Source organism: Delphinapterus leucas, chromosome X (genome assembly GCF_059928025.1).
Source record: "Delphinapterus leucas isolate spDelLeu-1000000601 "Yukka" chromosome X, BTC_Dleu_Yukka2, whole genome shotgun sequence".
Taxonomy (NCBI): Eukaryota; Metazoa; Chordata; class Mammalia; order Artiodactyla; family Monodontidae; genus Delphinapterus; species Delphinapterus leucas.
This window is the reverse complement of record NC_143150.1, coordinates 25,206,618-25,278,706: the sequence shown is the minus strand read 5'-3', so window position 1 is coordinate 25,278,706 and position 72,089 is coordinate 25,206,618.

Sequence of the window (72,089 nt, the reverse complement as noted above, 5' to 3'; positions counted from 1 at the left end):
CTACCAGTTCCTGGCACCTAGTATACACCCAATAAGTAGTCCAAGTGGTATTGATTACTATTGTGTATGGAGCCATAGTGGCCTGCAAAGACCTCTCAAGTGGGTGTCTGGCCTGGTTCAATATGCAGGTCACACAAAATTGTGGGCTTTAAAAGTGTCATTTTGACCATTTTAAAAGGCAATAAAAACATTTTAAAATGAGGCCCAGTAAATAATAGCTCTTTATTCAAGCAACAGCACAACACCTTTTTTTTTTTTTTTTTTTAATGTGCGGTACTAAGAGTGGAAGGAGGAAAATAAATGGTGTCTTTTGCCTCCAAGTGGTCTCTGGCATAAAGTCGGAAAATGCTTGAGAGGGAGACAGACACACTGCATGAGCCAAAGGCACATCTTATTTCATTCCTTAAGTTTTAAAGCATTTTTAAGGCTTGAAGAACCCTGATCACGATCAAATGTAAAGCGAAAGGCCTTTTCCTTCTAAGATCATGTCAACCAGCCCCCTGGCTCCAGGCACACTTGCCTGAGACTCATGCTGAACACATGGCCACCGATTCCCCAGCTGTCTTCAGTAATTTGTGCAAGTGTTTGGCAACCTTGTCTGTCAGGGAGTGCTTCCTCATTATATTGGACTCTTGAAGAGTTACTCCTCACCTTCCATAGATTATTTGCTGCCACATGTATTTTTAAAAAGAGATTTTCTAAGGGAAGGTTATTAAGGTGTATTTAATTAAAGCTTCTACCTTTCACTGTCACAAAAACATATAACTCATGATTAATAACTCGAAGAGATGTCTTCATCCCGAAGGCCTGTCCTTGCCAATTTTAAATCACACATAGTATCCTATTTTTATCTGTCTCTGTGTTAAAGTCCAGAAACTTAATCAGTTTTTTCATCGCCCCTCCCCCCCCGTAGGTCTTCTCATAACCTCATGCATTGAGAAGGAAAGAACAATGTTCCAAAACTCAGTTTAATAAACACCTTCAGGGCATATGCATTAAGAATCAATAATTAAATGCTGTCCCTGGTATAAAGAAGTGATACTACTGACACACCTCAGGGAGAGAGCATGGGCTCAAAAGACTTTTTATATTTTTGCAGTAGCAGAGATGGACTTCAGTGGATCAGTAAATATTTTTCCCAAGGGAAAATATTTGTAAGCTACATGTCTAAGATTTGGGAAGCAGGGTTTCCCTGGTGGCGCAGTGGTTGAGAGTCCGCCTGTCGATGCAGGGGACACGGTTTTGTGCCCCGGTCCGGGAAGATCCCACATGCCGCGGAGCGGCTAGGCCCGTGAGCCATGGCCATTGAGCCTGCACGTCCGGAGCCTGTGCTCCGCAATGGGAGAGGCCACAACAGTGAGAGGCCCACATACCGCAAAAAAAAAAAAAAAAGATTTGGGAAGCAAGGGTAGAGGAAGCAAAGAAGGCCAAATGAATTTAATAGAACATGGCTCACCTCAGCACATAAATCTCCAGTCTTCACTCTGTATGACTAACCTCCTTCTCCCATTACCTTGGCCTCTCACTATGTCTTGGGATTCACTTCCACTATTTAAAAAGATTAAGTGTGGACATGCAACAATATGGCTGATGGATGAATCTCACAAACACGATATTGAAAGGGTACAGACTATGATTCCATTTATATAAAGTTAAAATGGACAACTAATGTATGCTGTTAGAAGACAAGATGGTGGTTAACCCTGAAGGGATAATAACTGGAAGAAGGCATGAGGAGAGCTTCCAGGGTATTGGGGATATTCAGTTTCTTGATCTGTGTGTTGGTTACATGTTCAATGTATGAAGAACATTGGCCTGCACATTTATAATAAGGGAGCCTTCCTATATTTATATTAAACTTTGATAAATATTTTTATTTTATTTTTTGCGGTATGCGGGCCTCTCACTGTTGTGGCCTCTCCCGTTGCGGAGCATGGGCTCTAGAGCGCAGGCTCAGTAGTTGTGGCGCACGGGCCCAGCCGCTCCACAGCATGTGGGATCTTCCCAGACCGGGGCACAAACCCGTGTCCCCTGCATCGGCAGGCGGTTTTCATGTAGTAAGATTTGCTCAAACTCCTCATCCCTTTCTGCATGGATGCCACTAATACTAACCAAGTGAATAAGAGAGACACAGCCAGTGTGGCAATAGATTTCTTATATGTTTTCTAGAGTGAAACAATGGCTTATGCGTCTCCTTTGTAATCATAGGTGATAGTGTTCCATTGCTTTCTTCATTCATCCATCCATCAAATACTTACTGAGCACCTTTTATGTGCGAGGCACCGTGTAAAGCACTGGGGATGCCAATGGCGACTGACATAGATATGGTCCTTGCCCTCTCAGAGGTTACAGTCTGATGGGAAAACATTCAATAAAGCATAAAATGATTAAATAACTATAGATTGTGATAAAGAAAATGTAGAAAATTAAACAGAGTGTAAAGTGAGATAATAGGAGGGATGAGGAGGTCTGTTGTAGACAGGGTAGTTGGGGAGGGCCTCCCTGAAGTGACAAGTCATCATCCATGAAGTCTAGGGGACTCATCACATATGAAGGCCCTGAGGTAGAAAAGCTTGAGCAACCACAGAGTGGCTAGCTCTCTCTAAGCTAGCACTAAACCTGCTGACACTGTGGGGAAGGCAAGAGGTAGTATCTAGAAGCAAAGCATCTCCAGGAAAAACTCTCAAACCTGAAAGTGATATGCTGCCAAGTTTGAGGAGTTGTTGATTATGACCATCTTCTTTACTTCCTCAGTTAAACGTTCATAGTGAAAGATGCCCGAGGAGTACCAAGGAAGCCTTTTTAGGCTTTTTAGAAAGTTAAAGAGTTGCAAACTCACAACATGATACATCAAGACTAGACTCATGTACCCTAGAATTATCTTAACCACTTCCTTATATATCACAAATCTTATCATCTAGTTAAATCATAAGGGCCAAAGTTTGATATAACCTTATTAGCCTATAATGAAAGCATTACTCCAGCCTCACACTGCAATTCTCCATTCTCATCATAGACACACACACACACACACACACACACACACACACACACACGAGTATAAAAGGGCTGCACTGTGGTTTGAGGATGTTCTTTGAAGTCCTGGGCCTTAAACGGCAGTAGCATTATAGATACTTCTCTTTCATGTATGCATGAACCTACGAGAAACAAAGCATCCAGTACATCTTATTCATAGAAATACGTTTCCTACTATTTGCACAAGTAAGACAACCCCAGGCAAGGTGGACTACATTCATGTTTCTTACCCATGTCTAAAGCAACTGTTCAACATGGTAAAGGCTTTTTATGTTGTTCATTCTAATTCAAAAAGTAGTTTTATAAGGATTGACTCCATACAAAAACAAATACCCAAGAACATTGTTTTCCATTTATTTTCCTACAAAGGTTTCTGAGCCCTCTGCCACTCTCTGGGATGCCCAGATCTAACTGAACTAAACATGTCTCCTACTACGAGTCCTGCATGGAACAATGTGACCTCCTTTGTAGGAGGAAGTCCTGCTAGCTACCACAGTCCCTCCTTCCCTCCTATCCTAGAGTAATTCGGGTACAGGGGAGAAGAGTACATGTGGAAGCAAAGTCCAATATAAAGGAAAGTATACATGACATGTCTTGGGGTTTAGGCTCTACCTAGAGCCTCTACTGAAAGGACTATATCTGAACCTGTGAGCCACACCAATATAGCTGACTGGACCAGGGATGAATACCTAATGCAAGAAGGAGGGACTCTTCCGGAGCTGGGCCGAGCCAATCATAAGCCCTCAGGAATTTAAACCTAGAGATGTGGAGGAAAAGTCCAGGTACTGGATCTGAAAGCTCATGCCAAGTTAGGGCTTGGACATCCATAGTGACCAATGCTTCAGAGGACTAAGAAGAGGAATCCAATTAAGGGGAGTAGAGGTGTGAGGGGAGAAAGAGCAGATGTTCCATGAGAATCCGGGAGAAAGTAGTGGGCATAAGAAAAACCATGCACTTGCAGAGAGGTGGAAAGAGATGCCTAAGTTTCTAATATAGTATTCGTGGGTTTTTTGTTTGTTTGTTTTTTGGTCATGCCACGCGGCATGTGGTATCTTAGTTCCCCAGCCAGAGAGCGAACCCATGTCCCCTGCAGTGGAAGCGGGAAGTCCTAACCACTGGACTGCCAGGGAAGTCCCTAGTATTCGTGTCTTGCCTTTGCATTCTGTGAGCTAGCTCTATGTTTGTTTCAATAACCTCCCCACTTTACTATCTTAAGTGAATTTCCATTTTTTGTAATCAGAAAGAACCTTGACTAGAGGAGAGGAGGACCTAGCCCCCTTAAGACTGTGCAACTCTCTCCCTACTGAGAGAGAAGGGAAAGGAGTAAGGAGAAAGAATATACTAAGTATATTGCAAATGAAAGGAAGAGGTACTAGTATAGTAGTACACAGGCAGTAAATGAAAAAGACTGCATTTGTGGTCAAAGGCATCCCTATGCAGATTTTCCAGAACTCTCTTGTATTTCCCTTTCATGATATCCTTGCCTCCCCTCATTATATTATTGGGAAGGTAGCATAACACTGGGGAAAGGGTATGGGCATCAGCCAGCCAGTTTAGGGTTCAGAATCCAGATTCTTCACTTCCTAGCTGTGCAACCTTAGATAAGTTTCTTTATCCCTACAAGCCAAATTTTCATTACTTGTTAAATAAGAATAATGGCTATCTCCCAGGGTTGTTGTGAGAATTAAATTAGAGAATATAATACACACGGCAGGGCACCTCGCAGGCCGTAGATGCTCAACAAAAATTAGTTCCCCTCCTGCCAGCGGGGTGGATATGGGGGTAGGTGTGGAATCCAGTTTTCAAACTACATGAAACTTCATCACGTTTCATATATTTACTTAATCTTTTGTTAAGATGGTAAAGATGGACAGGTTTTTAATGCTTCCTGCATCCAGTTTGCATAGCAGGACTATTATTTTTACGTGAACTGATATGACTTTCCTAAACAGCTGACACTCCAACTTTAAAATGTAAAAAAAACCTTTTAAATATTCCAAAGTCAATGATCAATGATTTTCCAAAAAATTTTATTATTACCCCAGTGGTTTTCAATCTCATTTTTCAGAGCACTCAGGACTCCAAAGAGGTATGGGATAACGAGGAGGTCACGCAGGAGGCAGAGCAGATGAGAGACTGCTCTAATCCAGGCAAGTTCATTTTCTTAATTATTTTAGATATTGGAGTTCCACATAGGATTTTACTTAAAAAGATGGTTGTATTTCTTTAAGGAAAAAAGCTGTAAAACCCCACTGCTATACAACATGGCCTCTTTCCCTTGGCATGGACAGTCAAGCCTGGTCTGCAATTCCACTTGAGTCTAACTCTTCCACATTTCTAGCCATCTCATTCTAGTACAGCTATAACCATAAGGCTTCAGGTCATTCTAACATGGATCAGAATCGCTATCTGAAGATATAACCTATCTTAAGTATACTTGTATAAGTGTACGCTGCCCAAACACAGTCATGAACAAACTTATACAAAGGAAATAGCAGTAGGGGTTTGGATTCACCAGACCAGTGGTATGCAAGAACCCTTTGGAAATAATATGTAGGCCCCTGAACTGACTCTCCAAGAAAATGTCTGTTAATGATCAGTAATACTTGACAGGGTCTACCAAAGGAGAAAAAAGAAGGAGATAAAAGAATATGAACACTGAAGACAGTTCAAGTATGAAGCATCATCATGGGATACATACACATGCACAAGCAAAAAATGTAAAAAATAATAATCTCAGAAAGAGAGTCAAACAGGGTTTTTCAGGCAAGAGATGCTATCTCAGAGGGTCCTTCTGGAACTGAACAAACTGATTTTTTTTAAGTTGCCCAGAGTGTGTATGACTATTAATAACATGATTAGTCTCAGAGTCACAGATAAATGGGCTCCCAACAGAGCAAGGGTATGTATCTCCACTGTACACAGCATTCCAATATATTTTTTACTCAGTCTCAAACCAACTCCCTCTAATTTTATTTAAAGGAAAGGTTGTTATTCCTGAATGTGTAATGATACCAGAGCTAAAAGATTTCCCGATATAGACTCAGCTGGGATGTTACTCTAATATTATTAACCTAAACGAAAACTTTCTTGAGCAAAGCTGATCTTATTTCTATATTGTCAAGACTGACAATAGCTTATGTATCTTCTGCCATGGAAACTAATGTTAGCTACTAGGTAAAAGTAGTGCAACCATTTGTAACTTTCTTTAAAGTACCTATCACCAAAATACCTACATGCTAACGTAGTGGTATTAGAAATCTGAGATTCTGTCAAAGAGAAATTAACTATCCTCTACACAAAGCAAAGGCACATAACAGTCTAGATAGTGAAACAAGAATTTTTCTAATACTGTAATGATTAATCCCATGAAGAAAAAAATCAGAAAAAAAGCCATAAGTCTTCTTGGAAAAGAGACTAATATAGCATTTACTTTTTCTCCCTTTACATTATCTAAAGTATCAATAGCAGATTTGGGAAAAATAGTCAATGTAGAGGTTAATTTTCCTAGACCATGAAATTAAACACCTGGATGTCTCAAAAAACATATGGATAACTTATACACTTTTATTTTTCAGAGTTTTAAAAAAATTTTTATTTTATGCTGGAGTACAGTTGATTAACAATGTTGTGTTAGTTTCAGTGTACAGCAAAGTGATTCAGTTATACGTATACATGTATCTATTCTTTTTCAAATTCTTTTCCCATTTAGGTCATTATAGAATATTGAGCAGAGTTCCCTGTGCTAGACAGTAGGTCCTTGTTGGTTATCTATTTTAAATACAGTAGTGTCGTGTACATGTCAATCCCAAACTCCCAGTCTATCCCTTCCTCCAACCCTTCCCCCCCTGGTAACCATAAGTTTGTCAGAGATATTTCTGATGTCTTATTGACACTGAGGAATTCTGAGTCATAATGCAAATCCTTTTATTTAAGAGAGCAAGAAGTAACTAAATTCCTCAAAACAGAATGATTTTGAAATGTTTTTGTTCCCTAGTAAAGTACAGAATGGTATGTTACTACATCCAAATGTACACGATGTCTGAGGATCATTCTGATGATAACTTTTGGTCAAATTCATTAGCATTGTTAGCGATCCTGAGTCATTTATAAGTTAGGAAAACTAACCTTCCAATAAATCCAAAGATGTAGCTCACTTTTTACATTGTTCCTCTCTTATACATTAATACTTGTTCTGATAATATATAAAAATGTAAACACTGAATAAAACAGTTACATTCATAATCACAGCTTACATCATAAAACTAAAATAAGAAAAAAAATGGTCTGGAATAAATGTCACTTCTACCTCCTGTGTAGCCAAACTGGGCTTCTAATTCCTGTCACTTTCCAAAACAATCATGAAAAACTTGAAATGGAGTCCTGTGCTGCCTATAGAACACATCCTATTTGCTAATCCATTGTGAAAGTTTAGGCAGGCAGTCAAAAAGGGAAAGAGGTAAGGAGAGAACAGCTAAGTTCTTCACATCAGTTTTGTTCAGCAATAACTCTCCTCCCTTCTCTCCACCTCTAAATCTTAATCATCTTTATTAAGTTAGGACTTTGACCAGCAAGATCCAGCCAAATTCCCCAAACAACTAACAATACCATAGAAGCACATGAGCGCCACATTTGAGAAGTAAAGGGATGAATATCCATGAGGGCAAGAACTGTCTTATTCACAGGACCCATCATAGACCTGACTCATAATAAAAGTACTCACAAATATTTAATGAATGAATGAGTGAAATGAAGATATATCCAAGGCTTTCTCCTTTCCCATTTTCCATTTCCCCCCTAACTATTATTTTAACTCCCATCTCCCACAGAAAATCTGGGCCTGACTTTTTCTTTGAGGCTGTAAGCATTTCACTGCAGCCAGAACATGTGACTCCCTTATGGGGTTCATAGTGGTGGGACTGACTTGTATTAGAGCATGGAGGTTTCTGCTTTTCAATTACCAGATACCTATATGTTTTGCATTAGTCCTCATTTGTTTTTGTTTTTGTTTTTTTGCGGTACGCGGGCCTCTCACTGTTGTGACCTCTCCCGTTGCGGAGCACAGGCTCCGGACGCGCAGGCTCAGCGGCCATGGCTCACGGGCCCAGCCGCTCCGGCGGCACGTGGGATCTTCCCGGACCGGGGCACGAACCCGCCTCCCCTGCGTCGGCAGGCGGACTCTCAACCACTGCGCCACCAGGGAAGTATGATGATTGATACATCACTACAAATACTGGAAATCATTAAAGCTATAACCAGATTTTCTCATGAATCTTTCAAATAAATCCAAGTGATTCTCCAATTTTTAAAAATTTACCAACAAATAAAATGCACCCGAAAATTACAACTTAGCCTTAAGCTCTATAATTGCTATAGATTCTTAGTTTGCAAAATTTGCAAAATGTAACCTTGTATTTATTTAGCAAAGCTACATTATGTGCAACTTTAACATTAATAAAACAAGCCATCTCATTTATCTTTATTAACAAGACTGTCACTTCATAAATTTTCAACTAACACTCAATGACTTTTTATATTTGAATGCAAAAAAGACAAATTAAAATTCCTCATCCATTTCACTTCCACTGAGGGAAATCAAGCAGAAAACACTGAGAACAAATGCTCTCTTAGATCTGAGAACTCGAGTTTGGTTTGATCAAGGTTGGGTTCACTGGCATAGGACAAAGTTAAATTTTTACAACTTGCTTTCTAACTTTCTTAATCACGGAAACCATATTGATACAGGACACTATGATAGCAAAACTAACTAGAATGCTGCCCCTTTTCAGAGAGAGCCTTTATACCTTTTAATCAGCACAAATGATCAGCAAAATTTACTAGGCAACATATGTGAATTTTACACAAACACAAAGTCAATACATCAACATAGAGGTATAAAGATCAATTCAAGAAGACATTTCTGAGGTAGAACCAACCATAATTAGGGACCAACTGGATAGGGGATGAGAGAGAGTTAATGGTAAATAGAGTGAAGGGTAGAGTTAATTGGCAGTTTTTTCATATTAATAAGGAAAATTTATTCACATTTTAGTGAGATGTAAAAAAACTTAAAAATTTATTCACATATTTAGTGAGGTGTAAAAAAACTTAAAAGGTTCATGATTAGCAAGCCAGACCTTTCTCATCCATGGTTCATTTTTGCCTCCCAGTTAACCCAAAATATGCCATAATTGAATTTGGTTGATTTCTAACCATTTCTTCAATATATAAAAGTCATTTTTGAATTCTAAGCCCACCTACCAAGAATCTAAGCATAGCCCCTAATAGTTTCTGTTAGCTTCTCTCAGGTCCAATCTTTCCCTTTTCAGTTAAACACAGATTCATCTATTTTTTCAAGCTTTTCTTGTTTCAAATAGGCTGAAATAAAAATATATAATATATATCATATATAATAAATATTAATATATATAACAATGTATATATGTTTGTATATATAAACACACACAATATATATACAGAGAGAGAAAGAGTATTCCATTTCCAGCTTCAGTTTTTCTGATTTTACTCCTATAAACTTGTGCAACTCAAATCACAGGCACACACACTTCATGGGAGTCTAAAGATTCTTTTCATGTTTTACTCAACATTACTTTTTAGTTATAAAAATTAGTTAAGCCATAATAGACTCTCTGTTTACATCTGCAAGACTCTAACATTATAATTAGATGTTAAAATATACTTTTTTACTCCCGCTAAATCTGTTTTTCAACCTCAATGAAACCTCCAATTACATCCTAGTCTATCAGCCTCTTCCTGACTACCCTTACATGCCCACCTGACCCTCATCAGTAATCACAGTTCCCTTATGCCCCTGACCTGCCAACACAACGGACCTGCCAATTCACAACCCTGTACCCATCCCTCCTTCGTTTTTTGTTTTCTTCTTTTTTTAAACTCTTCAAGCTCACAGGCAGCTGAAAGCAAGAGAAAACCCACATGTCCTTGCTGACTGGTTCCACTGTAGAGCTGGAATTTTTTTTTTAACAACCGCTGGTCCTTAAAAATCTAACATTGATGCTTTTACTCAGCCCTACTTCATTCAGGCCAACTCACTCTCTTGGTCATGGATGACTTTTTCCCTTATTCTTACAGAAATCAAGGGTCATCAGGTCTGAACTCTCAAATTCCCTTACCTATACCTTCAAAATGTATTTTCATCTATTCTTACTCTTTTCTGTATCAGAGGAAGAAATATCCTCCTTATTTTCCAAGAATCTTCCCACATCTGTGCTTTTAATTCCATCTCACCTGTATGGTCTTTTCTGAAAATTTGCTCTGTCAGTTATATTTCCTTTCAAAATTCTGTCTCTAACTCTGTGTGTGTATATCTATCTATCTATCTATCTATCTTTCTCTCTCTTGCTCATTCTCTTGCTCTCTCTCTCTCCCTCCAGCATTCAATATCTTTCTCAATCACTCTGTCTCAATTTCTCTCTCAATCTTTCTCCCTTTCTTAATTTCTCTCTTCTCATTCCTTCTGTTTCTTCTCATTCTCTTCTTTCAAGTTTCTCAGCAGCACTCTATCCTAGATCTCCTCTAGTCTGATCACGACACCTCTAGCTTTACCTGCTTCTTTTTCTCTACCAGCTTCTTAAAACCTGTCTTTCCCCTGAGTTTTGTCCTCTTCCCTGTACTCTTCACAATTCTATATGCTCTCACTGAGCAATTTCACTCAGGTCATGGTTTTAACTACCCCGTATATGCTGATGACTCTCAAATCTGTGTCTGGCTCTAAATTCTCGAACTCCAGTTCCATTGTTCTGAATGTTCTGCATGCCTAGCGTTCTACAGTAATCTTATAACAAACACATCCAGCTTCCCCTTCCCCAATCAAACCTCCTCATCCCCCTTCCCCTCCTCCCCCTCCTCCCCTCCTCCCCTCCTCCCCCTCCTCCCCTCCTCCCCTCCTCCCCCTCCTCCCCTCCCCCTCCTCCCCCTCCTCCTCCTCCTCCTCCTCCCCCCTCCTTCCCCCTCCTCCCCCTCCTGTATTCCCCTAGCTGGTAGCTGAAGCCTTTGGGTCATGCTTCTCTATTGTTCCTTATGCCCCAAATGTAATTAGTTACTAAGTTCTGTCTATCATATTTACAAAATATTTCTTCCTTTCCATTTACATTGCCCATGAACTAATTCAGACACTCATTATCTATCACCTGTATAATTGCAGTAAACTCCTAACTGATTCCATTACATCCCATATCCTTTCCCTCTAATGCATCTTCAATACTGCTACCAAAATTCTCTCTATAAAATGGAGATCATGCCAGAATCCTGCTTAAATCACTTCCAATGGCTCTCTATGCCTACAAAATAAAGTCCAAATTCATTAATTGGCATTTGAGGCTCTATCTTTCTAGTATTATATACATTAAATTGTCCCAATGCAACACTGGAACATATGACACAGATGTCAAACAAGTCATGTACTTCCATGCAACAAAGGATAAATTCTATTATACTTCGAGTGCTATGGAATCGAGTATATCTAAGCAATTGTACTGTAATGCTATATAAAACATTTTTCTGTCCCCATCTGGGAAGAGGAGTTAACTGTGATCATTGAGGGAAGTAAATGGAGAAGAAAACAGAATCATTTTTCACTTCTAATGTAAGAATACCCTAATCAAAGGAAATAAAAGTACCTTTCATATGTGAGGCACTGAACTAGGATGGAAGTGTACAATGAGGGAATATAACATACAATCTAACCACAACTTACATATTTTAGGTATCTGAGGACCCACTTCCTCTAGGGTCCAACACAGGCAACATCCTTATTTTTTAGCCTAATTATACCATTATTTCAGCAATGAACACATGTTTGTAAAATGTGTAATGAGGATCATCACTAGCTAAATATTTCTATAAGAAATGGAAGGAAGGAAGAGAGGGAGGGAGATAAGGAAAAGTCCAAAATGGTGGTTAGCTGTGAAAAGGGACTTTGCACATGGCAAACACAGACTCTGTTTACGTAAAGCCGGAATGAATAATCTGAGTTATTTGGTTTTCACTTCTATTTCCTCCTCTCAACTGTTCTAAATAGATCTACATGAGCTGTAAAAATTAAGGCCTAGTTAAAACTCACAGAAAGCATATTGTAGTTGAAAAATACTAAAGTAAATAAACCTAGTACTTTATATGATTCTAGCAAATTTTCTCTATGGTGACTGAACTCTGCCGAGTCTACATTCCTTTCACATGGTCTCTGTTGTGACAGCTGGCCTGGGTAAGAGGGCACAGACTGGCAAGAAGACAGAGTGAAAATAGATGGCTCATTTGGGGGAATTCTAGCTTATTTGCTTCAAAGCAACCAGTCATATACTATTAAACATACATGTGGCTATTCTACCACATCTCCTAGTGAATATTTAACCTAAAATAAAGTTGTAATCTTTTTTGTCTCTAAATATATCTACAGATAAAGATTTAATAAATTAAAAGCTATCAACATATTAAAAGTATGCTTTTTATTCATAAAAATATGGGTAAACAAGCAGGACAAAGCATCACAATAGATTTTAACCAGACATAATTTCTAGCAAAATTTGAGCACGGAGAAAACTTCTGTGTGATGAAAGTCTTTCTAAGAAAAATTGTTTCAGTGAGATCGTGATTCAATGTTTGACATTCCCTATTGTTTTCTATTAAAAGGCTTTTAGCAGTTCTCAGCAGAAAGTCAAACCAGTTCATGCACCAATATTTATTACTTAAATAGCACAGTGAGGTTTATACAAAATCAAAGTTATCTTTAAATAGGAAATCTGTCTGTATAAAATTCCTGCAAATGTGACAGGAAAAAAATCGAAATTCCAGTGGGCTGACTGGTCTTGAAAATGTATGATGCATCTCAAGCTTATAGCAGCAGTTATGTTGAAAGGGTACACTTAACAAATAAATCATCAGAACATGATATCTTAAAAAGCAATGCTGGCTAAAAATCCTTAGTAGAAAAGAAATCCCCTAAAATATTAAAATAAAGTGTCTTTAATCTTTCCAGCAAAGTTACAAAGCAATGAAAGTATTTATCCAAAATAGTTTAGCATCACTGCTTTAAAAATAATGGCAAGTCAGCATAACACACGGATCAGAGACCAATGCAGAAAACGACACAGATGAACTGTTTGTGGTATATTATAGATTATTGCTTTGTAAGAGAAAATGCTTGACAATGGGGCTTGGGTAAGGATATTATAAATTACTTTGATAATCATGTCACAGTCATAGAAAAGCGATGAGGCTATTTTTAACTCTTCAAATATAGGAAGTATATTCAGAATCATGAGGGTATTGTATATATAGTTTATATTGGAAAGTGATTGTATCTTTTTAATGAAAGGCCAGGCCCAAGATACTCAAACCCAGTAGGTATCAACTGGAGGAAATTTTGTCCCCATCACCCCCCACCCCCCGCACGGGGACATTTGACAATGTCTGGAGAAATTTCTGATTGTCACAGTTAGTGGGGGATATGCTACTGGCATGTAGCAAGTAGAGACCAGGGATATTGCTAAACATCCTACAACACAGAGGACAACTTCCTCACAACAAAGGACTGCCAACCCCAAATATCAATAGTGCCTCTGCAGAGAAACCCTCTCCTAAGTGACTATACCGAGACCTCACAAACCTTAGATAACATCAACTGAAATTTGTCACAAAGAATACCATCTTAGATCTCATGTCCAAGCACTGTACAAAACATATTAAAAGATATTTTTACCTAGGAGTTGATTTTACTTTTAATATGTGTGTCTTCCTAGAAAGCATTATAATAAATCTACTCTGTGTTTTCATCTAGTAGGGCTGTATACTCCATGGAAGGCAGTGAAGAGTCAGAAGTACTGTGAATGTGCAGAGGAATATGTGTGTGAATGTGAGTGGCTTTAAGAAGATAAAAGATGACTTGATCAATTGAAGGGGAGCAGAATATACCATCCCAAAATGTGCCTCTTTGGCGTAAGAATTATTCTAGGCTGATTATTTTTAAGAAACAGCAGATATAGGCTCTTCAGGCAAGGGAAACAAAATAAAGAATAAACCAATGGGACTACATCAAACTAAAAAGCTTTTGCACAGTAAAGGAAACTATCAACAGAACTACAGCGCAGCCGACTAAATGTGAGAAAATATTTGCAAGTGGTACATCTGATAAGGGGTTGATACCTAAAATATACAAAGAACGCATACAAATTAACATCAGAAAAACAGACAACCCAGTTAAAAAGTGAGCAGAGGACCTGAATAGACATTTTCCAAATAAGATATACAGATGGCCAACAGACACATGAAAAGGTGTTCAACATCACTCATTATCAGGGAAATGCAAATCAAAAGCACCATGAGATATCACCTCACACCTGTCAGAAAGGCTATCATTGAAAAGACCACAAATAACAAAGTGTTGGTGAGGATGTGGAGAAAAGGGAACACTTGTGCACTGTTAGTGGGATTGAAATTGGTGCAGCCACAATGGAGAACAGTATGGAGTTTCTTCAAAAAATTAAAAATAGAACTACCATACGATCCAGGAATTCCACTTCTGGGTATTTCCACAAAGGAAACAAAAACACCAATTTGAAAAGATATATGCACCCCTATGTTCATTGCAGCATTATGTACAATAGCCAAGATATGGAAGAAATCCGTGTGCATCGATAGATGTATGAAGATGTGCTATATACATTACACACACACACACACACACACACACACACACACACAGTGGAATATTACTCAGCCATAAAAAAGAATGAAATCTTCCCATTTGTGATAACACGGATGGACCTAGAGGGTACTGTGCTAAGTGAAATAAGTCAGCCAGAGAAAGACAAATAGAGTATGATTTCACTTATATGTGAAATTTAAAAAAAAAAGAAACATAACAAAACAGACTCACAGAGAACAAACAGGTGGTTGCCAGAGAGGAGGGAAGTGGGGGGATAAGTGAAATAGGTGAGGGAAATTAAGAGGTACAAACTTCCAGATACAGAATAAATAAGTCAAGGGGATGTGATGTACAGCACAGTGAATATACTCAATACTATTGTAATAATTTTGTATGATGACAGATGGTAACTAGACTTATTGTGGTGATCATTTTGTAATGTATAAAAATATCAAATCACTATGTTGTACATCTGAAACTAAAATAATATTGTAAGTCAATTATACTTCAATAAAAAATTTTAATAAATAAATAAATGAAATAGACAAAGGGAAAGCTTGAAAACCCCTTTTGTAAGAGATATTTACAAGGGAAATCTCCATTTGTAAGGGTGTCTCTGTCTCTGTATAAGGAAGAGAAACATGACTCTAAATCTCTAGAAACTCTTATCAATGGAGAAGGCAAGGACTTAAATCTGCATAACAACCATACCCTTGTTTACTGTGCTTTTCCTGGTAACCTCCCATAACTGCCCCCCACCCAAATCTTCTTTTGTCTTTAGCTGGAGAAGGATTTAAGATGCTGGCTTGGGCCTGGAGTTATTCAGTTTTCCTGGGTATCCCCCATGTATACAGGAGGTATACATGGTATTCCACTTCTGTTTGTTCTTCTCCTGTTAATGTGTCTTTTATTAAGGGAGGTCTCAGCCAAGAACCCAGAAAGGTACAGGGGAAATTATTTTTCCTCTCCCACACAATGCAGATATGGTTGAGGAAGAAAAAATAGTCACAAGTATGGAATACTACTTAGTTGTAATTAAAGGAGAGGACATGAATTATACAACAGAAAAATGATTATTTTTGTTCATTTGGTCAAAAACAACACATGCACTTTGAATCTCTGTTCACAATATTCAAAGGAAGCTTTCCATATGACTTAGGAGCCATCATTACATAAAAAAATTTCGAAGAAGAGAGCTACAGCCATATCGTTCTAGGAATACACAGAAGCAGATTTGCCTGACCAGTTTGTGCAAACTATGATATTGTGAAGAAGGAAGCTTGTGAAGACCAAGATTACTGCCACCCAAAAATACCTTCTGGATTCAAGATGTGTTATATGGTCAAGAAGCTGGTAGATGTTATTAAAAAGGACAGTATGACAAGGCTAATCCAAAGTATACACACTGGAAATGTTGCTTCAGAAAAGGGAAAAGAGGGAAGGAATAGAGAACCATTAAGTCAGTGATAATGCAAAAAATGGAGGTGTGTCTTAAAATCCCAAAGAAACAATTCCTTCCTGAGCAAGCTGAGTCTCAAATGAAAAAGCAAATCATAAGGCTAGAGTCCCCCAGCTGCTGTTTCTTCACTGGAAGAAATGTCTTAGTAATTCAGTTACCGCTTAAAGGAGAAAGGAATCTGTCAGGAGCCCAGGAAAAGCTTGAGGGAGACTCTTGTTTCCCCAAGAAGGAGCTAAATCAAGGAAATTTGGTGCTTAAGAAGGACTGCCACCAAGTGTTCTTTTTTAACACTGGAAAGGTAAAACAAGCTGAGTTCTCCGAGTTTCAACTGTTAGAATGCCCTTGGGCGGGGGTGGGGGGTGGGGGGAGGACGGAGGACGGGGGACAGGGATTCTATTCAAACGCAGTTTCCAGAATCACTTACTGCATTAATTATAGGCCTTTCTACGCTAGTTCAATCCTTTGGAGAAAAAGGTCTTTTCCGCTTTTAGATGTAAACTGAATTAATCTCCTGAGTGAAAAATAATAATAAAAAAAGCCTAACTGGTTTAAATTCCTCAGGTGAGTCTACTAAAACAGAAGTGAAAGTTACTTCTTTTTTTCCCCCTGTTTCTTGATGGGTAATCAGAGAAAGTTTACTAATCAGCAAAAAAGAGGGTGTTTAATGCCAAGCATACTTGAGTACAGTAACCCCATCTAACATTCTGAAGCTTTCATTTTCACAAAGCGCTTCCTCACTGGAGTCCTCTTATACCAACTGTATCTACATAAAGCTGGGATTTTCAGATTAAGCTATTCTTTGACCCTCAGTTTCTCCCTACTCTGGTACTGTGATTCTGCTAAAAGTCAAATTGGGTGTTAAATGTAAGGCACAAATTCACAGACAGCAATTCAGCATGAAAGTGCTTCAAAAGGGAACACCTAGAAAGGATTTGAATGTAGTGTCTGAGCAGAGATGAATAATGCACACTCACGTCATCCAGCAATGACACAGAAATCTTTTACACAAGACATCTGTCTCCACACTTAATAGATTGGTTGATTGTCATTTTCACTGCATGTAAGTTGTATTGACTATTGTTGAGCGGTATTTCTTCCATAAGCTAAAACTGCATTTTAATCCTCACGTCGTCTCCTTAAACATTAGTATTCTCAAGACACTGTGTGATAAAATATAACACCATTCTCAAAGAACAGCGGGATGTTTTTACTGCTTCATACATAACTCAATTGCAAACATGGAATTAATAAAAAGAAAATACAATCAATTAGTTAAATGTTACCTGATTCACTACCCAACTAGATTTACTATAGGCCAAAGTAATTATCAAATCCCAGCTATGCCAGCATTTGGAGCCAATCTACACTAAAAATAAAGGGCACTGGCACTACATTTCTTAAATTTACATATTTAAATAGGAGTCATAACCCTGGGGTATGGGATAAACTCTGAAGTCATTGAAGTTATGACAAAGAGTAAGAGATGGAAACTAGTTTGAAAATTTTCCATTTGGAAAAGTTTCTGAGATGCAATTAAGAGTAAGCTAGATCTCAAAGTAGGAAGTTACACCAAGAATATAAACCAGAGACATTACTGTGCTACCAGACTTAGAAACTACCTTGAAAATTCTACAGAGGTCTCTTGCTCTGTTTACTCAACATATTTTCACCTTCCTCCTCTTTATATTATTATGAAAAGAAAAAGCAGACCCACCTGAAGTAGTATTTGTTCCCATTTCTTAAGGGAGTAAAGACCAGGAAGGAGAGCACACAAAATGGAGAACATGGAAAATTAGTAAAACTATGTAGGTTACAAACACCTTGAGGTCAAAGCCTGCTATATTTTTGTTTTTGACACTTCTGCATTTTAGGCAAGACACAAACATAATGGGCCATTAGTTAAGAAACCCTCCTAATGAGGGCTTTTGTGAGATTATATTCTTTGTAACCACTCACAGCTCTCATTAAACATTTAGCAAATGTTGCTATTTGAATGCCTAAAAAACTGAATCTAAATGTTCATGTTTCTACCAACTCAACTGCTGATAACTTTGCATTTAACAAGTATTTATTGTGTCAGGCACTGGCCTATTCTCACAAGGCATACAGTTAAGCCCAGCAATTCTCAACTTTGGTTGAACATTACAATCATCTCGGGGACTTAAAAAAAATACTGATGCCTGGGCCCCACTCCAGACCAATTAAATCAGAATTGGTGAGAGCAGAGTGTCATTATTTTTTAAAAATTTCCCTAGCGGATCCTAATATGCTGGCAGAGTTGAGGTAGTCATACATGTAGACATAGGCTGTTTGCCTTATATTAGAAGCACTGGGACAATGTTATACTTCTGTTTAACTAGCTTGTTACAGCAATCACCCCAATATGCAATACAGTTTGAAAATAGCAGCACCAGGTCACAATCCAAGTACTCAGCACAAGGCTGCATGCAGATAGACACTTATATATTACATATACTTTTGTATCCATCGACTGATATCATGTTTTTGTTGCTCTTATAGATTTTGGAGCACTTTACACTATGCACATGTAATAAAACTTGATGATGATTGTTTTCTCTGGGAGTAATTTCCAAGAATGGCTGACCTCCTAACAAGTCTATCTGGTGTGAACAAACATGCCGCAATTTCCAAATAACTTTGCATTATGAATTCAACACTGATGGCCGTGTTTGGAATGCATTTCTAAAGTGAAAGGAATCCACAACCAAGGTATAAAAATAAAATCATGTTATTCAGAGCTTAATTAGATTACAATTCACAAAAGAAAACCTAGAAATGTCGAAATATGTTCCCCAGCACACTACACTGGGACATATATCTGAGCAATAATCTCACTAAATCGGGGGAAAATGGTCATCATTTGAACAAACTCACTAGCTGATAAAAAGTAAAAGAGCAGAATACTCAATATGCTTCAGTATTCCTAAAACCCATCTTTTCAACTGAATGTATACAGCATATATCACACTAATGTGAAGAAACTGAACTTTCTATGATACACATCCCTAAACCAAAAATAAAGACATTGAATTTATGGATGGGAAGGAGTATTTTTTTGGATGTGTTTTTACCTACATCCTGACATAGATAACAAATATATTTTTTAAAAGTCACAGAAAATACCAAACTGAATCAATAGGGTCCTTCCCAGGCAAGATGGTCTTTGTAGAGGTATCAAGGCGCATTTTGGAGTATGGATAAAGGGTTGTGAGTGTCTACATGATATCAACCAGAAAAATTTAGGGTAGTATCTGAGCATAGCCCTTTACGGCATTAATATCCATACTTCTCAAAGCAATTTTTTAGGAAGTTAGACTAGACGTACATTTTAATTACTCTTGGGAGCTCGTAAAGTACCAATTTTGGGTTCCACTCCTAGAGATTCTGATAATAGGTTCCCAAGAGAGAGCAAGGGCCCATATGGTATTAGTAGGCAAAGTATGATGCTCAGACCTGTTTCAAGGAACCACTGTATAAGTGTGAACCTGACTACTAATAGAGGTTAGTGTTTGAGATGCCAAGCCTATTGGCTTGAATGTAGTTCCTACAGTTAGAAAATGAGGACTAAACGACTTTTAAGTTCCCTCCATGTATAAAATATCAAGTATGATTATGACTCTAGGATTCTAGGATTCCTGAAAAATATCTGATATTATGTTAACAAAAAAGGAAGAGCAGATGGTTGTTGGATAGGCAAGTAGTGGTATCTGATCTTATTTATGCGCTTATTCAAACAAGGAGAGTTAGAGTCATCTCCAGAGATCCAAGTTGTGTAGGACAGCCAAGGCAGAAACAGTCCATAAACACATGAAGAGGTGAGATTTTGAGATCCAAAAAGGGCACAACTAACCAGTAGGAAACCAAGTTCAGTCAAAAAAGAAATTGTACAATGACCCATAAATAATCAGGGAGGTAACATAAAGCACTATGGGCATATAATTGCTAATCACAAGAAAGAAGCTATAGACTCTCATTTGGTTTTAAGCCCCTCAACTTCTCATGTTAGCCCCCTTGACATTCTCAGACTGAATTTAGCTTTGGCCTATGGATTTACAGGACTCACACCCCCATCTCCTGAATAAGTCTTCCTATGTGCATGATCATGTTTCTAAAAAAATTTAACTTTGCCATTCTTCACCAAACCCAACTCCCAGTCCTGGGATAAATGGACCTGACAAGTATTCTGGTCTTCTGGGAATTGATGTTATAACATTGATCATTTCTTGTATCATTCATACCATCTACTGGGGGTAATTAATACATCAGCCCAAATGAATTTGAAGAGTTATATTTTTCATACCATATTTTAGTTATAGAATTGATTATTCATGGTCTTACATTTAGGTCTTTAATCCATTTTGAGTTTATTTTTGTACATGTTGTGAGAAGATGTTCTAACTACATTCTTTTACATGTAGCCATCCAGTTTTCCCAACACTACTTATTGAAGAGACTGTCTTTTCCCCATTGCATATTTTTGCTTCCTTTGTCATAGGTTAATTGACCATATATGCGTGAGTTTAATTTTGGGCTCTCTATTCTGTTCCATGGACCTATGTGTCTGTTTTCATGCCAGTACCATGCTGTTTTGATTTCTGTAGCTTTGTAGTATAGTCTGAAGTCAGGGAGCTTGATACATCCAGTTTTGTTCTTTTTTCTTAAGATTGCTTTAGCTATTTGGGATCTTTTGTGGTTCTACACAAGTTTTAGGATTATTTGTTCTGGTTCTGTGAAAAATGTCTTGGGTATTTTCATAGGGATTGCACTAAATCTGTAGATTGCCTTGGGTAGTATGGACATTTTAACAATATTAATTCTTCCAATCCATGAACATGGTATATCTTTCCATTTATTTGTATCATCTTCAATTTCCTTCATCAGTATCTTATAGTTTTCAGAGTATAGGTCTTTCACCTCCTTGGTTAAGTTTATTCCTAGGTATTTTATTCTTTTGATGCAATTATAAGTGGTATTGTTTTCTTGCTTTCTCTTTCTGGTAGTTCATTATTATTGTATAGAAAAGCATGAAATTTTGCCATTTGCAACAACATGGATGGACCTCGAAGGTATTACGCTTAGTGAAGTAAGTCAGACAGAGAAAGACAAATACTGTATGTTACCACTTTTATGTGGAATCTAAAAAATAAAACAAATGAATGAATATAACAAAACAGGAAGACTCATAGATACAGAGAACAAACTAGTGGTTGCCGGGGGGAGGGGGTGGGGAGAGGGGCAAGATTGGGGAATGGGATTAAGAGGTACAAATTACTAGGTATAAAATAAATAAGACACAAGGATGTAATGTATAGCACAGACAATATAACCAATATTTGATAATAACTTTAAATGGAATATAGTCTATAAAAATATTGAATCACTATGTTGTACACCTGAAATTAATATAACACTGTAAATCAACTATACTTCAGTTATAAAAAAGGATGATTATATCCAGATATGTTTGCTTATTATACTGAATCTTTCTCGAGTCAGTAACTGAGAAATTCTGAGAATTCAAAGAAATGTATAGAATATGAAGTTGAAGGGGGACTAGAGAGTGACTACTTAAAGGGTATAGGATTTCCTTTAGGGGTGATTTAAATGTTCTAAAATTGACTGTGGTAATGGTTGCACTACACTGTGAATAGACCAAAACCATTGAATTTTACACATTAAATGTGTGAATTGTATTGTGAGCTATATCTCAGTAAAGCTGTTTTAAAAAGTCCATCCACAGCCCCGTCCTCAGTCCCAGCTAAGGCTGCAAGCCCAGACTCAGACCCAGACTCAATCACAGAGTGTCACTCTTGATTAGTGTACGTAGATTATGGTAACTCCACTTTCTTTGGTCAGCAATTGGCTAAGGAAAACTCATGCGACCCAATTTTAGCCAATAGGATGTAAGGGAATGGTTTCTTGAGGATAAAAGGATGAGAAAGATTTCTTAGCACTTAGAGACTTACAAGAAACAAATAATTCTTTTTTCTGCCCCTTTCTGCATTGTTGTATGACGATGTGATACCTGGAGCTGTTGCAGCCTTATTGATATTACGAGGGGCAAATTACTCTATGTATTGTGGATGGAAGAACAGGAAATAAAATGATGTCTTTATGCTACAGAAGTGACAAACACTACCTTTGGCGTTCTTGTTATGGTGAGATAATAAATCTCTTCATTGTTAAAGCCACTCTGAGTTGCATTTTTTTCAATTTGTAGTTGAGAACATCCTAAATAATAAAAAATATTTATTTATATTCCATCTTATACCAAAATCACTTGAAGTACCTAAATAATCGTTTAAAATTAAGCGTTATAAAAGTCTTTAGGAGCTCATATTACAATGTCCATCAACCCTATCTGACAGTGAACCCTGCACCCCATTATTGAAGAGATGATAATTATTTAAATCACTAGTAGACTTTTAGAGAATGAATGCATTCCTCTCTCTCCATTACCTTTCAGTGTTTAACAGATCTCCTGGAAAGTTCTTCCTTGTATATAACCTGATGTGAAAAATCTTAACATTATATAGAAACATGCAAAACCACTGGTAGTATAAATTTTAGGCACTACAAATGTTTAGAATTTGTAAGTTAACAAGTAGTTATAAAGATAATAACCAGGTTAAGTAGATTTGATGCAGATGCTTAAGTCTGGATGATAAACCAATTAGATGAAAGAATCTCAGCAATGTTTTGTCTGAGAATCATGACAAATGTTTAATGAAACAAAACTCTAAATCATTCTCAGTTCTAGACAGAAAAGCCTCCATTTCACAATAGACTTTAAGTCAGTGTGTGTGCATGTCTATTTAGGTTAGGGAGTTTCTGGAGTTTCTGTTAAGATCATTTGCTAATATACATGAAGTCCCTCGTTATTACAATTGCTTTGAAAAACAGACAAAGAAACTAGGGGCATTTCACCACAAGCCCAGTACAAAACACTGGCACTGAAGAATAAAAATGTCAACTTCTCCTTTCTCAAAAGACATGGGAGCACGTGTGAGCCCTTGCCAGTGGAAAAGCTTTTATTTGGTTGTTTTTCCCTGAGGCAATCAGTGCGTTAAGACAGAGATTCTCAAAGGAGTCGATTCAATTCAACTAACAGTTGTTGAGTGCCTACTATGTGCCAGGTGCTGGGAGACCCAGAGGAACTCAGAAAAGGATTCACTAAGGGAATGACTTCCTTGACTTCATCTCTGTTGCTCCCTGTTTTGGCTGCGAAAATTACAATGGCTGTTGACAGAATTTCACAGTGCTATACTGGATTCATGGGAGATAAGCATACGGACTTGGGGATATACCTAAGGAAGCATTTGTGCACTGTCAGAATTAAAATCCATAACCTTAAGGCAGTTTTCATATTTCTTTTTGCTTTATCACCATAGTTCCTATCGCTGATGATATGTGCCCTAGCATGTATTTCCTACTTCTACTTCTTCAATGACTCATTGCAATCTGATATCTGCTCTTTCCACTCCACTGAAATTGCTCCTGAAATAAAGGTCACCAAAGTGTCAAAGTGCCAAGTGCCTTTTTCAGTCCTCAGTCTCTTCAAATTTTCTGCAACATTTCATAGTGCTGACCACCCTCACACCTCTTGATTCCCTCTTTTCCCTTAGACTCCAAAACACTACATTATTATGGTTCTCATTCTATCTCTTTTTTTTTTTTTTTTTTTGCGGTACGCGGGCCTCTCACTGTTGTGGCCTCTCCCGTTGCGGAGCACAGGCTCCGGACACGCACCTCAGCGGCCATGGCTCACAGGCCCAGCCGCTCCGCGGCATGTGGTATCCTCCCGGACCAGGGCACGAACCCGCGTCCCCTGCATCAGCAGGCGGACTCTCAACCACTGCGCCACCAGGGAAGCCCTCATTCTATCTCTTTGACTGCCCCTTCACTAACTCTTTGATTGGCTACTCTTCCTCCACCAGCACCTCAAGGTCTTTTCCTCAGTCCATTTTATTTTGCTTTGTTTTCTTTGCTCTCTATATTCTCTCCATGGGCAATTGTATCCATTGCCACAGTTTCAGTTAACACCCAAACTCTGAATATACGGATGACTTCCATATCTACATCTCCAGCCCTAATCTCTTACCTAAACCCCAATCTCACAATCCCAACAGTCAGTTGACTTTTACCCTCTTGGGCACCTCAAAGACATGTCCAGGATGGAACATCTTTCCCCATCACAAACCTACTCCACCTCCTAAATATCCAATTTCATTTAATGGTACCCACACTCCCAGTTGCCCAAGATTGAAACTTTGGAGTCATTTTACCTTCCCTCTCACTCTTAACATTGCATATTCCCAGAGTTACCAAAGTTTGAATGTCTCAATCATATGTCCATCTCTTAACTACCCGCACTGCCAATACTTTAATTTGGACAAATGTCAACTCTTTCCTGGGCTGTGCCAATGGCCTCTTAAATAGTATTCCTGCCTCTAGTCTCTCTGGATGCTGTATTACTGATATAGCTATAAACTGGAAGCTGGAAATAAATTAGTAGTGGCAGCATGTGGTTATTGGGCAAGAACTGCCACAGAGAAGTGCTTCTTTTCTCAAAGGGATTTTCTTGCTTCATATTGCCCCACTTACCCTAGGGCACATGCCATTAGTCAGTGAGTAACCCTTGCCATTGGTTGTCACAACCAGATTAACTTACTCAGCATTGACAATGTCATCATAATAGCTATGTAGAAAGCATTGATAGCTAATGTTCAAGAGAGACTGATATAACTAACTATTCTATGTAGATTGGCTATGAGAAGCAAAAATAAAGATGTCCCAGGATATCATTAAGGATAGAGTAGTTGGTTGGTATTCCTTCAGGAAAAGTAAGTTTGAAACATCATTCAGATCTGAGAAAATGAGTGTTTAAAAATATATTCATGACCTCTGCTTAATGTTTAGCATGGTACTAACCCTTTGGAATATGGTTTTGACAAATGAACTCCTTCTCTTCAGAAAAGACTGTTTCCTAGCAATAGCGTATTCTTCAATATGGATTATTTTCAACATGATATATAAAATAAAGTGCTTTTAAGTCACCCTTTTCTCCTCAACCAGTCTCCATTCTGTAAATTTTAATTTATAAGTTAGCAAATTCTAAACCACTGAAAGTAATTTAATATACCATATGGGTTTTTGTAATTTCTTTGCTCAAGGATTTATTTTGCTACGGGAGATAACTTAAGTCTTTCCTAACACCTAGAAATTCTAACATATCTCAGTACTGCCTGCCAATATCTTATGTAACTCTTAAAAGGCTGTATCGACACAACACTGAAACTTCCAGCTGAAAAGCCAAATTTTTAGGTAATCTACAAGCTGGTTTGCTTGTGAGCCATGAAACAACAAGCTTAAGTGATTTTTTTTCTGAGTGTAATTAACACATAGTGCTGCTATAATAATGAGCTGATTTGGAGAGAACCAACTGAATTCAATCAAACTGGTTGTTTTCACAACAGTTTCAAGTCACTTAATTTCAAAACAACTAGGTCTTTGACTTATTGCAGTCACGTGTGAACACAAAGCCTGAACTGGCCATTTGTTTAAGTAATGTACAAACATAGCTTACTGTGATACCCTTTTAAAGGATGAACCCCCATCCTCCCAAGCCACTTTCAATCCCTCCAATACTATCATTTATCACGTCACCTACCTGCTTAAAATCCTCAAGTAATTTTTTCTTGCCTACAAATAAAGTCTGAGCCTTTGATTATGTCATTCTGCCCAAATGGAAAATTTTCAATCTTCTTCTCAATCTCTCCAGATTATAGATTCTCCTCAAGCCCCAGTGTCTCAACTCCTCTACAAAAGCAACCATAACTACTACAGTGTGCACTAAGTTTCTCTTCTCTGAGTATGTATTGCACTGAAAATCTAAAGAACAGAAAGTTAACATGTGAAAAACACGTGTCAAAATTATTGCTCTGTACCTGGCAGAGTACCTAACAGAGTACCTAGCACATAGTAGATACGCCATGGACACCTGTAAACTTGTCTCATCGACTTCTACCAATGGAATAAGAATGCACCTAAGGTGTGATAACAACCTTCCAAATTATACTTCACTTAGTAAATAACAGGGAAAATCTCCTTTCCTGTGTGCCTTTAATTCTCCACTGAATCACTGTTAATTTGCATAAGTATACCATAGTTGTAGGCACTGTTCTATCACTGAAGACATAACAGAGTGGGTCAGCCTGCAATGGGCAGTAAGTTTCTGGAGAAGGAGTTAGGGCTTACTTCCAATACCAACCACCTCCTCCATTCAAATTCTACCAAAGAGGTATTCATGACTGAATATCATGTTTATGACTAGAAAACATACTTGATTCAGTAGGACAAGGGTTGCTAAAGCTGGCATAAAAAGCTGTCAGTGACACAAATGACATTGAGTATCATTACAGATTAGTTTACAGTGAGAAAGCGATTCTCATTCACATTATCTGGGCCATCAAAAGAAACCTTCTGTATTAATTTACACAACCTCTATTTAATGAAATTATACCAATTCTTAACATTATGAGGATAGAAGAGACACAGGAGAAGAAGGCGGGAAAGAACAGGATGGAGAAGGATTGGTTTTGCATATTAGACAGAAATGTGGAGGAAGTTGGATTTTTGCCATATTCTCTGGCTCTATTAATAGACAATACACCAATGGTTCAAAACAAAATCATCAGACACTAACATAGAGAAATGTGCATGCAGATCTGAGACATTATTTTATTTATAAGACATCCTCTCCATAGGAAGACTAAATTTACTACACTGCATGAAATAAAAAGTGGAAAAAGAAATATTTAGACATCTGCATCATAAAGGCATCACAATGACAGGTAATATTCCTTGATGTGGTGAGACTCCCATGGATACAGGTAGGGGGAGGAGAAGCAGAGATGCTTTTAATGACAGTAGGAAGACAAAAGCTGAGCTACTTTTCTGTTCAACTTTTGAGAGACTGGTGGTACCAGGTCCACAATTCAGGAAGAGAATTATGCTAACTCCTTAAGCTTGTTTCAACAGAGAACACAGGTAGTGAAAATTACATGGACTTTTTTTTTTCTGGGAAAACATTTTGTCTTCTCCCTGTTCACCATATATTTTATCACTACTATAATTAACAAAGTAGTCACATTTTTAAGCCATCATGGTTGGTCTGAGGTACTTTCTGGGTGCTTCAAGAGCCACAAGTCTTGCCATTAGAGAGAAAAACAATTTTAGTAAAGAATGAATCAAATGACTTGGTGCTGATGACATTCAAGTTTTGCACATGTGATATATACTGACAGAGCATTTTTTGAAATGCATATGGATGCACAATAGCATTGCAAGCAGAACAAACCAATATCTGTTCGTCATTCTGTACCCTACTTGTTAGGCAGTAGAATCTAGTAACATATAATGCCTTCTTTAAAAAAAACATATCATTAGGAATCTTTGAGAAACTTGGCCCTTTTCATTTACACCTGATAACTTTAAAACATCATAACCTCTTTAGGAAACAACATTGAAGTTCAGATGAAGCAAAGCTAACTTAAGAATGCTCATATTCACACTAGAGAATGAGCACCATTTACAAAAGTTTTACCATATGAATTTAAATAGTAACCCCAACCAAGTTATCAACATTTGCTATTATTATTAATAGCTACTCCTTCCACTCCACTTCATTTTCTGCAGAGTATTTCTGCATACACTATCTTGATTTTTCATCACAGTAGCCTTGGGAAATAAACTAGAAAACCAAGGCCTAGAGAGGTTATGTGAATTCTTCAATGTCACACAGCTAGTTAGTAATAAAGTCAGCAATTGAAATTAAAGGACCCAGATTACTAATCTAACGTACTTATAGTGTAAAATGAAAGGCTCATTATGTTTACACTATAACATATTAAATATTGAAAAACTAGAAACATTTAAATTTATTCTTCTTAAAGAGATTTTTAGAGAAACAGGATACCAAAAATGGTTGGCTGTAAGGGTTGGTATAACTTTAATGTGTCTGTGAAATGAGATACAAATAATTGAAGACAGATAAAATTGCATATTAGGTGGTATCTAAATGGCTATGGAATCATAAATTCCATTTCCCCATAATCAAATCCCCATAGCTACTTTGGTTTGCGGCTGTTAGCTTCAGCCAGATATGACGCTGTTGTTTAATCTTTGAGTTTCACCTGCAGAAAACAAACAAACATTGCAATAGAATCCTGAGAGGGCTTTTGCAATTACCTTTCGAGATACCTATATGAAGCAAATGCCCATTCCTCTCAGGATTTAGTGCCCAGCACACTCTCCCACTGACAGGACAAGGCAGCTCTAGGTGACTATCTCCAGTATACCATGTAAAGTCTACATGCAGACAGTAAGGATACAAAATTAAAAACTGACTAAACATTTGGCCTAAGGTAGTCTGAATAATATTTAGCACATAAGATCTGGGGCAAAATTGGATGAACTGCAAACATCCCAAAGTGGATTTGAAAAAGCAGACAGCAGTATCCTGAAATTTATTATCATCACTGTCAGTTGTGCAATAGCCTATATGAAATGATTTGGTGATTTCAGTCTCATTCCCAATGGGGCAGATATTCACATCATTACAATCACTGTGAAAACGGTACACTTGTTTGTAGTCTCAGTAGAAATATCAAGAAACTTATGGAGCATGGAGAACCTAATCGTAAGAAGTGGTCTCTCTAGGTGTGTCTGAGGACACTTTTTAGGGACAATGACTTTTACTTTCATAAACTCTTGAGTATAAATACTCCGACTCCATAAAGAACTCCAACCTCCATGGTTTGGGGCTTCAAAATGAACAAGGTTAAAAAAGGGCCCACCAAACACAGAATAAAATGGGAAATCTTGTATTACAAAATAGAACTAGAGAAGCTGGATACTTTTGTTTTCTATACTATTTTTTTCTCTCCACCTTCCTGTTAAATTGTAAGTATCCTACAGAAAACTCTGGATATGGAATAAGAGAGACCTAGGTTTTTGCCCTTGTTTTCTGCTATATCGCTTATGTAATTCTGGACAAAGAATTCCTCTGTAAAGTGGGAGTGGAACTTTGCTCTGTATATGTGATAGGATTCAGATCCAAGAGAGTCAAACAAATTGTAAGTGATATGTTAAATGCCCTGACTGATCTGAGAAGCTTCTTTGCTCACCACATACATTACCTGAATAGACTCAATAGTGAGAACTTCAAACCCTGCCCTGGATCATTACAATTTCCCACCTTCCTCACAAACTAAATAAAGAGGCCAGAATAAAGCAATCACAATTTTGTGTCTGGGGATATATTTGCAGATTGTTATATACAGTCAAACTCACTTATGTTGCTTTGTTGACATGCTTATGTGTGTGTCTGTGTCTGTGTCTGTCTGTATTGTACCTCCACAGCAAGATATAAAGAACTCATGGCTATAAGTAAACATATTATCATCTATTTATTTAGTATTTCTTTTTCAGACAAATACATCTAATAGGGTTCTGGAGTGTTCTAGAACTGAACATTGTTTGTCTTCAAGAGTAACCTAAGGTACTTGCCATTCAGCATTTACTTCAGCCTTAGAGCTTAACAGACAGCCTGGTGTATGGTAAGCATACAGTAAACATTTGCTGAATAAATGAGCTACCCCCATGCAGGGTTTACCCATTTTTTCTGTGTTCCCTCAGTCCCTGTGCACACTTTACACTTAGATTTGTTGTCTGGACCAAGGTACTTGTATAGCCTTTGCTTGTATTTAGTGTCTGCTGTATGTGGCAAACACATCCTAGGATAACACCCAATAAGTCATGCCCTTATGTAATCCCTGCCCCTTGTGTGTGGACAGAATTTGTCACTTGCTTCTAATCAATAGAATATGGAAAAGGCAAAAGGATTTTTCAGGTATAATTAGGACCCCCTAATGAGTTGACTTTAGTTTAATCAAAAGAGAGATTATCCTGGGCAGACCTAATGTGGACAGGAGAGCCCTTTAAAACACTGTTAAGGCCATCTCTGAAATTAGAGATTTGAAGTAGCAGAGTCTCTCTCTCTCTCTCTCTCTCTGTGGATGACTTTGAAGAACCAACCTGCCATGAATTTTATAGTTGGAAAGAAATTAACTCCAACAACAACATAAGGGAGTTGGAAGTGGATTTTTTCCCCAGTCTAGCCTCCGGATGAGAACAAGCCCAGCCAACAACCTGAGTGCGCCCTTGTGAGACTCTGAGCAGAGAAATCGTGGAAGTCATGCCCAGACGTCTGACTTACAGAAATTGTGAGCTAATAAACTGGTGTCGTTCTCACCCACTCAGGTTGTGATCATTTGTTACAGGGCCATAGAAAACCAGTACACGCTGTGTGTGTACAGATCATACTTCTCATCCTAGAGGATAAACACTTTGAGGGAAGAAAGCACATCTTTTGCTTTCCCTCTCTCTCAGTGCCAAGTGCCCAGCCAAGTACACAGCACAGGCATACTTGCAGGCTGAAATAAATCGTTTCTACTTGTGAGCACTAGGTATTATACTGTACTTCCTGCTGAAACTGTTTTCTACTGAGGAAGTGAAACGCGATATACTGACTTCTGTTTTGTCACATATTTTTCAGCAGAGTGGCAAAAATTAGACACACATGAAAAACAGTGGGAGCTGTGTACCTACTTATCAATGCATGAAGCTGAAAAATGACCACATTCCTTTTAAAGATGGCAATAATGTAAGATGAAAAAAAATAATTCAGCAATCCAATTACAATGAACTGACTAACAAACTGGCTATGGTGGCCACACATGGCTGGTATAAATCAGAATTATTTTCCTCTTTCTTAATTTGCTTCTCAGTCAGGCTACAGCTTTGCTTTTAAAGTAACGGAGGTATCTATTTCCTATCTGACCCTTGGAGAGTTTTTAAGAGATTTAGTTTTATCTTAAAACTAAACACCCCGAGCCCATGCTAATTTCCTTACAAAAAATGCAGTTCTCTTAATAGCTAAGTTTCTATTCAAAACCTTAACACTCTCCTTGCCAATCAAAGATCAGTTTCTTAAACTCAGCAACATGTAGGAGAAGCCAAAGTAAAGGTCTTATAGGAAAGAACCCAAGGCCCGGAAAACCATTTCTTCATTCAGTCTGGTTTTTTTTCTTTTGTTCTCACTCTCTTTTTCTCTCCAGCTAAAATATTGTTTATTCATTACTATAAAGGGAAACAATAAGTGTGGGAAATAGTATGGAGAATCAAATCCTTCATACAGTTTTTATTATAGAAATCTAGCTATATATTCTCATTTCAGTTGCAAGAAATATCAAAACTCAAGCAGCTAAATATTATGGGACAAGAGGAAAGGACATAAAGTGTTATCAGTGACTTCTTGTTAATGTTGACGTAGCAACTACCAGGGAATTCTAAAGTCTGTTATTTAAGCTAAGCAAGGCCTTTATCCCCTTGTTAAATGGCACTGGGAGACCATCTCTCAGAGCCTTAAGTCGCTTTAGGGTTCCAAATGACAAAGTTTATCAGCTTCTTTTCTGAAAGTAGGCTTTATGTTTTCCAGGGAGTAGACACAAAGGAAGAGGGTAAACTTAAATTCCCTGGTTGCCTGAGGGAATAGGAGACATCCACCACTGAGACTTGAAAAAGTACACAAGAAAGGGAGATCCGCATTCCAAACTGCCTGAAGAATTTTTCTGTATTCAAGCCTGAATGGGATGTAGTGTCAGCTGTCTGGGTGGCTGCCTACTGCTATGAGTTGTAAGATTTCAGTTTCAGGTGCATACTTGTTTTTTTCCATTTTAATTAGTCATTAAAATGAATTAAGACAATCTCATCATTCCTAATGCAATGGAAAAGGACAAAAAATTACTGCGTGGCATATATAGAACAGTTGAAGAAGTTGACTGAAAATTTTATGGCAGAAAGGAATATATTTCCACAAATTCCTCTTGTATACTATCTCCCCCACTGCATGGCCTTCATCACTTTTAGAAAATGCTCAATGATATATATCCTCTAGGGAATTAAAAGTACTTGGAAGATCAGTGATAAGCTAGGAAGCAGGCCTGCTACTCCAGTCCATTCTTCTGAAACGATTTCCCTAAACATCCTATAATTTAGCCATACCAGATGGTCCCTCAGACATACCATAGATTGCATGCCTTTATGCTTTTACTTATTATAACATACCCAAGTTAGATTCACTTTTCTATCTTTTCTAACAGCCAAGTTCCTAGTCATTTTCTAAAGTCCAAATAAATGTCACCTTTCTATAGTATATTCCCAGATATAAAACATGAGATACAGTCAGAGACTTCCTTCTCTGTGATTCTAAATCACTTCATATATACCTCTATTACTGTTCATTTTACATTATATTGTAGGGGGTTTTGTTTGTTTGTTTTTACGTTAGTTGTACCTCAACTTCCACACTGTGAACACCTTGAGGCTAAAAATGATGTCCCATCAGTCTTTACACACAGCAGTCTTCCTCCAAACCCATCACAGTGTCTACAACAGAACATGACCATAGTGTGTGCTCAATTTATGCTGGCCGGACTGGATTAGAAAATTGATATTAGAGGTCCAGAGAAGAAAAGTAACCAAAATAGCTCTTTCTTGCCAAACAGGTACTTGTTTCTCACAAATGGAATCCCCCAGATCTAAAGAACCAGAAACATTCTTTTTGGTTGGAATATTACTTCAATTTAAAGGCTCTAGAGCAGTAATTTCAGAGGAGGCCTCTATACCCTTTTTTACCTACCAAAGAATCAACTGCCCATGAAAAGAGGCTATCTTTGTTTATACTCCAAATTCTTTCAATACAGGTGATAAGTGATTCACATCTCATCCAAATCAATTAATAATTTTATGTACTTCATAATGTAACAGGTTTAATGAAGGAAATAGGAGAAATATAAGACATATTCTTATATTAAAAACTCCTGCAATATAGTGGGGGAGATCATTTTAATGCACAAAAAAGAATTAGAGAAAATATGACTATACAAACATGCAAAATTCTGCATTCTGACTATATAAAAGCTGTACGAATTCAAAAAATGGGAAAGTCAAGTTAGAGTCATGCAACTTAGAATATTTCATGGGCCTGAAAGGATGGAAAGAATTTAACAATGCAAAGAGAGTTGAAATAAAGGCTGCCTAAGACTTAAAAACATCTCAAAGAATTCTAGACCACGCAAGGAAATTAAGAGATGATTCTTCCTAAACTCCGTATTTTATATAAGAAATAAACCCAGATAGAGAAACTGACTTACCCAAGGTCCCACAGTGGATGTGTGCAATGCTGGGAGAGAATCTTCATTGCTCCTATCACCTCAAGTAGTCTCCTACAAACTCACTTAAATTACATAGAGGCTATTCGTTTTCTATTTATGTGGGGGAAGATGTGCTCAGATGCAAACTTTTTTTTTTTAACATCTTTATTGGAGTATAATTGCTTTGCCATGGTGTGTTAGTTTCTGCTTTATAACAAAGTGAATCAGCTATACATATACATATGTTCCCATATCTCTTCCCTCTTGCATCTCCCTCCCTCCCACCCTCCCTATCCCACCCCTCTAGGTGGTCACAAAGCAGAGCTGATCTCCCTGTGCTATGCGGCTGCTTCCCACTAGCTATCTATTTTACATTTGGTAGTGTATATATGTCCATGCCACTCTCTCACTTTGTCGCAGCTTACCCTCCCGCCTCCTCGTATCCTCAAGTCCATTCTCTAGTAGGTCTCAGATGCATACTTTTTTGCTCGGAAAAACGCCCTGTTAAAACATTGTCTAGATCAATTTCTAAAAGAGAACCTGGAAATGTTGACAATATAACCATAACAACTTGAGTAAATCTATTGCATTTAAACAACAACAGAAAATGACTTCTGGGGAGGGAGAGGCATAAAACCAGAATAACATTTCTATTATAGACTTTGTGTTATAGAGATGAGTTACGTCATCACATACATAGGAAACAAGAGTTCCCCAGAAATATAATTGAGCTTGTATTATAAGTGAATTATACTTTTTTCTTTTTTCAAAATTAGCCAATGGTTAACAAAAATGGCACTGCCCAGCAGAGACTATTGGCCCTCTGATAGAAGGTGTCTTCTGTTTTTACATGCTAATCCCTGACACACAGAAACAATTTTAATTTATGTTCTGGCAGCATCTGAGCTGCAAGAAACTGAGGCTACCAACATCTGGCTTGATAAACCACGTAGCTGTAAGCAAGCTTATAAATTAAATTATTTAAGTATCCCCATTTAATTTCCAGCATCTCTAAGGACAGGATGACAGACTGAAATGTGTCAAACTCAAAGAAACAAGCCTAAACTCATCTCAAACATGACACTTAAAGTAATTCAATAACATTCCACATTTCACAAACGGACATGAAAACACATTTCACCCCATCAATATAATTTGTAGTGCCCAAGCAGAATCATGCCATGATATCCCACAAGAAGCATAATTTAGAATGGACATAAATTTTACTTAAAGATTCAATTATTGCCTTAAATATATGACTGTGTGGAAAAATCTCAGTATGTTCGGTACAATCCCCTCAGTCTAATATATTAGAGCAAATGAGGCAAGTCATCAGGAGACTTTTGTTCTCCCATTTGGGGACAGCATAGTTATCATTATCATTGGCATTTATTCATTAATTCATCCAACATATATTTGTAAATACCTACTAGATGCTAGGTACATAGCTAGGTGCTGGGGATCTGGCAGTGAATAAAGTCTAGATAGTTTCCACCGTCATGGAGATTATTATCTCACCCTCACTAGATAAAATGTACTGATTGTCAACAGGAACTCTCATGCATTGCTGGCAGGAACGCAAAAATGGTGCAGCCACTTAGGAAGACATTTTGGTGCTTTCCTAAAAAACTAAACATAGTTTTACCAGACGATCCAGCAATCACACTCCTTGGTATTTATCCAAAGGAAATGGAAACTTATGTTCACACAAAAACCTGCACAGAGATGAGTGTAGCAGCTTTATTCATAATTGCCAAACGGAAGCAACCAAAAGATGTCCTTCAGTCCTTCAATGATGGATAAATAAACTATGGTACATTCAGACAATGGAATATTATTCAAGGCCAAAAAGAAATGAGCTATCAAGCCATGAAAAAACTATGGAGAAACCTTAAGTACATATTACTAAGTCAAAGAAGCCAATCTGAAGAGTATTTCAACTATAGGACATTCTGGAAAAGGCAAAACTATGGAGAAAGTAAGTAAAAAGATCAGTGGTGCCAGGGCCTGGGGAAGGGAGGGGAGGGATGAATATGGGCGGTGGGTGCACAGAGGATTTTTAGGGCAGTGGAACTATTCTGTGTGATACTATTATGGTGGATTCATGTCACTTTACATTTGTCCAAACCCACAGAACATACAATACCCAGAATGATGCTGATGTAAACTGTGGGCTTTAAGTGATTATGACATGTCAGCATAGGTTCATTATTTGTAACAAATGTCCACACTATGGGGATGTTGATGCTGGGGGAGGCTGTGCATCTGGCGGGGTGGGGGCAGGGGGCATATGGGAAATCTCTGTACCTTCCTCTCAATTTTGCTGTGAACTTTAAACTGCTCTAAAAATTTGTCTTGTACTGATTGTCCTTCTAAACCATTGGAACTCATTAATTCAGGATCTATTTAAATCCCTTTCCCCCTAGCAGCTCACAAAAGATAGATATATAATACTGACCCTGATAAAATATATACACTTGGCTACAAAAGGAATATTGCACACGTGCAGGAAAAGATGGACTTCCAAAAATCTGGTTCCAAAAGTGACTTGCTCATTGTTGCTAGAGGTAGGAGGGAACTTGTGCCTCAGTCAATCACAAAACAAAAATACACTGAGTTCCTGCTACGGGCAAGGCAACACACTAAGCTTTGGTAGGGCACTAATGAGCAAGATGCTAAACTGTCTAAACTAGAGGTAAATCTCATGGCAGTGATATAAAAAAGAAAGGAGGGAAGTGAAAGACATTACGAACCACCAATGGGACACAGTAACTGATTATATACAGAAAGCAAAGTACAAGGAGGGGGCAAAGAAAGCCTCAAGGTTTTAAGCCTGGGTAGCTAGAAGAATAATGGAATTTCTGACAGAAAGCGAGAAGGTGAATAGGGGATCCAACCTCTATGTTTCCAACCTCGGAAACATGATGTGCTCACCTTTAGAAACGCAATGCGTTTCCCACATCAGCAGAATATCCAAGCATACATATGTGGCAGGAAGTTGGAGATTATGGGACCATAGTGCAGGAAACAGATTTTTAAAAAATAATTTATATAAGAAATGGTAGTTAGACTCATAAAGGTAGATGAAATCTCCAAGGAAGAAAAGGTAGAGGAAGAAAAATAATGGATCTTGAGTATATCCATAGTTTGAGTATAAGAAACAAAATAATCCAGGAAGAAATCTCCATTTTCTTTACTCAAGAAAGCTTCACGGGAAATGAACAACACTGATATCAGGCAAAGGGAAGACAAACAAGTTCTTCTCAGAATGGTGATATGAGTAGGCAAAAGATTAGGGGACACCAGAAAACCAAGTTACTCTGATTCACTTTTCCTTCCTTCCTTCTTCTTTCCTTCCTTCCTCTCTTCCTTCCTTTCTTTCTTTCTCTTTCTTCCTTTCTTTTTATTCAGACTACCGCAAACACTTTTAAGACTATATTTCAGAATATACCTACTAGAATTATACTTTGGAGGCATCACATTAGGATCCTTTAGTTGAGGTATTCTACAATAAAAGCACTCTCGGGGCAGGTGTCTGAAATTCATCTGCCACATCCAAAGGTCTAGTCCAATAATCAGATGCCTTAACTTAGGAATTCCAAAATTTGGAATTCGAAAACAAGTCAGAAAACAAGAAAAACAAGTCAGATTTTTAAAAACCAGAGTTCTTTTCTTAACTGATTTAGTAACAAATAGAGATATAAGAGTAGCTGAAACCATATTTGTATACTGGCCATACTACTTAGTTTCTCTGTAACCTGAGCCAAATTACTTAACCTCTCTGGCCTCTGTCTTCTAAACTTTATAACTGGAGATGATAGTAGTACCAGCTTCATAAAGTTATTGTGGGGATTAAATGAGATAACAGGTGTAAAATGAATGGAATAGTTCTTGGCATAAAGCAATTGTTCATAATTTGTTATATCACACCCGTCAATAAGCAACACATAGAAAATTCTACATGATTTTTTAAATACTAGGTCAAAAACTGAATTTTCTACTATTATTTAAAATACAAGTATGTCAGTCACATAGGATTATCTATCTTCTAGGCAGAAAACTGAGAGAACAAGATGAAAAGTTATTTATAAAGACCTACTAAGTTTATAAAATAAAAAAAACACAAACTCAAGAATGAGAAGAGAAAATATAAAATGAAGAAAGTATATTCACCCTCTTTTGCCAAATGTCAAGAATGAGAAAAAAAGATTCTCATGTGATTTGGCAAACTGGAAATTTAAGATGGGAAATCATTATTTAAGGAATAGTCTATATGCAGCCCCCTTTCCAATTCTAGTCTTATCCAAAAGTATTATCATTAAAGAAAGGATCTTAAGACAATGGAAGTAACTATGAATGCTACGTGGATATCAAATTATTCTAGGCCAATTTTATCCCTTTCCAAGATAAAATGATAAGTCACAGAGATGAAGGCAAAATGATAAAATAATCTATTTTGATTTCTATAAGAAATTTGACTTCAATTACGTGACATTCTTAAAAGCAATGAGAAGAAAGGAGGCTTACGCTAGAGTTCAGTAACCTCATTACCCTGGAAGAGTGCTAAGGAAGGCCTGTGGCAAAACAAAGAAACAAGCAGTGGAAAAGGGAAGCAGAAAAAGATGTACTAAGAAAAACTACGGGAAAACAGAAAGACTAGAAGGAGGGAAAAGCAATGCCATGACAAATGTGTCCAGTTAATGTTTGTTAAGTGCTCAGAACAGTGCCTGATACACAAATGCTATATATATATATGTATATATATATATATATATATATATACACATATTTGCTAAATAAAGAATTCTATACTCGTAACGCTGACAACATGACTCCCTTACCCTTTGTATAGACATTCACATGCTTGAAAGCAGAAGCCTAGAGCAAATGATTTCTCAAGGTCCTCTGCAGCTCAGTTATTTCATAGCTCTATGTTTTCCATCATTTTAAGAGATTTCACTAGAGAAAAAAACGGATGGCATTGTTGACGCATCAGAAATCTATTTTCTACATCATCATTTTCCATTTTACCTAAAGGTATGATAGAACTACTTTTTTACTAGACAGCACTCATTTGGTAGATTTCTTAGAATTTGTAGGCTTCATCTAATACTAAACACATTAATAGCTAGTATTCTTTAAACAGCCCGTTCATTTATAAGGTACCCCTGTCAGTAAGCTCTACTGTAGATCATTTGGTACACGGAACTCTGTCTTCCCATCAGTAATGAAGTAGGCATTTTTATTCAAATGTAGCAGGATGTTCAGCTCCCAGGATAATGATTAAGTGAAGATCTTTTTTATTCTGCAGACAAAGCAGATACCATACTTACAGTTCAGGCTCTCAGGGACAAAAATCTTAATGGGGGCCAAGATTTCCTCAGACTTTATGGAAATAACCTTTTTGAAAGTTTGCATTCTGTGGTCCCTCTCTATGGCAATTCTGATTTCTTTTTCCTAGGGTCAGAATATTCTTGACAGGCCTCCCACTCCCTTGCTATTCTTTAATAGTACTGTGATTTCCTCACTACTCTTTCTAATGAATATTTCATCTGTCTGAAGGAATAATCATTGTGTGTTTACCAAATGACAGAATGACTTACAAAGATGTACTTAACTGAAAATCAGCCTTTCTTAGAACTACCAAACAGTCTTCTTTCAGCTCCTTCCTCCACCTCCTCAAACTACTGTCAACAATAAAATGAGTAGTAACTTCATGTGCTCTCTTATGATTAAAACTATAAGCTTGATGTAAATTAGTACTCATAGGTAGCATTCACATCATACAGTATGTAGATGCAAGCTTAGATCACGGCATGCAAAGAAGTGCATCTTTCATTTTGTGTTCATACACAGGATACAAAAGAGTCAAGCATGAATCAGAGTGCTTTTGAACAAAGCAGTGTGTAAAATTAAATAAAATTAAGAAGGGCATTGAAAACTTGTATTTTTTACATTAATTTATCATTGGAGGTTTACATCATACACTATGAATTATATCTAACCCACTTAACCAGGTGAGAACTTTGCAAATAGGAAGAGAACAAATCAGTCATCTATTACACACAGTGATAGTCAACCATATCACTTAAAGTGTACCTTTCAAAATTAAAGTTCACATGCAGTCGTACAGATGAGTCTGGGACAAAATAGGTAGCTGATGTGTTCTTGGAAAACAGCCACTTAAAATCATATAAGTTGAATAGTTTCATCTGACATATGTCAGACATCTAGCGAAAGTAGGACAATATTTGAAGGTCACCAATTCAATGCCTATCCTATAGAAAAGACCCTGACTACTTCGGGTAGTGCACCACACGGCAAGGGATTACATTGCCCCTTTATACTTATTTCAGAATTTTTGTCATTGATTTTTCATTTTTTTTACCTTTTTAAAAAATAATATATAATGATTCTCAATATACCTTGGAAGTACGTTAGGCTGAAGAAATAGTGATTTCAAATTTATAATGGTGAGATGGAGGGCTGGACTTTGCCTCACCCAAAAGACACTTTGCCACATTCAGCTGTCAGGTTAGCAATATTATGGGGCTGAAATAACACTCCTAAGGAAGATCATCTACTCAGAGAGATTTTCCAGAAACCCTAAGAGCCATTTCTATTAACTCTGATTCTATATCCTAAACATCCAATGTTGGACTTTCTGTTGGGAAATAATGGATGCATTTCAGATTCTGGCTTATCTAGAAACACTTAGGAAAAGCCCAAGGCTTTGTTTTCAGTTTTGTGATTTTGTGTGTGTGTGTGTGTGTGTGTGTGTGTGTGTGTGTGGTGTGTGTGTGTGTTTCCTGGAGTAGAGGAATAAGTACCAACTAAGCAATACCTCCATTTTCCTTAAAAGATTAGAGCTAAATGCTACAAGAAAATGAATTGAATCTACAAGTTAAGTATTTCTGCTCCCAAATTAAGATAATTCTACAGTTTCATGGAACTATAAGCTGACAAGTGAATTGGGAATCTATATATATCTATATATCTGTATCTACCTGTCGCTATCTATCTATCTATCTATCTATCTATCTATCTATCTATCTATCTATCTATCTCTGTAAGGATATACTCTATGCCAGAAAAGATCGACTTACCTGTACAACTGCCCCCTTGCAACAAAATCAAGTCTATCAGTTTAATTCTTCTTGCTTAGTATCCACTTCTTCTGCTTCTCCAAAGTCTAATAGGCTGTTTTATTCCTCATCTAACCATTGCACGTAGGTACTTCATCCTATTGTAAGATCTTTTCTTTGCCTACTCTCAACCTTACAGAGATAGCTTGTAGCTTTGGTGAAAAATCTGAACATTACTGAAATAGGCCACACACAAAAAAAGAAAAGAAAAGTAGAAAAAAGGGCAACCTAAATGATACTCTCTTACTCTCCCCTACTTAACAGCATGGATATTCTGCCATACTTTGATTTTTCTTTTAGGTGAAGCAGCAATATAGAGAAAGCTAGGTCACAGGAGGGTTCAAGGGGAATTTAAAAATGAACATGTTTGGATTCACCGATCTATACTATAAAAAGGATGAGTGTCAGCTACGAGCAAATTTAGCACTGAGAAATCCTTATAGGATTGACTGCAAATATACAGGAAGTCACTAGATGAAAGCTCAGTCTAACTACAGGACCTATACCTTGACTATTCTGCTTTTACATAAAGAAAAGATGATGACCAAACTGAAATGAGATTAACTTATTTTAAATTCAAAAAACCTAAAAAACCCTAAAGCTTTAATTATTTTTTTGAGGTTCCCTCATTTAGATGCCCCATAGGCTCCTTAAACAAACAGGTATAAAATGGAACTCCTTAACCTACCTCCCCTAGACCTCTACTTTCACTTCTATCACCAAGGCAGGTAAATGGGATTGCGGTGGGGTGCGGTAGGGTTGGGAAAAACTGGTACAAAAGTACAGGGTCAAGATATCTAAAAGAGGGCCCAGCATCGGACTACAAATCCTATTTAAAGATTTTTAGCTGAGCTTCCCTTGCTAGGGTCATGAAAAAGAATTTTTCAACTCAGCCTAAACTTGATCTCAGTAACACTGAATGGTATCACCATCCACTCAGTCTCCCAAGCCAGAAAGCTTTCCCCTACTCCCCATATCTACTGAGTGACCCATGCCTGTCAGTGCTACAGTTAGCATATCTCAAATGTCAAGATTCCCAAATTGTAGTCCCTGAACCAGTGGCATCAGCATCCCCTGAGAACTTGTTAGAAATGCAAATTCTTGGGCCCCACCCCAGACTAACTGAAACAGAAACTCAAGAGTAGGCAGGGTCTAGAGATTTGCAACTTAACAAGCCCTCCAACAAACCCTCAAGTTTGAGAACCACTGTTCAAACCTATCCCTTTATCACTGTTCCCACTGCTAATGGCCACCTGGCCCTTGTCATCTGTCATCTGGCCTATAATAATAGTTTCCTAACTGGTTTCCTGGCCATCAGAAGTTCTGCCCCCTCCAATCCATTCTCCATACTATCACCAGGGTGAACCCTCTATATCACAAATATGATTATTAAAGTCCTTTCCTAGTTCCTCTATGACTATAGAAGTGGCTTTTAAGCTGTGTTCCTAGGTAAACCTGTTTCAAGGGTTGCCTGACAGACAAGACGAAAGCTCAGTGGGCAGTACACCAAACTTCAAAGTTCATAGTAGCGTTAAAAAACACTGGCCCCCTGGACCATCATCAAAAAATCTAGAAACAATAAATGCTGGAGAGGGTGCGGAGAAAAGGGAACACTCTTGCACTGCTGGTGGGAATGTGAATTGGTACAGCCACGATGGAGAACAGTATGGAGGTTCCTTAAAAAACTACAAATAGAACTACCATATGACCCAGCAATCCCACTACTGGGCATATACCCTGAGAAAACCATAATTCAAAAAGAGTCATGTACCAAAATGTTCACTGCAGCTCTATTTACAATAGCCCAGAGATGGAAACAACCTAAGTGTCCATCATCGGATGAATGGATAAAGAAGATGTGGCACATATATACAATGGAATATTACTCAGCCATAAAAAGAAACGAAATTGAGCTATTTGTAATGAGGTGGAGAGACCTAGAGTCTGTCATACAGAGTGAAGTAAGTCAGAAAGAGAAAGACAAATACCGTATGCTAACACATATATATGGAATTTAAGAAAAAAAAAATGTCCTGAAGAACCTAGGGGTAAGACAGGAATAAAGACACAGACCTACTAGAGAATGGACTTGAGGATATGGGGAGGGGGAAGGGTAAGCTGTGACAAAGCGAGAGAAAGGCATGGACTTATATACACTACCAAACGTAAGGTAGACAGCTAGTGGGAAGCAGCCGCATGGCACAGGGAGATCAACTAAGTGCTTTGTGACCATCTAGAGGGGTGGGATAGGGAGGGTGGGAGGGAGACACAAGAGGGAAGAGATATGGGAACATATGTATATGTATAACTGATTCACTTTGTTATGAAGCAGAAACTAACACACCATTGTAAAGCAATTATACTCCAATAAAGATGTAAAAAACAAACAAACAAACAAAAAACACTGGCCTCCTGGAAAAAGGAGATGTTCTTAGGTCAGAGAAGTTCCTCTTCATCTGTCCCCAGCTTACCTCTCCAGCCTCATCTTCTCTCATGTCTACCTTCTACATCACCCTTTAGCTGAACAGGATGATTGCAGTTCCTCTAAGAGACCAGGCTATTTGGTGTTTTGGTGCCACTGCTTCTTTTGCATAGAACATCTGCCTATCTCCACCATTTGTTCATCAGATAATACCAAATTGCTAGTCCCTACCCCCCACCAGTGCATACTTACAGAACAGCTCCAGTGCTAGCATTACCTTCTCCATGAAAACTTTTCAGATGCCTGCTTCTCATCCTTTTACTAGATGGACTTGATTAACCCCCCTCTGTGCCCTCACAGTGGTGATAATAGTAGTGGGAGTGACAATTAATATTTATTGAGGATGTACTATGTTGTATGTGCAAAGTGCTTTATGTGTCACGTGCAGGCTATTTTAAACTTCACAAGTCTATGAGGTGTGAGGTATAATTATTATCCCATTTTAGAGGTGAGAAGACTAAAGTTAGAAAGACTCTGCTTATTCTACTTGCCCAAGTTGTACAGCCAATATGTGGCAGAATTGAATCATCTCACCTATTTAAACTCCAAAGCATTTGCACTTAACCTCTACAGCACAGGGACCAGGATCATAACACACAAGTCAGGTAAGCAAGGAATAAGACAGTAGGGGGGTGGCAGACACTATGGAATTGAACAGGGCACACTCAAGCTATAAGCATTTTAAAAAGGAAGGGGAGAGGAGAGGAAGGAGTGAGGAAAAGAAGAGTCCTGGGATGCAAACAAAATATATCTGAGGAATGATCCTGAGCAGTAGGCCACTAGCTTGAGACTCCTGTTTCATACTATATTCAATTCCCAACTTTATGCTTGTCGTAAAGCCCCTGCCAGGATAATTTATTAGATAGTAGTGCCTGCATCTTTCTCACTGCTGTAGGTACCCCATGAAAGAAAGATAATTTTCCACTTTTCACCTGTCCACAAACCTTGCATCCTAGACCTCAAGGCAGAGGGAGGAAGGGCAAGGGGAGGGGAGGAAAGGGCATAAGTGGTCTACAGAAGAAGAGGGAAAGAGGGCTACAATTCTCCTTGAGACTCGGGGTGGGAGCAAAGGAGAACTGCCAGGTATTTCAGGGATCTCATAGTGGTCGTACTTCTAATAGAGGGGCCTGATATGGATATCCAGGAAAAATAATCACTAGACAAATATCTCTGTGTACCAAGATCAGCACAAACCATACCTTTCAGCCACAGCAATTGCTAACAACTAGAGACTTCTCCCCAGATTTTCTGTATTGGGCAAACCTCAATATACTTGTTCTCTATTACCATTGTAATAAACTACCACAGACTTGGTGGCATAAAACAACACAGATTTATCTTACAGTTCTCTAAGTCAGAAGTCATAAATGGGTCTTGATGGGCTAAAATCAAGGTGTCAGCAGGGCTAAAATCAAGGTGTCAGCAGGGCTACATTCCTTTCTAGAGTCTCTAGGAGATAATCCTTTTCCTTACTATCTCCAGATTCTAGAGGCTACCCCCCATTCCTTGGTTCATGGCCACTGTCTTCAAAGCCAGCGATATCAGGCCGAGTTAACCAGGATAATCTCCTTATTTTAAGGTCAGCTGAATAGCAACCTTAAATCCATCTGCAATCTTAATTCCCCTTTGCCATGTGATGCAACATATTCACAGGTTCCAGGGATTAGAGCATGGACATGTTTGGGGGCCATTCTGCCTACCATGACCAGTGATTCCTACAGATTTTTTGAGTGGGGGGTTATTGAGACTATACATCTCACTGCCCTACTGGTTAGGTTCTGATGTGTGAAGTTTTTCTAATTTAGAAAAAAGAATATGAATGCCATGAGCAAATAAATTCATATGCATTTCACACCTACAACACTTGATTATTTTACTTCTTTCTATATAGGTCAGTCCTCACCTCTCTATCAATAGCTTGTGATTGGGGACCATGTCCCTCACTGATTTTTGTTTCCCCAGCAACTAGCACCATGCCTGGCACATTGCAGAAACTTATTGTTATCACAGTAATAAATAAATGAAAAATGCTTCCTCTGGCGAAAAAAATCATAGAGTTGTATTTGTTACTTATTTCAGAGCTGTACATATCTCGAAAGCTGAATCTACTGCTAAAAAGGGAGAAGGAAGCTGAACATACAAGATTTTTAAAAATCTATTTAAAATAGACGTCAGAGGTATTTTTTAATTATTTCTAAAATGGATCATTCATCAGTGGAATATGAAGCAAAAGAAAGGGTACTGTTCCCCTAAACCATATGAATTCTCATTTATATTTCATTTCAACCAGTAAGGGGAAAGTCACTTCTAAAATATTATGATTCATGAACTTCATTTACCACTCCTTCTCTTGGTTTGATCAGAATAGACATCTTTATATAGTATTAGAATTGTTGACATTTTATTGCATTACCACATCTCATTATTATGTATTAAATGCTATTATTTATGGCTACTACTTAATCTGATGTGAGACAGAAACATTATTGAAGGCTTGGCATCTCAGGAATAGGCATTTTATAGGGATGAAGGACTGACTAGGAAGAGTCAACGGTCCTTCAGCTGCCCCTCAGATCATTAACTCCAAGTGGTTATTTGCTCCCAGGCACTGTCCTGTGCCCAGGGTGTTATTGCTGTGATATGTAGATGAAGGAGAATATATTTTAAGTGCTTTAATATGAATTCAATGCTATGAAGGGTGCCAGATTGAAAGCATTGGAGTCTGAAGTCATCGGGTTATGCACTTGGCTGGTTCCAAGTTTCAGAGAGATACTTGACCTTGAATGACCACCTTGCAAGAGGGAGAAAACATACAGTTTTGCTGAACTTCAACAGACTGACAGAGGAGCGGCACAGCAGCACCCCAAAGTTGAGCATTTTTATCAAGGAGGAAAATGAGACTACTAACTAAACTTCTACTTGAATCTATTTAGTATAATGCCACTACTGGTGTGCACAGTGGAGGGTAGGGGGGTGGGCAATGGTGTTAGCATACACAGTTGCTTTAAGATAAAAAGTAAATAAATGCCCTATTACCAATGCACTAAACCACTTAAACAAGCAGCAGTCAACAACTGGTGTGCGTATTCCAACTTAATGGCCAGTTTAACAACTGGTGTGTGTATTCCAACTTAATGGCCAATTTTGACTCCATTTTGCATACTTGAGAAGAGCCCTTAATTTTTTAAAAATCATGGACTGTTTTATCAGGAAGAAAGTTTTTATTATAGATGTGAGAAAACCAAGGCTCAGAGCAGATAAGTGACCTAGGAGGACCATATAGCTCTTATAAGACTGGGAGTAGATCCTATGTTTTCTGATTGATAGGCAAGGGCTTTTCTGCTATACCATGTTGTCTCTCTAAGGGAGGGAAAGTAGCTGCTCTCTGAACCTTTTAAATATTTAGTGCCAATTATTTTCATAAGTGTGCGTTCTTTTGGCCTGCTAGGCATTTTCCCCCATTCTGATTTTTCATTCACATTAGCTTTGCAAGACCATCATTTTTCACACATTTAAACCTTTTTAGTATGAAAAAAATACCTTTCAGTTAATATTACACAACTGGCAGACTCACAATTCCCAAATTAAGAAAATTATTTTCACAAATGAAACAATATGCGAAAATCTCTTATTCCTTCCCAGTAAGTTTCTTTTTTAATGTCATTTTATTTTCTGATCTTACTTTTTTTTTTCCTGTAGTGAAATGAACTTTTGGCAATGGTATCCCCTTAAAGGCAGTACCTCTAGAAGAATGGCAAATAGAACTAAGTGCAGAGTTGAAACTGGCAAATCCATTTAAAATTTCCCTAACAGACTAATCTCAATTAACTGGAACCCAATTAAAAAACAAAAACAAAAACACCCTTAATGTATTTGTACTGTATTTTTTGAAGGGCAACGCAAATTCCAAGATTTTAAAGATTTCATTTTTTATGTAATTTCATTGTTTAATGTTCTTTAAAGGAAGTATCAAGTGATTCCAAAAACTTAACACAAATTCAGGTCATTCTTTTGATTTTTTTTGCAAGTGGGGTGAGAATTCATATTTGAATAATGATACGTAGCACTGCCAGATACAGGTATTAAAGAAAAAAAGTCAATGCTTCCTATTCCCTACTTACTAAGAACTTAACAATGATGAATATTTCTAATAAGAATGAAGCCCAATGAGGGAAGTCTTTTAAGTAACTGAAGATTTTGATTAATCTGAAAATCTCCCCCATCTTGCCACATTTTCTCACATATTTCACCTAACATAGGACTGAACATAGAAGCACTTTCTCAATATTCCAGGTGAATTCTATCTACATTGGCATATTTACCAAAGGAAAAGACACAATGACTTGCAACCAGTATGGTTCAACAGATGGATAGATGAAAGGAAGTAAAAATGGAAGGGTAAATAAATTAATGTAATACCACGACAATACAGATATTTTACTTCAGACTTTCCTAAAAAATTAAAACATTCTTTTCAGGAGGCAAATATTTGTTTTGTCAGTAAAATTATCTGCATGGAAGTACTTTTGCCATTGTTATGGAGAAATTCCATGTTTATTTGCAGTCAATGTTAACTACTAAATGGTTTAGCAAACATCCTCATTGGCCATTGCTGTTCCCTTGTACTCTGCAGATATTCCCATTAGTTAACGAGTCTCCTGGTTTTAGTAGCTGTGTGTGGAAAAGGTCACAGAATCATTCAAATACAGAGGGCAGCCTGCATATTTGGTTTTGCGAAGACTCAAGCAATTATGGAGTACAGATACAAGCTTATCTATACAATGGCCGGATGGGTTTTTTAAAGTTTAAAACAATGTATTTCATTCACATGGCACGCAATAAATATAACTGATTATAAAGGTGGAACATTCTGTTCTTTTCACATTATATATCAATGTGTTCAATTTCCAAAGTAAATTTCAGTGTAGAATGCACATACCTTGATAGATCCAGAAGTTATGGGAATCAAAAAGGAGACAGCTGAATAAAGGTCACCCTTGTAATTCCTGTAAACAAATTAGGCCAAATTATCCTTCAAACATATGTACAAGCAGGTCCAAAGCAGTCCTTATATGAGGGAAAGGAAGAGACACGTGGGGTGGGGGTGGGAGTGGGCATGGGAGTTGTGAATATTAGGCTTCATTTTGCAATTCACAAAGGATAAAGGGGTCAGTTTCTTAAAAGATCTGCTTGAAACTCCAAACAATTATATTAACTATGCTGCTAATAAAGAATTTCTTCATTACGAATGAGTAGACCTGGAGGGCTATGGAATTCTCACCTACAAAGACTCTTCCAACTTAATACCATTCAATTTTTGCTCAATATACCACTCATTTTGAGATGAAATGCCCACAATTTCAAGAAATTTTCACCAATGTAAACAATTTATAATAATTGTAATTTCTTATATTAAAATAGTCCTTTACAATTTACAGAAAACCTTCATATATACATTTCATGTAATTCTCAGGAAAGTGAGGCCCAGAGGGATTAAATGTCTTGCATAAAGTCACATAATGTGGTTAGTGGCAGAGCCAGGACTAGAATCCATGTCTCCTCACTTTGGTTTCCCAAGTCCCACATGACTTCCTTTATTCAAGTTATAAAATGGAGCATATGTCTCCATGTGCCACACTTGGTACTGGGCAATAGGGCAGGAAGTGTACCCTATAATGAACCCCATTAATTTATTCCACCTGACAGATATACTTCTCCCTCTGATTTATATAGGGCCCAATATGAAGTCACATAGATGTTTAACATATGAACTTTAAAAAACCCTTCAGCAGTAATATAAATTGGTACAGTATTTTTGGAGGGGAACTTGTCAATAGGTACCCAAAGCCTTAAAAATATGCGCTCCCGGGCTTCCCTGGTGGAGCCGTGGTTGAGTCTGCCTGCCGATGCAGGGGACACGGGTTCGTGCCCTGGTGCAGGAAGATCCCACATGCCGCGGAGCAGCTGGGCCCGTGAGCCATGGCCGCTGAGCCTGCGCGTCCGGAGCCTGTGCTCCGCAACGGGAGACGCCACAACAGTGAGAGGCCCTCGTACCGCACAAAAAAAAAAAAATGCACTCCCTTCAATCGACTTACTGCATGTTTATATATTTATAAGGCAATTATCAGAGATGTATACAAAGAAGTATAAGAATTTTTTCATTGATGTTTTTTACATAAATACTGGAAATTACCTAAATGTCCAATAATTGGAGTTTGGTTAAATAAATCAAGGAACAACCATAGGATGTTTTACTAAGAAGCCATTAAATATGATGTGAGAACTGTCAGGATGTTAATTGTCATTCCATATCATCTCTACCTATGGCTTAATTTGCTGCTTTTAAACTATACTCTGGAAGAGCTGGGGGAGTGGAGAATTACAATTATTTTTTTACAGTTTTGGTTGCTTTTTCACCTCTCTGTGTCTCTGTCTCTGTATGTGTGTGTGTATACATATATATTTTATTGAAATAGAAATATGTTAACAATATATTGATAAACAAAAAAGCACATTATTTTCTAATTTTTCTAAAATGAACTTATATCACCCATATATTAAAAAGCTACATGTTTTAAATTCTTCAAAAATCCATTTCAGAAAAGGCAGTGTGGGGACTTCGCCGCAAATAATGCAGTGGTTAAGAATCCGCCTGCCAATGCAAGGGACATGGGTTCGAGCCCTAGTCTGGGAAGATCCCATATGCCGCGGGGCAACTAAGCCCATGTGCCACAATTACTGAAGCCCACACGCCTAGAGCCCACCGCAACAAGAAGCCTGCGCACCTCAGTGAAGAGTAGCCCCTGTTTGCCACAACTAGAGGAAGCCTGCACGCAGCGACGAAGACCCAACGCAGTCAAAAATAAATAAATTAATTTAAAAAAAGAAAAGAAAAGGCAGTGTGATGAATTATAAAGCAAAAGAAAAAGGAAAACATTAACATTCCAATATTTTATGACTGGCACTTAATTAACCTGATGGCCCCAACTTATCAATCAAGTAATTCCCAAACCTATTTCTTTAATATTTGAGGCAAAAATCTTAGTAATAAGGGCAAACAACTTAAAATTTCTACACAGTGAATCAAGACAGAAGACAGTATCTAAAAGCAATTTTTTAAAAATGTAGGTCAATAACATCATTGTCACCTTTGACAAAGATCACCAAGGTGACCTTGCAATGATAATAGAGTATAATATTATTAGTAATGATCTCCATATCCAGTACACTATATATAAATCATTCATAATAGACTAAAGTGGTGCTCTTGATTAGTTGCAATCTAATTGCCCGATGTGCATTTTTCATCACTGTTAATGTTGCTCAAAAAAGACATGGTTCTGCTCAAGTGTTCATGTAGTTCCATAATAGTGCTAAGATAGAATCTTTTAAGGGAAGACATTTCAGAAAGTACTTAGATCTAGACTACAAAAAGTATTTCTGGCTCTTCTGCCACATACACCAGAGCAAGTCTGTAGAAATTGGCTTCATACTCATCAGGCTGATTCTGCAAGGCAGCTAGCAAAATTGCTTTAAAAAACAGACTGCCCTATATGCAGCATTTTGCCTGGGTGAGATCCACAGAGGACTGGGAAGCAAGAGGGCTTTAAAATCATATAGCTCTTCTCTGCTCACTTCTCAATTGCCTTCTGACTGAAGCCTTTAGGAGTCTATCTCCCCCTTTATGATTAGAGAAGGCCAGTTCACACGATCTATGTAAGATACCCCAGGTTACTTTCCATAACTTACCAGTTCCCAACATGTACCACTTCCCTCACCTTTTACCTTTTTGTTCGACTCAAGAATTCATTTCCACAAAAGAAACTGTTGACTGTCTTAATAGTGCATGAGGGCTAGCTACCCTTAGAGTAAAAACAAGTTAGAATGTTTGACAGGACCATCATTGAACGCAACCAAATAATGCATACCAGAGGCAAAAACAGCAGGAGCCACAAATGTTAGAAATGCATCTCACAGAACAAGCTCTAGTCCTAAATCTAAATTGGAAAAGCTCATCAAGGGATCATCTAACCCAAACTTTCATTAGTGCCACTACCTCTTGTTTGGGCCCACCTAGAGAATAATATACTACATCCTTCAGTTCTCAGCTTCTTAAAATGAAACTATCATCTGAAACTGGCTATGGAGATAAAATGCATAAACTGGAGGTGAGCAGAAGAAAGGTCTAAAACTCTGGTTCAAAAAATATATACATATATATGAACATGCATATATGTGTGCATAGATAGATATCATTCTCAGATGCATTTAAAAAGTATAATTCCTACTCATTTAGAAAATAGGACTTTTTAAACTTGTTTTTCAATAATTACTCAATTATAAACTAATTATAACTATAACACCTATATTAACACTATATTTTCAAAAGACTTTGGGATGCATACAGGTCACACTTTATTTTACTAATGAGTGTATCTTTACATATTGCTACACATGCTTTGACACCCCTAATGCTATTTTTCTAATGGGACGTTTACTCAAAGACCTTGTAGAAAATAATTGTGTTAATAACAGAGACAGTTTCCCCATTACAATGATCAGTGCTCTCAGACAATTAATGCTGCAACACTCTGTATTGTCACTTTCTTCCTCAGGGCCTAGAGAACATCTAGGTTTACATTATTGGCTGCAGCTTCTTTTTTTTCTGGCAATATGGGCATTTCTAATGATGAGACCTGCCAAAACTTGTCAATGCTATTTTTCTTCTTTTCCATTAGAGGTGACTGTGGCTGAATAGCCAAGTAATCTATAGTCTAACTTCACTTAATTGTTTTTACTACATGACATGAAGAAATATAGTGAGTAATCACTTCTGTTTTACATGAAGCAAATTGCTAGTGCCTTCCACAGCAATATGAAGAAGCCTTAACTTACCTAATCTCCCTCGAACATCCTGTTTAAATCCTGACATGATAAACTCAACCTTCCTTGGTTCTCCAGTGAGTGAAGACTAGATTGGATCAGTGGATCTCAATTATTTTCCCTGGCTGTGGACCTCTTCAAAGTAAAGCTGCCACAGAACAGTTGGCCCCAATTACAATTGGTATATTCCTCTCCCTCCAGCACCATCTCTCAAGGAGAATAGGTTTATTCTCCTTGTTTTTTATTACCTAAACCTCACTTGTAAGGTGGCAATATTTATATTTGTGTTTTTGTTTCCTCTTTGTTTTGTAAATGTATTTTTTCTGTAGTGAAAGTTATATGGACTTATTACAGAAAACCTGAAAAATACAGAAAGGAAAATATCACCTATTACCCACCTCCTCCAAACAGAGATAATTATTTTTGGCACTTTTGTGCATCTTTTTCCAGTCTTTCTTTTCTTACCTATTGGGTATATATAATTTGGTATCCTGCCTTGATAGTATAACATAAACGTTCTCCTTTTATCATAAAATATTTGTAAACATCATCTGTAACAGCCATAAAATATTACATTGTCTAAACGTACTATAAATCACTTAGCAATTCCCTTGTTGAACATTTAAGTTCCTTCATTTTTTCCACTATTACAAATAATGCTTGGTGAAAATCTTTGCAAATAATGCTTTTTCTGCCTTTCACATTATTTCTTTAGGACAAATTCCCAGAAGTAGAATTACTGGGTCAAATAGTATGAGCATTTTTAATGCTTCTGCTGCAAACTGCCAAATCTATACCAACTAACATTTCATCATGTCCTTATTATTCATTCATTTATTCAACCAATTCTTATTAAACACCTACTGTGTACCAGGCACTGTGCTTGCTAGGTGATATGGATGCAGTAGTGAACAAAACAGACATCAAGTCCATGCCCTCAGGGAGCTAGTATGTTAGTAGATTTCATAAATCTAAATAAACAAACATACAGTGTGATACCAGGTAGTGATGAATAATATGAGGAAAAACAGAAGCGGATAAAGGCATAGAAAATAAACCACGATAGGACTCTTTACATAAGATGGTCCGGGAAGGCCTCTATGATGAAGGAAAATTTGATCAAAGATTTGAATGAAGTGAGAATTCATTTCAGGCAGAGGAAATAGCAAGTGCAAAAGCCCTGAGAGACAAAAATGCATGGCATGTTTACGGAACAGAATGGAAGGCAGTTTGGCTAGAATGTTATGAGCAAGGTTTGGTGGGAAAAATGGAATGATATGAGACTGGATAAATAGGGAACAAATCCTGTAGGACTGTGTAGGACATGGTAAAGATTTTTTAACTTATTTTAAAAATTTTATCTTATGTGTGATAAGAAGCCAGCCATCAGATGACAGAGAGTGGGAAAATCAGAAGATCTTATTTATTTTTTAAAAGGATCACCCTAGCTGCTGTGTGGAAAACTACGTGGAGGCAAAAATGTATGTAAGGGCATCAATTAGAAGGCTATTTCAGTAGTCCAGGTTAGCTAGCGGTGATGGTGGTTTAGACTAAAACACTAATGGTGAATGAGAGGAGAGGCAAATGATTCAAAGGATATGGCTTGAAGGTAGAGTCATGTCAGGTGTGAAAAAAAAAAAGGAATCAAGAAAACTCTAAGGTTTGGGACTTGAGCAATTACACCGAGCACTATCTTACAAAACAAACAAACAAAACAACCCTTGTATTTATTTTTTCTAATTTGCATTTATTCTGATTACTGAAGACTGAGCTTTTTTCACATTTATTAGCCATTTTAATTGCCTCTTATGAATTAGCTTTCCACGCCTTTTTCCAGATGGCACTTACAAAATCCTTTCCTCCCTTAGCTTCTATTTCATTATTTCCTGGTTTGCCTCCTACGTCTCTGACCTTATTCTTGACCTGCTCTCTCTTGAAGTCTCCTCTTATTTCACCAACCTCTTTAGTTCAGTGTGTCTCGAGATTTCATCCTTACTTCTCTTCTCCCTCTACATATACTCCCTAGGTGAACCCACCTTCCTATGATTTCAACTACTACATTGACTTATGACACACAAATCTCTACTTCCAGACCTGATCTTCAGATCTGTAATTTCCATCTGTGACAATCATCTCTATCTGGATGTCAAGATAGTGCCTCATATTAAATAAATCCAAACCTGACCTCATTATTCCCACCCAAACTGGCTTTTTCTTCTATGTTCCCTGTATTGCTTAATGGCATTACCTAATTTTCCAAGCCAAAAGCCTCAGTGTCTTTCCTCTCTCTCCCTCAGCCTCTAAATGTAATCAATTTCCACGTCCCACTGATGTTACCTTATGAGTGGCTTTCAAATTTTCCCCCTCCTCTCCATCTTTACTGTCACTGCCATGGTTCACACCTTCATAACCGCTCACCGTTGCAACATAGCCCCTTAATGTCTCACTGCTACTACTCTTAATGCACTTTAATCCATCCTTCATACAGGTGCCATCTTTCTAAAACTCAAAGCTGGTGACCTGCCCCCCCTCACTTTAAAGCCCTTCATCTAATTCAGTAGATTCTGCTACAATGCATTACATTGTGTAATTTTGGATAAACATCATAAAAACCACAGTTCTCCAATATAATTCTCCATGCAGGAAAATCCTAACACATCCAGTCATCCAATAAATATGTACTAAGCCCCCTCTGGGTGTCAGACACATGTAAGGAAATAAAATAAGACATTATCCCTAACATCTGTTCCCCAGATCTGGGTAGGAAATAAAATGACACTCTATTTTCCTGGGTTGGTATTCCCCAATTCTAATTTAGCCTTGTACCCTTTCACGATCTTTTAGCCCTGTGGACTGTGGGTCTCCATATTCTCTGACTGAAAAATTCTTAGCTATTCTTTAAGAGCCAATTCAAATGTCTGTCTCCCCCATTAGATGGTAAGTTTTTTTTTATGTCTTTGCAGCACTGGGTAAACAGAGACATTTAAAAAGTTTTGATGAATGAATGAATGAATGATTGAACAGATGAAGTTCTTTCTTCATGAAGATTGTTTTATGATGTATAACCAAAACCCTGTAATACTGAAGTCTTCAGTAAAAAAAGAAGCCAGTCCATGAGACTTGGAGAGTCTTTGTGGAAAACACTTGAGATTTCAAGACCCATTGTCCTAGAGCTCTGGGTAAACATTGATTCTTCTTCTGCCTTTTCAACAGCAAAGCAGTCCCAAACATTTTGCTAAATGTCTAGGACCAGTGTTCCCTTCTTACTAAGTCTAGTGCTGTTTTACACATTTTCTTCAACATGTTTTACTCCATGTTTAGCAGAAATATATCATTAAATTTTTCTCTATTCCGTGTTAAATTACCCTTAAAATATTTCCCTTGCACTGAATTCTAATTGTTTGTATTAAAATTACCTCACTTTCACAAGTTGTCCAATGTTTCATCAAGGCAATGGCTCAAACAGGGGAAAAGAACAAAACAAAAAAGAAAATGTAGCACTCTTGTGTTAATACTTCATGTATTTGAAACCAAAAATAATGATGTCATATCTAAGGGTTGACATTTTATTAGACTAAACATGAAAGATCAATCACAAATGCACTCACAATGAATGGATACATGCACAGAGTAAATCTGTAATAAAGGGTACCAATCCAGAAAATCGGTATGTTATTTTAGCTCCTACCCAAGATAATTGAAAGAATGTATGAGCCAAAAACAATATAAAAATAATATTTCACTTTATACTTGTATTCGCTAGTATATACCTAAGGAATTGGTCAGATTTAGAAAAAGAATAAAAAGAATAATCACTCCAAAAACTTTAGTGAATGTCCCAGAGCTTCTTTTCTCATAAATCTATATACTACCTCAACTCTTGGAAATAGCTGAAAGAAAGAAAAAGAAAAAGAAAGGAAGGAAGGGAAGGAGGGAGGAAGAAAAGAGAGTGATGTTATTGGTATTTCAAGGTACAAGAGTCTTCTTAAGTCGAAGTGATAGGTATCAAGTGGCCAATCAACTGCACAGCCTTCTTCCTTAGAGGTCACTAGATCTCATTAGTGAAATTTATAAAAGGAGTTTCTTATTTGACTTGCACAGCAATTCTGTCAATGCTTCCCTACATCGCTTAAAGCTCTAAAGATATGAGTCACAATCACAAAAATATATTCATTTCAAGCACGCAGTAAGCAAATAGGTGATGTATGTTTCTGTGAACGATGCTTGCAAAATCCACATCAAAAATGTACACATAATTTTTAATAAATATTCCTTTAGTCAAAAAATCCCATCCCCACACACATAAATACAAGTATATTTGGGGGCTAGTTAATGGAGCAGGAGCTCACACATCAATATCACTGAAATGCCTGCAATTAAGCAGAGCAGCTTTAAAAAAAGAAAATCATTAATGCTAAAGGGGGGTAATGCACAGATATAAATTCAAAATGTTGATAAGAAACATTTTGTTGATAGCAATTGAGTTAGCTAGGAACACTTTGGGTTTAGAAAGCTTCCAGCCACTGTGTGGTTGTAGTGTATTTATATACCTCTATATTTAAACACAGGTGGTAATTAGCAAGATTGAGACACCTTTAATAAGGCATCATCATAGGTGCAAAGGATGTGTAGCATGAGTTCATTATCAATAACTTTCCTGAATTAATCATCTCTCAGGACATTTAATTTTAAATGTACCTGAAAAAACCTGGATTACTGAGATAGGCCATCTGCAGTATCTTTTTCTAATTTCCCTGAACAACTGAAGAGTTTTCTTAAAATGTCTATATACATCTGGGACACAGGGAAGGCAATATCTAATAAACCAATTGTCCAGCTAATCTGGCACCTTCTCTTTGACAGGTGTCTAAACCAAATAGAGGCATTAGAAGTAATATAAACACTTAGAATCCACCAATTATACAAAACCTTGGAACTGGGAAATTTTCTCCTTGACCTTAGCCTGTGATCATATTTTCCCTGACGTATGCAAACTGATAGCAACGTATTTTTTATTTTGGTTGCTTTAAAAACCCTCATTCAGACAGGCAGTTAAAAACACTAAGCAGTGATTCCAAACATTAAAATGAAACTGGATTTCCTTTGATAAAACCATATAGGGGTTCTACTTAAAGTCACATACATATACATGCACACACACACATATATATATGCAATCAACATTCCGAATATCTACAGTACCTTTCATCTAAATAGGAAAACAATTTAAAAGTAAATATACAGTCATTTCTAAAGGGAAACTGAGGCTGTATCTTCACAATATCATTTGGATGAACAGTTAAAATTCATTGATCAGATCTTTGGAACTATTCAGATGATTGACTAATTTTTTTTTTTCACTGTACATCCAAATGCCAAGCATCTGCTGAAAGGTTAGAGGAAATCGACATGACAAAGAAGATATGACATAGATAGATACTAGGAAATCTACATGTTCAATAATGATGATTGACTGAATTTTTCATGTTTTACTCAGATATTTTGGTATTTTTACTCAGATATAGCTCAAGTAACAAAAATAAACCAGTTAACAAAATATATGCAATTCAGTACCCAACAACTGGATACTGATATCAAGGATATTCTCTAACATGTAAAAATGAAAATATTATTTTGCCTAAACTTTTTTCTTTTTGGCCACACAGCACGGCATGCGGGATCTCAATTCCCCGACCACGGATTGAACCTGGGCCCCCTGCAGTGGAAGCACGGAGTCCTAACCGCTGGACTGCCAGGCAATTCCCAATTTTTCCTAAACTTTTAAATCCTACTTCATTCTATCTTTAATAATTCTGTCTGGGACATTTATATTTTGAAATTATAGTCACTTTAAAACAGAAAATTACCTGGTGACATATAAATATAGATATAGATATAGATTTAGATCTCCATTCTTTTCTTCCTTACCAAAATTCTTTTTGGGAATCACTCTTTTTAGCCATAATACAGAAATTTGTTTACAGCTATAAATTCAGACAAAAAAAATTAGTTTATCAGAACCCATAGCTGATAATATTGCAAAAGGCTTAACATGGATTGAAATTCAGCTCATATTAGAGTTTGTGATCCCAAAGTTCAATTTTGCAAGTCATAATCAGCCACAAAAATGTTACAACAGAATATGAGAAACATTAAAAGGCAATTTCCTCATTGTTGACTACTTATCAACTGACAACTTAGTCAATTAAAATTAAAACAATCAGTATGCTTTATGGTGATGGGTAAAATGAGTGTTTTACAGATTTCAAATAAATGTATTCAAATCCATTTGGTCTCTGTAATAAAAAAAAAGTGGGGCACAGATATTTTAATAAAATTGTTTTTATACTTGAAAAGGAAAAATAACTAATCTTACCAGAAAATTCAAGCATGATTTATATTTAACTTTACTGTGATCTATAACTAGGCTTCTTCAAAGTCTACAAAATCATAATTTGACTGAACATATTTTTTCAATGTAATAGCTATTATGAAACTATTTAACAGCTGTGAATGTCCTCAAAGAACAAAAAACTCTCTGTAGCATACACATAAATACCAATAGGAATGCACAAATCAAAGCTCTATTTCTGTGATTATTTTTAAAGAACTGCTTGAGTAGGGACAAGGCAGGTTGCATAAAATCTTCAGGAAAATGACAGAGATGGCACTGATTTTTGTTCTGCTTAATCATTTATTGCTCGCAAATTCAATCCCCCAGCCCTTTACAGTTACTCTCAGGGACCAACAGGCTGGCATGAAATTAAATTAACAAGCAGGTTCCCATCCTGAATGAGTGACTCCCAGCTGTCTGTCCCACCTAGTTTCCATGGCAGTAGAAGAATAGGTGAAAAGTGAGGTGCAGGAAACTGTAAGAAGGCAACATATCAAACTCTTTAAGTCGATTTCTTTAAGCTGGTGAATCAGTACCGGGGGCGGCAGCGGGGAGGTAGAACTGAAGTTAAAGTGTTTTATTTCCTGGCTTTTTGAAAAGGCCAGTGTGTTTCTGTTTTTGTCACTGCTGAGGGATGCAAGCAACAGCTCCTTACACATTTCATAGAAGACTGTAGATTCAGGATGGCATTTGGCTCATTATGTATTTTATAGTAACCCAAGAATGTTTAAGGGTCTCTACATGTATTTTAAACCGTTTCATTTTATGTTTTTCTTTCTCTTTTGACATAGATATTAAGATTCATCAGCCTGTTAAATGACTCCAAAACATCCAGAAACTAAGTAAAAAATTCTCTCAACCAACCAGATGTTTGTTTGCATCACCTCAAACAGCTGGATGGTTGACGGAACTTTTCACTCACATATTTGGGTGTCACCTAGATACAGCCATAGAGACCTGTCATAAGTACCCAGGAAAAAAATATTAATCTTGGCACATACCTACCATAAACACAGATATGAAGGCTCTGAGTAAGAGCTTCACAGGGCGTAATTCACTGATATAAAAAGAGATGATTTAACACATTTTCCTGTGTCCACTTTCCAATTATCTTCTCCACTCCACTTAGAGTAGGTGGGAATGGAGAACCCAATATTTCAGAATCATTACATCACATTGAAAACATCATCCAAGAGACAGTGGTTAGTTGGCATATATGCATGTTTCACCATATGCTATTGTTTACCTAAAGTGGAGGCCTGGACAGGAAGTAAAAGTCAGAATTTTTTTTAAGTTGTAAATTATCCAAGATTATACTCCCAGGTCTAGAAATGTGTCCTGAAGTTACATAAGAATTTAACAGGCTTTATTTATCAGACTCTAAATTATTATTTTTAAAACATTAGTGATCCAACATCAATTGTAAAAATATTTACTAGCTCCAATTAAAACTAGTTTGCTTTGATTATATATAGAAATGTTAGCAGTACAATTAGTACAAATATTGTTATAAAACAATTTTCAGTTTAGGCCATTATATTCCAATTTCCTCAGCCCCATTTTTCATGGGTTCCAAATGTAAGCAATTTCATTGGTCTTGCTAAATTGTACCATAGTACAACTAGCAAACTACAAAATCTCTATACATTATATAAATTGTCATAACTGGGTACCACATTTGGAAGAGACACATATGGTTGGACCATCAAGGTTGTTAGGAATAATCAAAAGCTGTGTGAAAGCTTTTATAGCATTCACCTGCTCAAACTAAGCACAATTCTAGCTGGTTCTATTTGATATTTACTTTCCTCAGTTCTAAAAAAAAAAATCGATGGAAAGCAGAAAGGAAAAGAAATAATACATTAAGCCAGGATTCAGAATGTTTTACCATTTAGGGGAAGGAAACAGACTAATTTCAATTCAAAATAATGATTTAATCTAATACTCAGAATCTGCAGAAGATTTAAAGCAGTTTTTGTATATGGAAACAGTTCTGAAATCTGATTCCTTTTAATTTTTTATAATCAGCAGCTATATTTCTAGCTATTGATATATGTTGTTGATCATAACTGCTAAATACTATCCCTTACAATATTCTTCATCATTTAATCTGCCTGTAGTTGTGCTAGTAATCCAATTCAAACCACTCTGGTAAAGGATGGGAAGCTTCTTTAAAAAAAAAAAAAAAGCGCGCATGGATTACTACTTTTAAGGGTAAATCGACAGGAACTTAATTATATGTAATATTAATAAAATTATCATACATGTCTCATATCTGATGCATGGCATTCTCATGAGATTGCTTCTAAACGTGTGTGTGTATGTGAGAGTGCTAGAACAAATATGTGAATATTATAAGAAAATCTGTTTTCGTTAAAATAATTAATCATTGTGTCAAGTATTCAAAGTACTGGTCTTCTTTTGACCTCAGGTCAGTATGTAAGTAAATAAATAGATAAATAAATCACTTGTTTGGGAAACCTTAGGAAATTTATTAACCATAATCTATACCAAGTACTTGATAACTGTACTGAAAACTGAAACTGATGGACTTTCCAGAAAAGCAAGCTTCAAGTAAAAATTACATGGATTCTAATTGCTATCTCTAACATAAAATGGAAAAAATCTTTGTTAATACTGAAACTTCTTACCATTTCCAAGTTTTTAAGGCTGTCATGGAAAATAAATTTCCACTAAGCCTTCTGTTTTCAGAGGCAACATATCAAAAGAATATTTTGCAGTCTGACAATTTAAAGTCATATTGTACAGAATAAACTTGAATGTTGGACTGTTCTGCTTCAGCAAGAATCTTTGTATTAAAAGCATCAGAAAGGTGCAATGACTATAAGGGAAACTATGATCATGTCAGCATTATTTACACATATGATAGCTGAAATGAAACACCGAGACCTTTAGAGTACTCAGATTTCTAATTAGACCTTTGAAAGAGATGGTAGTTAACACATAATCTGATTTTACTTTTTAACACACCTGTTTGTATGAATATTTGGAATCTCACTTAATCTTACAGCACAATGATTCCACAAAGCATTCTTTCCTTCAGCTCCATTGTATATTTTGTCAAATGACATGATGGTTCTTAATTCATAATGGGGACTTAGAACTAATGGTAAATACTAATTCATGTGTTCAAAAAATACTCGTTTTCTACTATGTGTCTGGCATGGTTCTAGGGACTAGACTCTATTGGTTTTATTATATAAATGTTAACATTTGTTCGTTGAGTTGTTTTCCCAGAAACACCTGTTTTTCAAAAACATTCTGGGGGACAATCTGAAAACTTTTAAATAACATTTAGAGCATGGATTCATTTTAGAAATTACCCAAACCACCTTAAAATGCATCTTGTGACTTTCTTTTATTATCATTAAAAGGTTCCAACATGACTTTGGCATACTTGCAAGCTTTTAACTACCTTTTAAAAAGACTTTGCAAAGGTAAATTATTTAACGCATCACACACACAAAAAGTCTTATGAACTTGGACAAAAATGGCAAAACTAGGATTCTGTTCTTCCAGTTAACTACTTAAAGGGTCATACTATGCCTTATGAAAATTCATTTTTCCCCACGTTGAAAATATTAAGAGCAAGGGTGAGGGGGCGGTGAGCAAGCAAGCAAATGCTGGGTAACCATGGAGCAGAATGTAAAGCTGTGGATCTCATCATCATCATCATCATGATAATAAGCTCTTTCTTCTTAGACTGTCATCTTTCTTGGCAGCACTGGAGTACCCTATGCTCCAAATCGGAAGTCTTCGGACTAAGAAGATGGACAAGGATATTTCAGCCAAAAGATAATAATAGAGCAGACATTTGCAATGTTTTCCCCAAACAGGTTAAGAGTAGCGATTGATTCTCACAGTACAGTGTACCTGGTTTGTTAATTATAATCATAGAACAACAATCTAAAATTCAAGGAAGCTGTCTGTGACCCTCACCACGAACGCGATCAATTAAGTGCTAATCTAACGGTACCTAACAGGATCCACTGGAGTGTTTCGTTTCCTTTTGGTTTCTAAACCCGAGGGGCTACTAATTTCCCTTCTATGGCACTAGGAACTTCTCTTTGTATTTCTTCGGGCCACCTCAAATACTCCTCCGGATTAACATCCCAGGGGAAAAAAAAAAAAACGGGAAAAGTTCAAGACGTCTCCTGACCAATTGCTTCATTTTGAAGACCTACCCATATTATGATATCGCCCGTAACAGTGATGCAGATCCGCTAAACCCAAAGCTGCCGACGGCAAGCAGGAGCTGCAAACCAGCCCCCGCCCCCGCCCCTACTCTCCCGGTGGCGAAATTGATGTCGAGAAGACTTGTACTAGTGGAGTGAGATCGTCTGTCTCCGCAATTGTAAACAACCAGCTGCTCTGGGTTTGCTGAAATCTTTAAATACACTCCTGACTGCAAACACATCCACTCACCAAGTCGCGCTAACAGTCTCCCCTTCTCCACCTCTAGGAAAAGCATCCTAAAACTGAACTGGCAATTCGCCCGTTGTGGAGTGGAAGAAAGTGAGGTTACATTTCCTCAGGCATGCCTAGTGGGTACTTGGCAGTCCGCAGAGGTGCTGGCCGCTGCTAGATTGCCGGTACCACGTCTCAGGATGAAATGCGAAAACACACAAACCCGCGCAGCTTAAGCGCGTGGTTAAAGCCAACACCGACGGCTCCCAGAGCACCTACTGCTGCGTAATGACTGTCTCTTATGACAGAGATTGGGGTGTAGGAAGGACGCATTGGGTAGGGCCCCAGACGGCGTAGGTTAGAAGGAGGTCCTGCAGTTCCCCCCGGAACATGGGCTCCCCGAATGAGGTTCAAAGAGAAATTCAAAAGCAAACTGGTACTAAAGTGCCTCCTAGCCCCTGAGCATCTTCTCTCAGAGAGACGGCAGGAGCGGGACCCGAGTGGCCGAGCCCCTGGCGGACGCTCCTGGTGGGAAGGATGCTGGAGAAGAGGCGCCCCCTTGTCTCTTCTCGGACAGAGCCCACCCCCCACTTCCCAGCGTCCAGGTCCACTTGTTAGAGCGCCAGGGCTCTGAGCGAGAGCTGAGGGGAGGGCCCCCCTTTCAGAACTGGAGGAGTTGGTTGGCAAAAGTGTCGCCTGAGAAGGCTAATGAGCCCTCGAAGGGCAGCGCCCCCAGGGCCCGCTGAAAGCTTGAACTGAGAACAAGGCCGACCTCCCATCTCCCCCGGGTGGTCCAGAGCCCCGGGCCGGGAGAAGAGCAAAAGAAGGAGCCGAGGTTATGCCACCTCAGGCAGGACTCCCAGAGCGGACGCTGCCCGCCACTCACGGCCGGGAACCGCCATCCGCCGCCTGCAGCCTTGGGGCGAAGTTCGCCGGGAGTCCTTGGGGTGGGAAGTGGGGGGTTGGGGGCCGCGAGCCAGAGGGAAGGAGGTGGGAGCCGGCAGCAACGCACCTACCTAGTCCAGGCGTAAGTTTCGATGGCGTCCCCAGGTGCGGTCCCCCGCCCCCTCGCCAGGTGCTCAGCCCCGCCGGGCGCTGCCCGTGCCCGGGACCTCAGGCGTCTCAGCCGGTTCCTGCGGGAAACGACTGTAAATCCACATTACTGTTCGAGCTGCCGCTCGGGCCCCCGCATCGCTCTCCTCCGGTTTGCGGCGGCGGTGCTCTCAGCCGGCAGCCGCCGGGGGCAGGGACCGAACCTGGCTACTACCGCGCCAGCGGACGATCGCTGCCAGGAGGGTGCTTGCGCCCGGGGTCGTACGTGGGTGCGAGAGTGTGTATACGCGTTTGTGTCCGTGAAAGAGAGAGTGTGCGTGTGTGTGCGAGCAGAAGGGGTGAGCCCAGCCCCCGGGGCACTCGGAGGTGAACTCCGGGCTAAGCCGGAGCCCGCCGCGCTCCCGGGTGCGGGGCCTCTGCACGGCTGATGGCTGTGCTGATGTTGCCGTGGCCGCCGCCGCCGCGCTCTAAGGCTGGTCGCGGTGGTGCAAAAAATGTTTCTCCGCTACTCGAGACCAAAAAACCTGCCCTGTCTACTGAGCATGCCCGGTTTGACAGCTCCACAGCCAAGGTTTTTTTTTTTTTTTTTCCTTTTCCACTAAGACTCCAGGTTTTAGCCGCAGCTGAGATGGGGGGGCGGGGGGGGGGGAGCTCCGGAGGAGGAGGGCTTAGGGACCAGGTAGCGGGCAAAGGAAGGGAAATCGAGATGAGAAAGATCAGGGTGTTAGAGGGTGGAGAGAGGGAAGGAGAAAGCTGGGGGTGGGAGCAGAGGAAGGAAATAAGGATCAACAAAATTTAGATTTCGTACCACAATGAGTTCCCGGCCAGGGTACTCTCATGACCAGATTCTATTTTTTCCGGAGGGTTAGGTGGGGTGGGGGTGGTTCGGAGGAGTGTTTGTCATCCCCAAAGCAACCTGGAACAGTGTTTTATAGTCATGACATACACAAACGCGCGCGCTGTTGCACACACACACACACACACACACACAGGAGCGCGAACGCTACCGCGATGTGTAAAGCCTGAGGACTGACTTAGAAAGAATGCAAAGTCTCTTGCCAGTATAACTTTGACAAAAAAAAAAGAAAGAAAGAAAGAAAGAAAGCGAGCGAGCGAGAGACCGAGAGAGAGACAGAGAGAGAGAAAATTGTTTGGATTCCTCCTTTCCCCCTCTTCCCCGCCTTCCAGAAAAGCCAAGCCCGTGAGTGCGGTGCGTAAGAGACCCGCAAGCTTTCTAGCGTGCGTGCGTGTGAGAGCACCGCCGACTGCCTCCCGCTGACAGTGTGACCCCAGCGCGCCAAGGCCGGCCGGCCACATGCAGCAGCCTCCTGGCGGCGCGTTGGGTCAGCGCTGACAATCTCCCCCTGGAGAGGGGCCCTGCGCTCCAGCTTCGACCCAGCCTGGCCGCCCAGGTCCCTGGGCTCCCCAACCCGCTCCACCGCTCACCCAGCCAGGCACGAGGGCAAGTACCCGGACGAACCCAGCGCGCTGCCCCAAGCCCTGGATCCCTCCCTTCCCGAGTGTCTTCAGCTTCCTCGAAAAAGCGGAAAAGCGGAATCTGCATGCCCAGAAACTCGCTTTGGGAGCCTAAGGAGTCCTACTGGGCATGCTCAGGACTTGGGGCGCCTCGCGTGGAGGAACTCTCCAGCCGCCAACATCTGCACGGCTGGGCCAGATGTGAGTCTGAGGTGGGAGAAGTTGGTCCGGGATTGGGGTTTGGCTCCGGTTCCGTGAAGGGCGGCGGCGACGCCCACAGTCGCCTTCTCCTTCCTGGCTTCCCAGCTAGAGGAAGACCGTGGGAGATACCAAGTGCCGAGCCAGGGGAGAGGCACCAACAGGAGTCTAGCGTACTCCCAGACCCCCTTCCCCCTAGCGCCACCCCCGCCGTAGGCAGGTAGGGGGCGCGCAAAGCAGCAAAGAGAGCCTCGTGTGTGTTTGCAGGGACTGCTAGCCTCTAGGTAAAGAAAAGAGAGCGCGAAGAGTTGAATCTTTAGGAGACAGACGTTACTGATGGTTTTCTTGAGTGAAGAAAGAAGGGCATGTGTGAATGTGTATGTGTGCACGCATGTTTGTAATTTTTCTCCTCAAGAGCAGAGACAGGAAAGCGAGAAGCTACTGCTGAGTTGAGAGCCCGCTAGGGGTTGCGATGAGGCACACTTGGAGCCTTGGCTGGCGCTAATTACCGGGAAGAGTTGCTCGCGGCGCGGTGGGCGCGCACCAAAGCTTCCAGCTGTTCTTCTCCCTGGGTGGTGGCAGCTGCGTGAGAACGGCTTCCGGGCTGGATGGTCTCTGCGCTCCCTAGCAGGGGGACCGGATTCAGTTTCCTAAAAAGAGAGAGTATAGGGTGACGCCAGGGATAGATCTCGGAACCGTGTGTTCCCATCTTCCTGGTTTTTGATACAGGTATTTGCAAAGAGGGAGCATTGTAAGCCCAGCACACTAACGAGGGGAGGAAATATAGCGAGCTGAACACTCTCAGGGTAAGAATCGGGGAAGAAAGAGCATGTTTATTCCCATCGTCCCTTTTTAAACACTGCCTTCAGCTTCGGGCAGGAATCGTTTGGATCCCAGCCGCTCACCATCACCCCTCCCACGCCCACCCCATCGCTCTGCCGACAAAGAAACAAAAGATGACAACTCGACTCTGTAGGGGGATAGCAACTGCTTCCAGAACCATCTCTCTGTTGGGCGGTTGAAAAAGCAGCGGGGAAGGGATGGCTATAAAACCTGTGTCTAGCCACCAATATGTAAACGAACCTTCCTAAAACCCCCTACTCTCCTCCAAAACAAAACGAAAACATATATTTAGGAGCTATAGGAGATATGTTTACATATATCTCCTAAATAAAATAAAGATTTCCCATTAAGAACTACATGAACTGTGGAGGGAAAAGACTCAGGATACCTCCCCAATTCCCATCTAAGAGTTCTGGAAGGAGGAAAAAGAAACATCTGGCCAGTTAGTTCTCCAGTGACTGGAAACACTCTGAGTCTAAGGAAACTCTGTCACCAATGATTAAAGAAAGAGCTCCTCATTAATGAAAAGGGAATTTTGGCAGAATGAGACTTGGACAAATCATAACAGCCAAGGAAATGGAATATACGATTTAAAACCATGATCATCATCACGCTCACACTCGCTGCCTCTTTGTTACTCTTTTCGAAGACATAGGGAGGAAGGGACAGTTGATCTCCAGGGATTTCATGAAAGGAAACTCAGCTTGTTTCTCTCCTGGCGATTCGGCAGTCTGTTTAATCATTTTTAAAAAACTCTCTCCTCTACCGCCTCCTCCTTATGTTTTCTCTCACGTTCTTCCCTCTCATTTTCCTTATCCATCTTCCACAGCTCCCTGGAGTCCTTAATTCATTTGGTCTGCGCCTGTCTCCCTTTAGTCCCTTCAAAAACATTGTTTCCCTTTCTAATTCCAAAGTACAGAGGGCTCTGTGACTTTTCTCCATTTCCAAAGAACTGATTTACTGCTTCTAGAGGTCCATAGCCTGATACTGTAGGTGGATTTCCTAAAGCGTTTATTCAACTTTAGAGATTCCCTAGACACATTTAAGCAACAGGAAATTGCAGAATTTTTAAGTCGTTTTGCTCATGGGACCAAGAATTTCTATTTCAAATGTGGATAGCAGGAAGAAGCCACACTAAATTGCTAGTTTCAGAATGGCCAATGTGAAGGAAAATATAACCAATTGTAATGGAGCATGCAGTCTGTGTAAGACAGTTACCCAGTTGCCTGGGTTATATTATTCAAATAATTTGCTAGGAATTGTTAAAGAGATTTGCCTTTTCGTTAACAAAGACCACACACATGCATGCATACCCACCCTTATACATTTATTCCCAGAACTAATGTAATTACATAATTCAATTCAGCAAATGCTTATGGAGCATCTACTATGTGCCAGGAACTGTGCCAGCACTGAGAATAGGTAAAGAAATTACAGAAGCTAAGATATGTTCAAAGATTTTTGAACAATTCACTAATCAACAAGCCATGTACCTAGAACAATTACCATGTACCTATGTTACCATGTACCTAGAACAATTCAGTCCTAGAGAATAGTATTTAGATTTGATTTTTTTAAAGTATTTGTTTAATCCATAGGTTGCATTCTCTGCAAAGAATGGAAAATGGAAAATATCACTTATTTCAATCTTGTTTCTAAGTACCCTCATAAGTAAAAGTGTAAGTACAATAATATTAAAAGACTGAAGTCAATAACAATTACATAAAGAAAATCAATGTGAACCATCTGAAATGGAGGAGTTTTGTTTGGTTGCTTGTCTAATGGGAAGATGATTTCAAAGGCACACCTTCAATACATACTTCTTGTGATGAACCATTATTTTCTATTGCAAATGATAACAGTGTCATCTAGAGATTAACTACCAGAGATTATGAATGGTGCTGGCACCTCAACTTTTGGCTACAATGATTGGAAGCAGGAAAGGTAGCTTAATGATTTTCTACCCAAACAGTTTTCATAAACAGAGTTGTAAAATTGCAGTCACCAGTTTGCTGCTAGAGAGTGCCCATTTCCAGTTAGCTATGGGCCCCTCTGGGGGAAGCAGCCACACTGAAGGAAGTTCACTTGAGCCTGGATGTGAACAGGTTGTGGCCATGATTCTGCATCCATATGTTCAGAGCAGATAGGCACATTTTTTCACTCTCAAGCCTCAGGAGAACCACAGACAAGCCAATTAAAGTCTTCTCTTTACCTATCCCTATTTAGTACCCAAATGGATCCTCTGGATCCACTTCTCTGGCTAGAGTTCCAAGGAGAAGCAAAATACTTTTTTTTTTAACTTTGGGCTTTAGCAAGTCACTTTGTATTCCATATAGCAAGTCCTGTTCATGGAAGTGTACATTCATACAGAATATTCCTTACTGGAAGGGCTCCATCAATGCTTCTGCACCTTGCTCTCTGCACCTTACTCTCAAAATAAAATGTATCCCTAATACAGATTAATCATAACCTTCAGAAACCAAGGTTTCTCAATAGGGTGTAGTGGCAATTCATTTGTATTATTGATATAATGGATTCAAATAATTGCCTAAATTTAAAATTATAGACAGTTAAAAGAATGGCACCTTGGTCTTTAATTTATATGAAATTCACTTATATTTGATATGCATACACATAAAAATATGGCAATAACAATAATTTGTACCCTCATAAAGATGACATAGTACCTTCCCTTGCAGATCTGAAAGCTGGCCTTATGCTAGTGTTTGCCTTTTTATCGTAAATATTTTTAAGAATATTACTTTTTGGCACACTTTAACTATCACAGTTGTTGAAAAGGGGAAATACTGATTTCAAAATGTACCATGATTTCTGTTTGAGAGATGAAATTACACTCCAGAAAAAGAATTTGAAAAGAGTATAGAACAATTAGGATTGTTCTGTTGGCATTTAAATGCACTTGAACTTCTCTCTAACTTTTGACCTCATCGTCATAACCTTTTAAGTGAATTGTTATCATGATTGACGTACAGGTAACTATTAATTTGTATTGAAATAACTAAAGCATTTAGTGCTTCTAAAATGCATGCTTAATCATGGCCATAAGAAGACTTTTATAGCCACATACATTAACAATTGCTATTAGATGCTAACAATTATTAGGATAGTCTATCATAAACAGATTTTAAACACATTTTATCAGAAAATTGGGAACTAAGATGCTATCATTTTCCATGCAACACAATAAACACGAAAAATTTCTTCTCAGATTAAGGAAACAGGATCTCCATACGTATCTTCATTCTCTCATTCATACTTTCATTAGGCAAAGATTTATAGAATACCTACTATGTACCTACTCAGTGCTAAGTACTGGGAAGAGAGTGATAAAGAAAACATATCTGTTCCTGCCTTTGTGGAGATTACAGTCCACTGGCAGGAGATGGACAAAACCAATCCCACGATGAGGGCTCTGAAAGAAAGGAACACAGTATTGGCTAGAGAACGGAAGAGTCTCCATTTAGATTGAGGTAGGCGTCCCTGAGGCAGCGGCTACTAATCTGAGGCATGAAAGAGTAGTAGTTAGCATTCCAGGCACCGAGTAAAGAATCTATGGTATTCGACATGAGAAATATGCAATGTCAAGGTACACAAGGACAGCCTGTGCATCTGGAGTGTAGTGAACATAAGTAGTGTCCTGGGGGTTGCGGGTGGCGGAGAGTGACATAAGATGAGGAAGGAGAGGCAGGAAGGAGCCAAATCATACAAGGGTTTAGGGGCCTTGATAAGGATTTTGGATTTTGCCCTAAGGACAATGGGAGGATGTGTTATGATCTGATTTACAGTTCAATGGCTCTTTACCTGCTCAAATTCTGATACTTGCCAACTCTCAAATAGTAACCCCTTTTCTATCCTTATTCCTCCTGACCTCTCTCTGGTCCAGAGACTCCTGGGAGTTCCTTAGAGACTTAAGGTGTCTGTGTAGTCAACGTTATTTTCACAATAATACCAAGATAATATTTGCCTTTTACTCACATTCTCTTACAAATGTACATCAATTAATTGAATGCAAAGACAAATATGAGAATTCAGCTGTTCTATTAAGCCAGGTATTAAAGATAACAATATAACTTCTCAATAATTGGGAAAATATAGTACTTTTTCATGAAACTTATTTATTTTAACATGTATTAAGTTTATTACTGTTATATTAAGTACATCAGTACATAAATATTTAATTTCTTTCTGCTTTAACTTCTGATAAATAAATATCAATAGAGATAACCCACAAAGACAACAGCACTTTGGGGTCTTCAAAAAATTTTTAGAGTATAAAGCGGTCCAGAGACCAGTGCCAACCACTGATCTTCTTCTTTTCTTAAAACTGCTTTTGGTTTCCCTCCTATCAGTATCTTTTTCTGTTCCTAAAGGCTCAGTCTTAGATTTACAATAAGAAATTGACCTTTACATTGCAATCCAGAATGATTACTTACAGCTACTCTATGATGCATTTTGAAATGATCTATTCTATTCCAACCAAATCAATTGCTTTCTTAACCCAGTAAAAAGTTTGGGTGATCTCACCCCATTTCCAGGTTGCAATAATTACTTCTAGTTTGATACCTTTGAGACCATATTCCCTGTCCCAGCATTCCTCCCAGGTGCCACCTCTAACAGCTGGCTAGACATTTCCTCCTTAATATTTCACAATTGCCTCAAACTCAGCTTGTTTAAAACTGAACTGATCCCCCAAATATTTTTAAATAGGAAATATGGGAGATTACAAAAGCATGTAATCTGAGATTTATATGAATTGACTAAAAATAAATTATTTACAAATAGATGCATGGAGAAGGGACTAGGAAAAGGAAATCACAGTATTAATAGTGATTCATGGGATTGTTAGTAATTTTAATTTTCCTTTTTCTATATTTGATTTTCCATAATATGTACTAATTCATAATCAGAAAGTTACAATTAAAAAATTAAAACAGAACTAATCTTCCTTACATATCCTATACGTCTTCATGCCTTTCATTTAAAGGTATGATTTTATTTATCTCAAAATTTGCTTTAAACACATTTTTTCAGTCATGATCATTTTAATAATGTAGACTCCTCCAAGACCACTTTATTTTATTACCAAAGGAATTCCAATTGCAGGATGGGTATAGGTAGGAGTCACATACCACCACAAAGTAGGTTCATCAATTTTCTAGGACACCTAATACATTGAAGCTCTAGATGCTATAGGCTACTGCGGTTCTCTCTTTTTTTTTTTAAACATCTTTATTGGAGTATAATTGCTTAGTTCTTAGTCCATGTCGTGGGAATGTCTAAGAGGTAATATTGTGATTGAAAGAGATTCTATGTATCTAATAAATTAGGCTTTTTGGATATGGTGTCAATTATCTACTGCTGCATAACAAATTACCTCAAAACTTCATAGCTTAAAACAACATTTTACCATTTCTCACGATTTTGTGGGTGAGATGGGAATTTTTTTCTGCCAGTCTTGTCTGGGCTCACTCAAGTAGCTGCATTCAGTTGGCAGGTCACATGGCCTTATGTGTCTGGTGACTTAGCTGGGTTGGCACGAACAACTGAGGTGTCAACCTCTCTCCGTGTGGTGTCTCCATGAGATGCCATATCCTCTGTATCAGTTAACTATTGTTGCATAACAAATGACCCTAAAACTTAGTGGCTTAAGACGACAGCAATTTATCATTTCTCATGATTCTGTAGGTAACT